The 72089-nt window shown below is 31.0% G+C and overlaps 6 protein-coding genes across 6 annotated transcripts; 3 read left to right on the top strand and 3 right to left on the bottom strand.

The window, feature by feature from the left end:
• The first annotated feature begins 25251 nt into the window (after positions 1–25251).
• On the top strand, positions 25252–28258 carry LOC113852767 (phospholipase A1-IIgamma-like). Its single transcript, XM_027483135.1, has 2 exons — positions 25252–25840; positions 27459–28258. The coding sequence occupies exons 1-2, from the start codon at positions 25256–25258 to the stop codon at positions 28065–28067; spliced, it is 1194 nt and encodes a 397-aa protein (XP_027338936.1). The 5' UTR covers positions 25252–25255; the 3' UTR covers positions 28068–28258.
• Positions 28259–39270: 11012 nt separating this feature from the next.
• LOC113852093 (adenylate-forming reductase 03009-like) lies at positions 39271–40902 on the top strand. The gene is made up of 3 exons (XM_027482347.1): positions 39271–40043; positions 40128–40626; positions 40681–40902. Exons 1-3 carry the CDS (start codon positions 39271–39273, stop codon positions 40900–40902), a joined length of 1494 nt encoding a protein of 497 aa, XP_027338148.1.
• A 1808-nt stretch (positions 40903–42710) lies between these two features.
• On the bottom strand, positions 42711–44533 carry LOC113852589 (GDSL esterase/lipase At5g45910-like). The gene is made up of 5 exons (XM_027482902.1): positions 44244–44533; positions 43894–44115; positions 43648–43793; positions 43284–43557; positions 42711–42956 (listed from the first exon to the last, which is right to left on the bottom strand). The coding sequence occupies exons 1-5, from the start codon at positions 44491–44493 to the stop codon at positions 42724–42726; spliced, it is 1125 nt and encodes a 374-aa protein (XP_027338703.1). The 5' UTR covers positions 44494–44533; the 3' UTR covers positions 42711–42723.
• Positions 44534–48253: 3720 nt separating this feature from the next.
• Positions 48254–51110, bottom strand: LOC113852092 (GDSL esterase/lipase At2g27360-like). Its single transcript, XM_027482346.1, has 6 exons — positions 50806–51110; positions 50466–50702; positions 49728–49876; positions 49140–49413; positions 48629–48882; positions 48254–48310 (listed from the first exon to the last, which is right to left on the bottom strand). The coding sequence occupies exons 1-6, from the start codon at positions 51080–51082 to the stop codon at positions 48254–48256; spliced, it is 1248 nt and encodes a 415-aa protein (XP_027338147.1). The 5' UTR covers positions 51083–51110.
• A 4958-nt stretch (positions 51111–56068) lies between these two features.
• Positions 56069–57565, top strand: LOC113852091. The gene is made up of 2 exons (XM_027482345.1): positions 56069–56503; positions 56762–57565. The coding sequence occupies exons 1-2, from the start codon at positions 56069–56071 to the stop codon at positions 57563–57565; spliced, it is 1239 nt and encodes a 412-aa protein (XP_027338146.1).
• A 7080-nt stretch (positions 57566–64645) lies between these two features.
• Positions 64646–70995, bottom strand: LOC113873794 (GDSL esterase/lipase At1g28590-like). Its single transcript, XM_027512113.1, has 5 exons — positions 70731–70995; positions 70418–70648; positions 66129–66277; positions 65084–65357; positions 64646–64952 (listed from the first exon to the last, which is right to left on the bottom strand). The coding sequence occupies exons 1-5, from the start codon at positions 70975–70977 to the stop codon at positions 64705–64707; spliced, it is 1149 nt and encodes a 382-aa protein (XP_027367914.1). The 5' UTR covers positions 70978–70995; the 3' UTR covers positions 64646–64704.
• Positions 70996–72089: the final 1094 nt, after the last annotated feature.

Below are 72089 nucleotides of genomic sequence, written 5' to 3'. Positions count from 1 at the left end.
ATTTATACAATATTAAATATCTATAATAACTTCTGTTATTAAATAATATTAATAAAAATATAATTAATTATTAAATTACTTTACATATTTATTTTAATTTTTATCTATATTATTAATAATTATTAAATTATTATAATAATTTTTATATAATTTTTAAAATATTATTTAAGTATTAACTATAAATTTTTAATATATATATATATATATATTTCTTATTCAATAATTTAAATAAATAACCATTGAAATAATATTTATTTTTTTTATAATTTTATTAATTTAAAAAGTATTTCATATATGTCTGTGCGTGAAATAAGCATCTAGTAGTTAAAGAATTATATGTTAAAATAAAATGTTAAAAAATATCAAGATATTAAAATAAAATATTATTAGCTAAAAAATGATAATAAAAAAAGTGCTCATCGATTTACCTCTCCAACACTTTTTGTTTGTTTTCTGATTTTGCACTACATGTTAGTCTTGACTAGAAAAAAAAAATTATTAAAATAATTATTAAATAATATTTTATAAAATACTATTTTATTATTTATTTATTATTTAGTTAAAAATATTTATTATTAATTCGTAATTAAAATCATAAATTATTAATGTATTATATTAAATTTAATTAAAAATTAAATAAATGTAAAAAATAAATTTAATTTAATTTTATAATATAATTATATTTAATATTATTTTTATAATAAAAATTTTAATATATTAAATAAGTATTTTTATACTTTTAAAATTAATTTTTATATTGAAAATGTAATTTTTTATTTATTTAAATAAAATAGTGTAATAAATATTATAAATAAATAATATAATAATTATTAATTATTTTTTAAAATAGATAGGCTAATCTATCCTAACTCAAATCTTAGTCCATCATTTTCTTTATATTAAGACTTAAGACTAAAATAAACTTAATAACCATGAGACTTAAAAAATATAAGGCTTTATGGGGAGTTAAGTAAGGTAGGACTTCAAGTTTTAACCCATTTTAACAACTATTGCCAGACGAAAGTAAGAGAGAAAAATAATAATAAAAAAAAGAATAGAAATTCTAAATGTAAAAATATAATTATTGTAAAAGTTATGATAGATATACATCAATAGCATATTTAACAATTTTTTAAATAGTGTACATTTCTCTTGTTATATATATATATATATATATATATATATTCGACTAAAGTAAATATTTGTATACAAAAAATTAAACCTACAATACTTTAAAACTTTCCTAATATGTGTTACTAAATACTAAATTTACAGTAAAAAAAACTTATTTTATTTAATCGAATTATTAAAATATTTTACTTTCACAAATAATTTGAACATACTATAGGATAAACAAGAAGTTATGTAAACTGAAATTTCAAACTAAACATTTAATTTAACTTTTAATATATTAACATTATCATTTCTAATGCCTTTAATTATCATCATGGCTTCTTTTGTCTTTGTTCTATTATTATCATAATACACTTTACAGGGAAATGGTAAATGGCAACAATACATTAAAATTTCTATAATTTTTACACAAAATCCCCTCCCCCCCTCAAAAAAAATAAATTCCTTTCCTACTTTTAGTTGAAATAATTATTTTAAAAATAACTTTATCATTAAAATAATAAAGAATAAGCTTATTAAAATTAAAATTAATTTACTTTATATTTTTAATATTATATATTATTATAACCAATAAATATATATTTAGATATTATAAGTTTTTTTTTGTCAAATATAAACTTTTATTAATGAATTTTATCTTTCAACTTTTATGATTTAAAATCGAACCTTTATGTGATAAAAAAAATCATCCTACTTCAATATAATTTTTTTTATCATTTTATTTAACTGGTTTTTATTTTTTTTAAATAATTTTTTAAAGGTTAAATGAAGAGTATATTTATTATTACAAACATGTAAGAATGATAATATACACTTTCTTAAAGCTATATTTAGAAGTTAAGAGAGAAGAGAGGAAGAACAATGCCTGTAAGATAATAATTTTTGTTTAAAATGTTTTAAATAAGAAGAGAAATTTTTATAAAATTTTTAAAACTATGTAATTTCGTATTTTAAATATTTTATATTAACTCTTATTGTTTCTTTTTCTATTCTTCTTTATCATTTTTAACACTTGTTTTCTTTGTTCCTCCAATTTCTCCGTTCATTATTTTTCCTGTTAAAGAAATAATTAGATGCAATTATTTTAACATAGATTATGTTTGGACAACCACTAAAAAAGTAGCACAAATTTCTGTTTTTGCCTTGCTCCTCGTTCTTTTCTTTCTCTCTTTCGATTTCTCATTAAATAAGCAATGCCTTTTTCTTTTTTTTTTTGGCAAAGTTTGTGTCATCTGTGTTCAAATGTTAATACTGTATTTAACATTTCGTTACGGCAAATGACCAAATTGAACAAAGTAAGTTTACTGTTTCTAAAGTGATTTAATCTTATGATTAGTTCACTTTATTTATTTATTTATTTATATATATATATATATATATATATATATATATATGTGTGTGTGTGTGTGTGTTACAAATATATAATTTACAAAATTTGACATATTGTGATCATATTTAAATTTGTATAGAAATAAAGACGCTCATGTTCTAATATTTAGAAAACTCATTTAGTGATATTTTTAAAATTAATGTAGTTATTAATCTTCATATTCAAGACTATTTTAAGCTTCTTCTTTTTTCTAATAAATATGATATAATTTAATACATTTTCTATAAATATCAAAATATAATCAAGACAGAAAGATTTATAATTAAAAGAAAATACGGATAGCCTAATGATATTGTTTATATTTTAGTCCAGAACAAAAGAAGCTTAAAAAGATTATGCTTGACTTCGTAAAGTTTCCAATGATACCAAAGACATGCAATTTTGTTTTGGCGTGAAGACTTTTCTTTCTTAGATTTGAAGGGTTTGAATGTTAAAGTCTTAAAAGTTGAAAGTGCATTGTTAGTAGATTTGGGGAATTGGGGGGAAAACTAATTTAAGTTAGAATCAAGAAGAGGAATCTTATAATATCGAATGCATGCATGGGACAAAACATAGTGCCTTCGGGAGAAAGCAAAGGAGCTTGATCTAAGACTTTGATTTGTTTCAAGAAAAGCGCGTGCGCGCGCGTGTTTGTATCTTTTAATATGATTATGTGATTTTAATATATAAGTATGATCTTTATAAAAATAAATTTACTTTTATTATATATAGATGGATGAATGGATGAATATGAGAGAGATATAGGATGATTTTACATACAAGTAAGAAGATTAAACATCAATCATACAATTATAAATAATTATCAAAATTAACTGTTACTTGAAATTATATGACTGTTTTAAAGAACGATTTAATTTTTATATTTTCATTATAATCATTTATAATAAAATTTAATTATAAATATGTATTATTTTAATGACTCATATAATAATATACTCTTATTTAATGCATCTTTTTTATCTTTATATTATTTGTATGTAATTTTTTTCATCTAAAGTTAACTAAAATATTAGTAGTATACTAGCGGTCAATAAGCTTAATTGTTAATGTATATATTATAATCTTAAAAAATTATTAGTATCATACAACATTATACATATCAACTATGTATAATTTTTAGTTTATATATAATAGACCACTTAAGATGCCATCTATGATAATTTTGGTTCTTTTTAAACTGTGAATTACTCGGGGTGAGGGCAGTTGTATGAATCTATCTGTCTTTTGAAGTCATTGGCCATTGCTTTCAAATTACACTGAGTTGTTACATCATTCACTGGGTACCCAGTAACATGGTGTTGTTATGTGTACAGAGCAGAAGGCTAAGAATCAGAACAGTGACCCGTAATAAACTCAGCGCAATGAACCCTTGTTTGTATCTCCTTTTGACATGTCTGCATTATAATCTCTTGGGATCATGTCAACGCATGTCACAGGGGATGCTTTATAGTTTGTACTAAACACCAAAACAAGAAAAGGATGAAGAGCGCTTCTTATTTCCTAAACTTGCATGATGTGTATATGGGAGGAATGATATAAAATAGTAATGTGGAGACTGATAAAGAGCAGGTAGTAAAAATTGAATGAGTAAACGTTAAGTGGTCCTCAAGTCAAATTTGAGAAGAATGGTGGTTGGGATAGCTGAACATTTGTAGATGGCAAGGGCCAACGAAGCATGAGTTAATGCAAAACAATTTTCTAAATTTTTAGTTTTTCTTAGGAATACTCTCTAGTGTGTGTCATATATCCACTAACATAAATGATGTTTTTTATAATTTCTTACTAAACTTCCGTATCCTTTCATTTTTTAAAATAACGTTGCAACGTTTTTCACCCAAAGAAATGTCTATATTGATTTTAAGAAAAAATATATATAATTTTAATATTTTCTATAAACACAGGACCTATCTACAAATCAAATAACCAAGAGATAAAGATTTAATCAACCTTAACTTACACTAACAAGTTTTCAGTGCATTGTAGAAGTATTATAAATTTTTTATAAAATTTAAAAATATGCTAGAATATTATGTTCTTAATAATTAAAAAAATATAAGATAAATCGCTTTGCTATTATAAGATAAATCTTTTAATTCAATAATAAGTTTATAAGGTTATAAATGAATTAAAAGGTCAACGTTCTTAAATTAATAACATAATCTCTTTCATAAAAGTTTAAAAGAAGACGTACCAAATCTTGTATTTATAAAATTGTTATGAAAAAAAAAAAAACCTAAATCGACAACAGTTTTGAAATAGAGGGAGTACCAATTAATGATTTAATTGAATGGGAGTGTAGTTGGAATAAACTGAGAGAGAATGATCACTAATAGTATAATATTTCAAGGGAGTGGGATCATTTTTATTTAATAAAAATCAAATCATTGATAAAACTATTATAAAATTATACTAATAGTATAATATATCATATTAATAGATAATTGTGTTGATAGAAAATATATCCTTCTATTCTTCATCATACGTGACAGTTTAGGAGACAAGTTACTTCATGAAACAAATAGAAAAAACAAATATATGTTCTAAAACAATTATCCTTAAACTTTTATAAACCATGCTTAATTGTTTTACACTTTCTTTTTTACTTTTTCAGTTGTAATGGCTTTACCAATATACTGTTTTGAGAGAAGAATAAAAGAGGTAGATAATGTGGGGAAGATAAATTACTGGAATTAATAATTTCTAAATAAAGATAATTTTAAAAACTTAAAAGTATATTTGGGAGGAAATTTTTAGAAAAGAAAAGACATATTTTTTAATTTTAAATTAAAAATTTATATTATTTATGATAATAAATACATAATTAATATTTTAAGTTATATTAATATATCAATTTATATATTTTATTTTAAAAATTAATTTTAAATATATTTCTTTAAAATTTAAAAAAAAAATGTCCTCCTCTTTTCCTCCCTTCTCAAACAATAGATATTTAAATCAAGTTTAATTTGAGGAACATAAATACCATAAAAGAAACTGAATTCATTTTTCTAATAACGTTATAACATATATTTTTTTTTCAATGTTACAACAAAATTCTAAAAATGATAGAATTCTATTACGTTGGTGGATAGGCCCTCGCGGCTCATATATGTTTGGAATAGTTGGATGAAGCCCGGGGAGTTGAACCAGGTGTGTGTTCAATACCTCAATTTGTGGGATGCTATAATTTCATTTTGGTCCCATACGATACAAGTAAGAAGCTAATAGCCTAATAGAATAGGCGTGGGCACCCTAGTGAGTTGCGGGTCACGAGCAATCAATGACCCCAAATCCGTACATACAAGACAACACACACATATATCCCATCTATCCAGGGGGCTTTTGCCCTATTTTCTTTTTCTTTTTGCTTTACATTGGTGCATATAATATGCTTAGACCCAAAAACAAAAAATGAGTTCTGACTAGGGGTGGGCAAAATTCGGTTCATATTAAAAACCGAACTTGAACCAAAATAAACTAGAAATATAATTCAGTTTTTTGAACCGAACTGTTTTAAAAGATTATGAACCGATTTAATTTTTTAAGCACCGGTTCAAAATCAGTTCAGAACCAGTTTAACAGTTTAGAACTGGTTTAACAGTTCAAAATCAATTTAAAATCAATTTCTGAACCGGTTTACTAGTTTAGAAATATTTTTGGAAACCTCAGCTAAAATTTAGTGCAGTAATCACGAAGGTATTTGTTATGCTATATCATTTTGTAAAGATTAAATTTTTAATTTTCAGTCTGATTCTAATTAGTTGATAGAATCCTAAATTCTCATGTTGCATATGCCAAGCTTGATAAAACCAAACAGACCCAAAAAATATTGCAACAAACTCAACTAAGTATAGTATACATCATTCACAGAGAAAAAATATATAAATAGTTACTCAGTCAATCTCCATATATTTAGAAAAACTTAAAAGATCAAATCAAATCATGTTCTAGCACTCTAACAGAAACAACAAAAGCAACATGGATTGGAAGCACCTAATCTTCTTGATCTACACTACAAATAACAAACTAGAATTGTAAGACAATCTAATATAATAATGTCTGTCTTAAAAATAAACTTAAAAAATCTATGATTTGATTTTCGTTGCAGGTTTCTTACTCATGAAATGTAATAGAAGAAGCAACTAATTGATTAAAATATAGATAAAAGATAAACAAGTACTAAAAAATTATTCTCACCATTTGTTTAATTATAGGTCTAGTATCAAGTCCTTCAGTTACAAAGTGACATGTTGCACTGATTAATTTCACACCTGCATCAAAGGCCTGCAGAGACAATCATTCATATTAAACACGTTCTCACATAATTAGCAAGGAAACAAAATTGCAAAATTGCACAGAGTTTCAAATGCAAACAGGATTTACATAAAGTTGTGGTCAAACAAAATTGTAAAAGACATAAACATCACATGAACTCACAATTATTGTACCACAATTTTAGTACACATCATAAAATCAGACATTGACTAATTTTGAGGTTTCTTCCACAAGACTCCAATCTTCTTCAGCATGTTACCATTAACTGCATTCTAACATATGCCTGCATATAGTAAAAAATTGGAGAGGGAAACAAGAAACAGCAAATGTACAGACAAGACACCATTCCAGCCGCCAACCAATTCACATATGCTAGCCAAAAATTAAAATTCAATCAAACAGAAATATATGTTGAGAAACATAAACCACAAATTTTTGAGTTCACATTATGCAAAAGTCTAAACCAAAATTGTCGATACAGACTCAACACATAACGGTCCTAAACATAAACTCCTTCAATCATCAAGACTGATAGTTGTTGAATATGGAACACCATGTTGAGAAACAACCTCTGCAAACAAACCAAAAAACATGTCATCTACTTATTACTTTCCTAAAACATAACCTTAACAAAAATATATATAAAACATCAATGTTAAGTTACCTTGCTCAAATCTCTCAACTTGCTCAAAATCATCTTCAGAGAATAATGAAAAAGACGATCCTTTTAACCAATCTTGGGTGCAAACAAGTACTTGCACCATATTAGGAAGAAGGGAACTACGAAAAGGATCAAGTACTTGTCCTCCTGTACTAAATGTAGACTCAAATGCTATAGTAGAGACAGGTATAGCCAACACCTCTCGTGCTATACTAGCAAGGATAGGGAATCGACTTGAGTTAACTCTCCACCATGTCAGAACATCCAATTCTTGTAACTTATTATATGGTTCACAATCTTCCTTCAAGTACCTATCTAACTCAGACTTAGCATCAAACTTGTGTCCAGTTTGTTTGAAAAATAGATCAACATAATAGTAATCATACTCTTCCACACCCGATTGTGTATCTGGCTGTGTACCTTGAGAATTGTCCTCAGTACCAGAATATTGGTCATAAAGTGATTTCAAACAAGAGGACAACATATTTTTTAATTCATTTGCCTTGTCTTCATTAAAAAAGTAATCTATAAACCAATTCATATATGCCAACTTGTGCCTAGGATCAAGAACAAGAGCAATCAACAACAACAAATTTAGTTCTTCAGGATTTCCCCAATACTTGTCATATTTGTTCTTCATCCTACTCGTCATAGCCCTTATACTCACATCATTGTGCTCACAATATACACTAATTTTTCTTCCAAGGGCAAATACCTCTTTCATATAAAAATTGCTTGTAATGTAAGAGGTACCAGAAATACGCATTGTACAATCATAAAATATCTTCAAAAATGGAAGAACTGAACTAGAGTATTTCCAATCAGCTTCAATAGGAGTACCCATTATTTTGTCTAGTTCTTTAATATATTTTTTGTCTTGTAGCTCAAGCAAATCGAAGACCTTTTGATATTTCAAAGCTGCATCCAACATCTTATAAGTGGAATTCCACCTAGTTTCTACATCGAGGCAAATGAGACCTTTATACAAAACTTTCTCTTGCTCAATGCACTTCTTGAATCTTTCCATCATAGCAGGAGAAGATCTAATATACTTGACTGCACTACGAATTCTTATAATAGAATCGCTAATCTCCTTCAATCCTTCCTTCACAATCAAATTCAAAATATGCGCACAACATCGCATATGAATATGGTCACCTTTAAGAATTAAACTATTCCAGGATAGCATCCTTCTTTTTAAATATTGAATCCCAACATCATTTGATGAAGCATTATCGACTGTTAGACTAAAAATTCACTCCAAGTCCCATTGTTTTAAACAATCCTCAATGCTCTTAGCCATAACCTCTCCAGAATGACCTTCTACTTGGCAAAAATTAAATATTTTTTTTTGTAGTTTCCAATCATTGTCAACAAAATGAGTAGTTAAGCACATGTAGCTTTGATTTTGATCAGAAGTCCATGTGTCAGTTGTAAGACAAACTCTTTGACAATGCTTAGAAAGATATTTTGCAAGCTTTGATTTTTCTTCACTATACAAAGCCAAAATGTCACGTGTTAATGTAGAACGTGAAGGAACATTAAACTTTGGTTGCAAAACAGCCAAAAAAAATACGAAAAGCATCATTCTCCACAAATTGAAATGGAAGCTCAGCAATCACAAACATTTTTGCCATCTCTTTTCGACATAACTCCTGATCAAATTTGAAAATGGTTGGTGAAGATCCAATACCTTCTGATGAGGAAGCACTTGTTTTCTGCCTTTTGTTTCCTTCTATATGTGGATTATCTTTACATCTCTTTAAATGTGTTTTCATCACACTAGTTCCATCCAAATACTTGATCAACTTGCCACAATAATTACATTTAGCCTTTTTATCTGAATCAGAGACCACAGTGAAATAGTTTCAAACTGTTGATCGATTCTTACGCTCACATGATGATGATGTATTATGACGTGGTGGTAAGCCAGTACTGTGAGGGGCAATTGGGGCTGGTGAAGCAGAAGTTGAATGTCCTGCTGTTTCTGACACCATAGTATCATTACAATCATTCAATGACGACATCTGCAATATAAAAAATAATTTCAAACATAAAAGAATTTTAATGTACTTTATAAGGCAGCCAATGTGTAACAATTTTATTCTCAAATAAGAAAAATAACACAAAATATATGATATGAATCATTTACAAGCTTCTCAATATAAATATTATTTCTTGTTCATATGTTCCCATGCAGCCATAACAATATTGATCGTAAATGATAAAAACAACAAAGAAATATTTGTACTCCCAAACCTGTGGAAAATAACACTTGAAAACCTATCTGTTCTCGTTGATGTTTGTCAAGGGATGAAGTTACATGCAGTAAAGCTTACTCACATTCAAATCCAAGCATGCCCCAAATTCGCTCCTGTTTCAAAATATTTACAAATGGTATTCATGAATCTTTAATTTTCAGAAGCTACATAAAATGCTTATTATTAAACAAATTAAGATTATAAAATGCTACTCATGTATAATTTATGGTAACTTTTTTTAATATTGGAATTGCAGGGTGTAGAGGGATATGATGAGGCCATGTCTAATTAGTCTCCGATTTTTAAAATAAATCATTTATCTCAATATCACTTCAACAATTATTAGTGTCATTTACCTTTCTTCATTCAATATGTCAATTCTGATAGTAAAAAAAAAAATATCACGCATACATTCATGTTTAGATATAGTACAACAACACCAAAACTTTTCCATTTGGATCACACCTTACATGTCTTGTTGCATTCATCTCCAACACAAGAATTTTTCTATTTCTGCAACTGATTTTTCCTTGTTTAACAAGAGTCTTACAGTAACAGAAGTATCAGAAAGCCAAAAACTTTGATTTTCTCCAAAGAGAACTCTCTCCTTTTTCTTTCTTCCTTTCTTGTTTTTCATTGGCACATAAAGTTTTCAAGGAAGAAGATAAAGGCACAAACAGTAAGGAGGGAACTGTTTCAAATGATGTATAGCTAGATACTCTTCAAATTCAAACATAAAAATAAACAAAATAAAAAGAGTAACATATATAACTAAGAGCTTGAAATCTGAACAGAGCAATATAAGAAAATCAAAATAAACAACAAAAACAAAACAAAAGTGAGCGAGAGAGCTTGGTTAAGCATTCAATACGTACCTGTTCAAACAATTTAGTCCAAATTAGAGAGGTTAGGGTTCGATTGGGAATGGTTAAAGAGATTAGCAAACCGAAAGAAAAAGGCAAAAAAATAACCAAGGAGTGAGAATTGATAAAAGGTTCTAATAAAGTGAACCAAACTTCTTTTAAAAATAGTTCGGTTCTCAAACTAAACTTTCACAAATGCAGTTCCGGTTCACATTTTTTACACTGGTTCGGTTTATTAATTAAGGGTGCAGTTCGGTTTGAGATTCAGTTTTATTTTAACTGATTATTTGAACAGTCCTAGTTCTGACTAGGCAAGTGCGGGGTTAATGTACTTGTCTCGACTCTACATGCATTTTTCACAAGCAAAAGGTATACAATAACCAAATTTTATTTTGCCTTTGGAAAGAAAGGAGCACTTACAAAGATAGAGGTGACTAACACTTATGTATGTTTTTATTTTTTTAAAACTATTATAAAGTTTTAATTTTTTAATTTTATTAAAAGAGACCTTATGACAACGATGAATCATCTTATTTTTTATCTTATCTCTTCTACGTCTTTACACATTTTTTTTACATCATTAATTTTGGTGTTAACAACAATTAGAGTTTCAAGAGTACGTCTAGGATTAAGAACTCTTCTCCATTAAAGACTTCTCTAGTTTGCATTTACTTTTTAAGTTCTATAGATTTGTTTAGTATTATTTTGGTTTCCTTTTTATTATATCTAACTAAATTCATAACTAGGGTTATGATGAATTATTTGCATAACTTTATGAGATACTTTTTATTAATAATAATTTTATGTTTCCTTTCTTGATTAATGCTTATCCTATTGTACAATATTTATATGTTTAGAATTGACACTTCTTAAATATATTATAATTAATTATATCATTGACGACTGTACCACATATAATTAATGAATCTATAGAATAAATGAAACAATGAATTATATAGAATAAATTTTTGAATTTTTGAAAAATAAAGACCAATATTATGCACAATAGAATAAATTTTTGAAAAAGACAACATCTTTATTTTCACTTTTATTACGTTTCCAGAGCACAAAAATTTAGGTTTCCATACAGTTCTCTATGAGAATGTTAGCTAGGACATTTTCTTCTTTCTTGATATATGATTTTGATGAGAAGTTAGGTTACATCCCTTCTTTCTCTTGATTTGTAATGGAACAGTAGCGTCCTACATTTTATTTTCTGCTGTAAGCTCTTTCTGTTGAACATGATTTCCTTTTCTATAATATATTCAGTTTTAGTTTATTTACTTCCATTATGTCTAGCTAATTTCCTTGGGGTTGAGTAAGGATGAACTTATTCTTTTACTCATTGCAATGAATTAAGTATTGAATATAACTCAAGATACAAGCTTTAATCAAACATTTTGATTCTAAACTTAATGCCTCTTTGTTTTACGTGAATGAAGTTGATGAAAAAGAGCTTATGGTTGGAAAGTTGTGAACTTTCTTGGACTGGGATCAACACACTTGTTATAAATTATCTAGGAATATAAATTTATGATGATGTGGTCAAATGGGTTTTAATCTTGACGCTGAACGTTTTTGGTTTTATCTAGGGGAATAGGAAGCTAATTCGTTTTAGAACCAATTAAACCAAGGAATTGAGATTGAGTATTTTAGAAAATCTGACTATTAGATTGAGCTGTAATTTGTGTTATACATATATTTTTAAGTAAAGAGAAAAGGATAAGGGATTCTGAACTCAACCTACTTTTTAATTATTTTTAAAACCACTTTCAATAATTTAGGCATTTATATTTTGCAGTTATTTTGGTTATTGTTCCACGTTTTAGTTTCTCAGTTTTTGCTCATTTATCAATTTCAATTCTAGCACTTTTAAGTCAGTTCTTACAATTTTACATTTATTTAATTTTTGCTCTGTTTATACTCTATTTTTTGTGACCCAACTAGTGTTATTTTATGGTTTGGTACTTAGCATTAATCCCTGTGGACGATAAATCTATTTTGTTATTTCAACGATTTGGTGCACTTGCCAAAAAGTTATCAAGTTTCTGACCCCGTTGTCAGGAATTAATGGTTAATATCAACAGTAATGAGAATATATTAGCTTGGGTTAATAACTTCAGTTGTGTTTAAGGTGTTTGATAAAGGGCCTAAGTGCAGCAATTGAAACAGTTGATGCGAGGCAAGGAAAAAATCAAAAAGAGTGACTCGTCTCGCCGACTTTGATCAACCAGTCATCAATTTGAGAAAAAAGAACAAAAAGAAAGTAAGGAGTTCAGAAAAAGAAGAAAGTCAAAAAGAAGAAAATTCTGCAGCAATGGCAAAAAATGTCAATGAAGTACAAAGGACCTTAGATGATTATACACGTGCAAGATTGAGAGGAAACCCCACATCTATTGTTTGACCTCCCATTCAAGCAAACAACTTTAAGATCAAACCTGACCTTATGAGAGCGGTCCAACAAGAACAATTTGTATCCTTCAGAAGACCCCTACTTGCACATTCAAAATTTCTTGACCATATTTGGAATGATTAGAATGAATGGTGTGAGTGATAAAGCTATACGGTTGTCTCTTTTTCCATTTTCCTTAAGGAATAAGGCAAAAAGCTGGCTGTTATCCCAACTGGAAGGAAGTATAACTACTTGGGATGATTTAGAGAGCAAATTCCTAACAAAGTATTTTTCAGCCTCTAGAATAAGCAAGAAATTTTGACTTTTTCTCAAAGGAAAGATGAAACACTGCAAGAGGCATGGAACATATTCAAGGAACTCTTGAAAGCTACCCTTATCATGAGTTACCTGAATGGCTTCAATTGAGAACCTTTGATGATAGGCTAAATATAGCAACAAAGACAATGATGGATGCAGCAACTGGAGGTTCATTTACTTAAAAGACCTTGGAAGAAGCACGCCAACTTATTGAAGTTATGGCATCTAATAATTACAATCATAGAGAAAGAGGTTCTTTAAAAAGGGGTGTGCTAGAACTGAACACCTTGGATGCATTGCTAGCTCAAAATAAATTAATGTCACAACAGTTAAATTCACTTAATACAAAGCTCGAAAACATGAAGTTTGAAGGGAACAAACCAGTACACTACGTAGCTTCTACCAGACAAGAGGAATATCATGAGAAAATTAGTGAAAACATAGAAGAGTTTGTGCAGCAGCTGTTTTCTGAAGAAGTAAGTTACATGAACAACTTACCAAGGCAGCAATAGAATTTTCCTCAGAGTGCACCTTGGCAGCAGAAATAGAATTTTCAGTAGAGGCCTGTATACCCAGCCTCAAATTAGCAAAACCTCAGGTCAAATATGAATTTTTTCTACAAGACCATAAGCTGCACCTCAATTCTTATAGTCCAACAGCAAGCAATTCCAACAGAATGGACAGTGGCAGCAGCAAAAGTTTTAGAATTCTGGACCTATGCAATATTCCCCACAGCCTCAAGTTCCAGAACAAGTATCCATCCTTGAGAAGGCACTCTTGCAACTAACACAGACCACCAACTTGTTTATGCAGGACTCAAGCACAAGGATGGCTAATCAAGAAGCTTCCATCAAGAACTTAGAGAATCAGATGGGCCAGATCATAAAGAAAATAAATGAACCAGCCCAAGGCTCATTTTCTAGAAATACAATGGAGAATCCAAAGGAATTTTGTCAAGCAATCACTACAAGGAGTGGGAAAGTGGTGGAGCCACAATCTAAGAAAAATCCCTTGAAAAGGAAGATAATTCAAATGCTGGAACAGAAGGAGAGGTAGCAGAGCAGCAACCAGAATTGAAGATTGAAAAAGAAAAAGAGGAGAAAAAAAATTCACCAAAACAGAAATTGGTGGTGGATGAGGCATATTGGAACAGATATAAGAAACATATCTTGGAAGATTCATTCAAGCCTCAATTTTCTCCTCCTTATGTCAAGCTACCATATCCATACCTCTATAAGAACAAGGGAAAAAAAGAGTAATTTTCAAAAATTTTGGATATTTTCATAAATCTAGACATAAATATTCTATTTGCAGAAGCATTAGAGATGCCAAATTCATGAAGGACTTGCTTTCAAAGAAGAGGAAATTGAAGGAAGATGCTATAATTGCTTTGACTGAAGAATGCAATGTCAATTTACAGCAAAAGTTACCTCTAAAGTTGAAAGATCCTAGGAATGTGACCATTGAAAAAGCTCTATGCGACTTGGGGGCCAACATCAACTTAATGTCACTCTCCATCTTGAAGAAATTGGGATTTGGTGAAGTTAAAAGTACAAGAATGACTCTCTAACTAGCTGAGTGATCCATCAAGTACCCATATGGTGTAATGGAAGATTTGTTGGTGAAGGTGGACAAGCTAATTTTTTCAGCAAATTTTGTTGTCTTAGATATAGATGAAGATTCTGAAGTACTTGCGATCCTAGGAAGAATTTTTCTAGGCATTGGAAGAGCATTGATTGATGTGCAACAAGGTCAATTGATGTTGATGGTGCATGATGAGAAGGTGACTTTCAAAGTTTTTGAGACAATGCAGTATCTGGATGATGAAAAGGACACTTATTTTAGGATGGACATGATAGATTCTCAACTAGGAAAAATTACACTTCATGGTCCAAGAGGGTATTGTATTGGGACATATAAGATTTCTGCCAAGGGTATATATAGGTAGATAGAGCAAAGGTGGAAGTCATAGAAAATCTGCCACCATCATCTAATATCAGAAGGATAAGGAGTTTCCTAGGCCACGTTGGTTTTTATCTAGGATTTTTCAAAAATTGTTAAACCCCTTTGCATACTTTTGAACAAAGACACTCCTTTTATTTATTATGAAAACTGCCTGCATACTTTTAATGTTATTAAAAGAAAATTGATCACTACACTTGTTATCACTGCACCTAATTGGAATCTTCCATTTAAAATTATGTACGATGCTAGCGACTTTGCTATATGAGCAGTTTTAGGACAGAAAATAGGCAGAATTTTTCACATAATTTATTATGCAAGTAGGATTTTAAATGAGGCATAAACACATTATGCAACAACATAAAAAGAATTACTTGCAATGGCTTTTTCTTTGAAAAAATTCCGATCATATCTCATAGGATCCAAAGTAATCATCCACACAGATCATGCTGCTTTAAAAATTTTATTTTCCAAGAAATAGTCTAAACCAAGACTAATTCGTTGGGTATTATTGCTGCAGGAATTTGATCTAGAAATTTGTGACAAAAAGGGAAAGGACAATGTCATTGCAAACCACTTGTCAAGGTTGGAAGGAACTTCATCATATGCAGCAGAGGAGATCTAGGAGAATTTCCATGATGAATAATTGTCATATGTTATTGAAAGGCCATGGTTTACTGATATGAAAAATTTTAAAGCTTCTAATATCATCCTAGAGAATTTGACATAGCAGCAGAAAAAGAAATTTTTCAAGGATGCTAATCAGTACATATGAGATGACCCCTTATTATTTAGAATTGGGACAGATGGAATACTCAGAAGATGTGTATCACAATTTGAAATTCAGAATATTTTACAGCACTGCCATGATTTTCCTTATGGAGGATATTATAATGGGGACAGAACTGCTGCAAAGGTTTTACAAAGTGGGTTTCTCTGACCAACAATCTTCAAAGATTCTTTTGCTTATACAAGAAGCTGTGATAAATGTCATAGGATGGGAAACATCACAAAGAAAAATGAATCGCCACTGAACAACATCTTAGAAGTTGAGGTATTTGACTGTTGGGGCATAGATTTCATGGGACCATTCCCATCATCATTCCATAATAAATACATTTTGGTGGCAATTGATTATGTGTCCAAGTGGTCTGAAGCAGTTGCAGCATCCCTAAACAATGTCTAGACCATGATCAAGTTCTTAAAAAAGAATATTTTTGTGCTATTTGGAGTGCCAAGGATTCTGATCAGTGATTGTGGCACTCACTTTTGCAATCAACAACTTCAATCTCTTTTCAACAAGTACAGTGTCAGGCATAAGGTGGCAATACCTTATCACCCACAAACAAGTGGGCAACACCAGAAGAGATTAGTCAACAAAGTTAGATGATGCCTTGTGGGCCTATCAGACAACTTACAAAAGTTTCACTAGCATGTCTTCATATCAGCTGATATATGGAAAAACTTGTCACCTCTCGTTAGAATTAGAGCACAAGGTACATTAGGTAATCAAGTATTTAAATTTGAATGAGAAAGTGTCACAAGAACAAAGGAAGTTGCTCATTGAGTTAGAGGAATGAAGAAATTTGGCTTATGAAAATACTGCAATTTACAAGCTGAGGACTAAGACCTATCATGACAAAGCAATCAAACATAGAATTTTCCAACCTGATCAACAAGTCCTACTCTTAAATTCCAGATTAAGGTTATTTCCAGGAAAACTAAATTCCAAATGGTCTGGACCATTTTTAATCAAGGAAGTCTCTCCCTTTGGAGAAATCACAATTCAGAATCCTTCTTCTGAAAGAATGTTCAAAGTTTATGGATAGTGCCTTAAAATCTATCTTAGAGGAGAAATTCAGAGGGGGAAGGAAACCATTCACTTATCAGATTCTCCATAAAAAGGGACACAATGTAGCAGTAGAATAGTTTAGAATAGAATTATTTTCTTGCAGTTTTTAATTTTATTTCTTTAATTTTAGTTGTTAATTTTTTAGTAGGTTTTGTTTATAATTTTTAGCTTATTAATATCCTATTACAGGGTTGATAAGAAGCAGAGTGCTATCTGGTTGAAGGGAGATGGTCACAGGAAATTTAAATTGAAGCACTTGTCTACTTCGTAACATGTGGCCACATAGAAAAGCTACTCGTGGGAACTAGGAGAAATTTTAAATTTCAAAGAGGAGCGCCACTCAGGTTCTATTTTTCCATTTAGCAAACATTTAAATAAGTATTATTATTATAATAATATTATATAAAAAAATAAAAATTTAATGTTATAATTTAAAAAAAGAAGGAAGTTTAAAGGTAGACGGTAACGTGTGCTCAATCCCTGAGCAGTTACTCACCACGTCTCTGCAATTTTCATTTTAGTGTTCTATCACTTCTCACACCTACTCACATAACCTTATGTCTTTCTAACTCTCTCCATCTCCGCTATCTCCCTACACCCCTATTTTCTCTTTCAGTACCCATTTTTAAAAGTTCTAAGCTTAACAAGGTACGCTCCTTTACAGTTTGTGTACTCTATTTTTCTGTGACTCTTATTCTTTTCTCTTTACCTTCATCTATGATTCTTGTGTTGTGTACTGTATTCTTCCCTTTTTTAAAGGCCTAGTCATTATTGTAAATACTATTTGACTTGAGTATTTTACTTGCTTTTTTTGTTTTATTTTGGGTTAATGAAAGATGAAAGGAATAATTTTTCTTCTTTCATGATTGCTATGCATTTTGCGCCTTTTAAGGTATAGATCTTTCCTTTATTATTTGTGCATTATAGCGCCTTTTTGAGCTATTTTATTTGTTCATTGTTATCTTCCTCTTATTTTCCTTAAACACTTTATTTTTCTGATCTTTTGTGTTCTTGATATTTTTGTTTTCTCTTCTATCTCATTCCCTACAAAGTTGCTATATTTTTCTCTTCTATTTCTCTGAATGCTTTACTAATATGTTGCGCATTCTGTTTTCTCTCTTCTCCATTATTGAATTAGTGTGCATATGTTTCTCTTCTATATTTTCATATTTACAACCTTCAAAATTTGGGTGTCTGCAGTTTTCAAGTTTAACATGGTTAAGTTTAATACTCTGCTATGTTTTATGTATTTTATGGCACAAAGTCCTTTCTTGTTTAATTGGAAAAATTTTCAATGGAACACCATGTGATTTCCTTGAATTGTTTATGCCTAGTTTATTTTTTATTATTCAATTTTCACCCAATGCACCAAAGCATCTAATTTTGTTTGTGAAAATTTTACTATGTCATATTGTTGTTTGCCGGGTGAATATAATTTGAATGCTTGTTAATTTTGGGCCCCAACGACTTACTATGATGTTTTTTATAAGTTGTGATGCTTGCTTCTTTTGTACTTAAAAGATATGATTTTGTCTTCCCTCTCTCTATGGTCACTTGTATGCTACTTTATATGGATAATAGTCAATTTGCTCGTAGCTGTTATAAGTGGTTTTCTAGATTATTCAATTTTTCCTCTAACTCACTTTGCACAGTAGATAATATATTCATTCAGTACATGATTCCCTATATGGTTCTGTTTTTAGTTTTAAAAAGGTAATGCTTGCCTTGTTATTCTATCTGTGGATAAATTGTGTTCTATGTTCTTGAAAGGTGGATACACAGTGTCAAACAATTTGCATGATTTAACCAAGGAGAGTCCACTGTTATATGTTTTCATTGTTCTTTCAGATTCTCATCTTATAGAACACTGATATTTTTTTCAATTCTGATTTTGTCTTTAGTTTGGAGCCTGCAATCTACACAACAAATTTATTCAACTTTATGCAGTTTAGTTTTCTAGGTTCATATGTGTTTGATATTTTGTAAAGAGGATAAAGACACAATTATTTAGATATTGTTTGAGTTCCATTCTATATTGGTTCACTATCCTCATAATTGTAATCTTACATGAATCCTTTCAATATGCTCACTGTTTTCGGTAATCCAGAATTTGAAATTGTGGTGGTTTTCAGGTTTTATTAAAATTTCTGTACTGATATTATAATTTCTTGATATTTACTATGAATTGCAGATGAGGAAAAAGTATGTAGCTAACAGGCCTAAGAGGTCCTGCATTTACCTATCTCACTCTGACAGTGAAGAAACTGGAGGTGCTAGACCATACAAGAGTCCAGTCTATGAACGCCATTACAACACTAACATGTAGCTCAGAAAAATAGTGGATGACAAAGCTTTTATGTTACTAGAGAAAGAGTATGAACCTATTCAGCTCACAATTCAAACCTTATGGATTGACAGGCTGAGGGTTGCAAACCTTAATGAGGGAGTTTTATACCAATGGCAAGGTGGATCCTCAAGCTGCAACTAATTTCTCACCATGTAAAAACTAGTGTTATTCTTATAGTTTGGTACTTAGTATTAATCCCTATGGATGATAAATCTATTTTGTTACTTCAACAATTTGGTGCACTTGCCAAAACGTTACCACAACTCATAGTTTCTCCATGCTTTATCTTCTCTTTACCTTGCATGACAATTGGGTAATAACTTAAGAAAAAGACTATAAACCTTGCATGACTATTGAGTATTAATAAATTTAATATGAGTGATTGACAATCATAGAGAAACTAAAATTAAAAATCTAAAAGAAAACATAAATAATTGTAAAGATGAAACTATACACTCTAGGTTCTTGATTAGTTAATTGTCAAAGGTTATGCTATTTTAATCCTACAATTGAATCCTTGTTTTTACTTTTTGACAAGTACATTTGTCCATGAACACCACTCTTGATGAATATTTTTTTCATTCCGAATCTCTATAGGACTTTATTAATGTAATATTTCTGAGATAATTCTAACAATCATTGTGATTTATTACGAAATATTTTTATTTTAATCACATAGAACACCTCACTCATATCTTTCATCTCTAAGATAAACTCTTTTACATCATACAACAAGTTAACGTCATTAGTAGCGAGAAAAATATTATCAACATATAGGACTAAAATAATGAACTTGCTTCTATAAGCCTTGATATAGGTACACCGGTCAACAAAGTTTTTTATAAAATCATATGACGTAACGATATCATTGAACTTAAGATACCATTATCTGAAAGTTTGTTTCAAATCATATATTGACTTTTTTAACTTACATACCAAAGTCTCTTTTCTTGTGGTCAAGAAATCATCTGATTGATCTATATAAACTTTTTCTTCCAAGTCATCATTTAGAAAGACTGTCTTTACATCTATTTGGTGAATCTCTAAGTCATAATGAGTCACCAAAAACATAACAATTCTTAAAGAGTCCTTATTTGAAATTGGAGAGAAGATCTCTTTATAGTTGATACCATCCTTTTTAGTGTACCATTTAGCAACAAGTCTATCATTGTACCTTCAATGTTACCTTTTGATTCTTGTTTGGTCTTGAAGACCTATTTACAACTAACTCGTTTTAAACCTTCAGGAAACTTGGCTATTCCCACACCTTGTTGTCACCCATTGATCTTAACTTTTCTTTCATAAATTTCAACATTTTTCAGAATTGTTACATTCCATGACTTACATAAATGAGACTAAATCCTTATAAAAATACTCAAGTCACATTCATGTTCAAGTGAGTAAATCACATAATCATATGAAATAACAGGTCTTTTCTACCTTTTAGGCCTCTTTAATGTCATCTCTTGTGATTTATCTATCCCTTGCTCATTTGTAACTTGTACACTGTCAGTTGGTTCTTTATCTATACATTGTTCTTGTGGGTTTGGAACATTAATTTGTTTTTGTATGTTATGTGGTTGTGATACAAAGTTTTCATGTATGTCTCTTTAATTTTCACCTTACGTGTTTCATTACTTCTACTAAACTAACCATTCTTAATGAATTTAGCATTTCTAGACTTAACTATTCTCATACTATGGTTAGGACAATAGAAATGGTACTCTTTTAATTTCTTAGGATAGCTAATGAAATAATAACTAATGGTTCAAATATCAAGCTTATTTTCATATAAATTGTACACCCTTACTTCTGTTGGACAATCCTAGATATGAAAATGTCTTACATTGGGTTTGTTTCCTATCCATAGTTCATAAGAAGTCTTTGAAACTGTCTTACTAGAAATCTTATTAAGCATATATATATATATGTAATGGTCTTTAAAATAGTGATGATTGTAAGATTTGTCGCTAATCCTCATCAAAATATAAACAAAAATTAATGTAATACTACTAGGGTACTAACCTAAGTTGTCTCTCATGAATCATTGATTGTGTGACCAAATATCAAACATTTGGTGTGCAGTGTATTTAGAAAACAAGTAAAAAGAAGAGGGGTTTGTGATTTCAAGTTCAATACAAAGAGCAAGAAACAAAATTATAAAGTCCAATCAATAAAATGTAGTAACCCTTAGTTCATTCATGTAGACTCTATCTCTATTCCTCTCAAGATTTAATATTCTTCCTCTCCTCCTAAAATTAAGTTAATTTAACAAACAAAAATCAACCTTATGTTTCCATACGAATTAAGCAATTCAATGGACTCCAATCTCTCATCCTAAGATTATGCAACCTTAGAAATAAATCCAGAATTAAGCAATTCAAGTTTAGAATCTCATTAAAATGAATTAGGGTTAATTAAGCAATGTTCCCCTCATTCAACTATTAATTTAATTCAAGAGATTAGGAGGAAGATATTCATGAAAAAAAAAGAAGAAATTATATTAACATTCAAAATCCAATAATTCAAGAATCTAAGTAAACTCACTAGAGATTACAAAAGATTTAGCCCTCCATAGAGATGGGTCTCACAGTTACAAAATAAAAGTAAAGAGAAATAAATAACATCAAGATGAAAAAAAAAAGTGAAGAAGAAATAGAATTCAAACCCTAGGTTGGATCCTTGACTGTCACCCAAGGCCACCATAAGCTCTCCTAAAAGTATCTTATAACCCTAAAATATCTTAAAGAAAAGGCTCTGCAAAAAGTTTCTAACTCCTAAATGGTAAAAATCTATATATAGAAAAGTTGATACCTTCATAGTAGTTACTATCGTAAACGATAGTAACCATTATTAGTGTTGTCCTGACTGGAGTAACTACTATCGCATGTGATAGTAGCTATGCCCAGCTTCTAGAATTTTCTTTCCTCTCTGTAGTGGCCACTTTGGTCACTTCGGTCTTCCCTTTGGATATAACTTGCTTTAGTGATCACTATCACTTCTGAAAGTGATCACTTTCACTTCAAATTTTCTCCAAGGCCAAAAATCCATAGAATAAGTATGTAGATTTCTGTAAAATTATTCAAATGATCAAAATTACAACCTATATCTATGTAAATCAGTGTAAATTAACCAAAAATTAATAAATTTGTGATATTTAACCAAAATGAGATTTCTATGTTATTTACATTTCCTAAGTCTACTTTTTCTATTAAAGAACACTAAAAATACAAGTAAAACTTTAATAACATAACTGTAACTCAACATACTCTTAATAATTTTCATAAGAGTGTAATTTTTCCTTTCATTTACACCATTTTATTGTGGTGTATCAAATATAATATATTATGCACAAATACATTGATTTTTTTATAAGTTTTGCAAACATATCTGAACATTGTCTATGATATTAGATTTACTATAATATTTATTGTCTTTTCTTTCTTCCTTTAGTTTTTCTCTGATAGTTGAGAAAAAAATTTCTTTTCTAATTACTATAAGAATATAAAAAAATTAGAGTATGTAACCTTTATTTTAGTAATTATTTTTTTATTTATATAAAAATAAAAAAGAATTTTTTTAATTATATTTACAATTACATCTACTACCTTTATATTTTATAATTAACAAACATGATATGAAAGGTTCGAGCATTAAATGAATTATTAAAATAATCTACTAATATATTCCTTTGAAATTGTGTTGAGAGTTACAACATGTTGATGGTTCCAAACGTCTCCTCCAGGTATGAAATCCCCGCCAGGGGCGAACTACTCCTTTTCTTTTTCTTAACTTTACCCCTTTTTGAGCTTAATTTGTTTTGACAAGTCACGCAAAGCATCTAACCAATGAGTAACAAATACCTCTCTTCTTCGACTTGCAAGCATCGCAAAAACAATACTACTATCTCAGCGTGCTGGGTTTGGTAACTTAGAAGGCTAATATAATATACCCGAGGACAAAATTTCCAAGTGCAGCCAGGACCATAAGATTAATTATGCTACACTCATATAACTTAATTATGCCACACACGACACATACAAGACAGGGTCAATTTATATTTCTAATAGTAGATGAGTTAATATTCAATTGTTCATACGGTATCATACACACGATTCTTATCTTTTGGTTTATAGTATGAGTTAATATTTAATTGTTTATGATAAAGAAGCATGTATTGTAGTTGCTTTGTCGTTTTCTTTTTTTAACTTTTATGCACTTTTGTTGCCTTTTTTTTTTTTTTTTGGGATTTTATGTGGCTTGTTTAGGTTATATACTTACAGAATGGAACTAATTATTACTCTAAAGACGCAAGAAGAGAGAAGATTGTTGTAACTCAAACAAACTGGAATTATTAATTAATTACACAAAGATAAAAGACAAATAAAAAGGTAGCCTAATTATTTTCTTATAATTTCATATGTTTAATCGAATATTATTTGCAAACACTCAACAGTAGTGTAACCCAAAAAAAAAAACTCGAGTGTTTCGCCTGAAGAGTGTAGACTGTGACATGATACTTATTCAAATCTTGAAAAAGATTATTGTTTGTTCGTAAACACAAAAGTTTTCTGTGGGACCAAAGGCTATCTACCTTGCAGCAACAGACGAAGCTTGTAAGGCAAGGAGATATGAAGTACCTAACATGACTTCACACCCATTCCTCCACGTACTTAGATCTTGAACGGGGTAGAACCTTTGCTTGTGGCCTTGAAATTGCGAAAATTAATTAAAATTTACATTTTTTTAGTGTTATTCAGTTATTCTCAATACTGACTGCTGCTACTTTATTCTTCATTAATTTTTCTTTTATTTGCTTGGGTGGTAAAGCCACCGCCAATTTTAGAATGCTTTGCAACCCTTCAGTATTCAATTAATGATTAAGCGTTTGGATAAGACGATACGCTGTTGCTTAAAAGAATACTATTTCTTGGACACTATATATGCCATAGTTTACGGGGAGAAGAAATATAATTTGACTTTATAATATAGGTAGGTATGTATACATATACTAACTAGAAATTTTCCTCTTCACATTAAATTTTAAAAAATAAATAATTTAAAATATATTATATAATTATTTTTAAATTTAGTAAATTTTAAAAATATATATTCTATTATATTAAAAAATCATTAAAAAAATTCAAAGATTTAATATTAAATAAAATAAATAAATACATAATGTAAAACAAAATACTAAGCATGGTAAATAAGAAAATTATTTTTAAAATTATTTTTATTAATTTTTTTTAAAATACTCTTATTTAATAATAAATTATTACAAATTATATATAAAATTTTATTAAATTCGTTTATAATAATCACAAAATTATCATTTGTTACGTTTATTTAAAAGATTTCACGAGTGATTAATTTACAAATACTCATTGAAAAACCCTTAAATTCTTTATACAACATGATCAGGGCTAATTAAACGTACGCCAGCTGGATGGACAATATTGAATAGGATTCAAAATTTGTCTCCTTATTTTTTAATCTCATTCTATACTTCCTTAAATAAATATCAATAGCTAAAAAGATCAGAGATCGAATCTTTATTAATTTTAATTTTAACAGTTAGAAAAAAAAAATACAAGGAGTCAGGAATATATTCCATGTAAACATATCTATATATCCTTTATATACTTTATAATAGTACATTAATTAACATATTTTATACAAGTTTACATCCTTACAAAGTCACATCATCATTTATATGGAGGTGAAGTGCTCTCTGGCTCCGTCTATAAAACAGGCAATAACAGCGTTGATCATAAGGTGGGTCGGTATGAAAAAGAAGATGGATAACAAGATAGCGAAAAAATGGCGACAACTCAGCGGCGAAAATCATTGGAAGGGTCTATTAGACCCTCTTGACATCGACCTGCGCAAGTACTTGATACATTATGGGGAAATGGCTCAAGCTGCATATGATGCTTTCAACACCGAAAAAGCATCCAAGTATGCTGGAAGTAGCACGTATGCCAAGAGGGATTTCTTCTCCAAAGTTGGTTTGGAAAATGGCAACCCTTTTAAGTATTCTGTGACCAAGTTCCTGTATGCAACATCAGAAATCGATGTCCCTGAAGCGTTTATTATAAAGTCGCTTTCTAGGGAGGCTTGGAGTAGGGAATCAAATTGGATAGGGTATGTTGCTGTGGCCACTGATGAAGGGAAATCTGTGTTAGGGAGAAGGGACATTGTGATTGCATGGAGAGGCACTGTGCAGACCTTGGAGTGGGTTAATGATCTTCAGTTCATTATGGTTTCTGCTCCCAAAGTGTTTGGTAACAACACTGGTCCTAAAGTGCACCAGGGATGGTACTCCATTTACACCTCCGAAGACCCACGTTCTCCCTTCAACAAGACTAGTGCCCGAAACCAGGTAAATATATATATACTTGTAATCATTTCTAATTTTTTCTCAGGGAAATTCGTGGTTGATTCTTGAGGAAATTATGTGATTTCACTTGATAAAAAGAAGCTACTTGTGTCATAATTTGCACATGGACATGCTCGTCAAGTTTAGTTATTTCAAGTACTTGATATTGTAAATAATAGGAAGTAATATAACCTTGTCACCCTTTTCGTAAATGTGAAATCATCTTACCCATCCTTTTTATATGTTTTCTTTACTGTTCTTTTGATTAAAAAAATAACATATTATTAGCGAAAAAATTAATAGCTAAAACGATAGACCGACGACAACTTAAAAAATATATATTAGATAGTATTTTTGTATTTTTTTTTATAAAGTTGTTGAAATTATTCTAAAAGTTGATGCACTTAGAAATCGGTTTATAATCGTTATTCAAGTGTCATTGCAATTTTTATAATTATTCTCTAAATTACAACTACAAATTTAAAATTTGAAATCTTTTTTTATAAATTAAAATTGATTTATTTTTATGTTTAAACTGAAATTTGTATATCTAAAATTTAAATTTTTCTTTTTAACGAGTTTTTTTTTATAAATCAAAATTAATTATTTATTTAGTTGAAACTTAAATTTTTATGTTGTGTTAACTAAACATTTTACATTCAAATAAAAAAATACCAATAAACAGAAAAAGAAATAATCAAAGTAATAGAAAGTTTTGATATTAATAGAAAGGAAAAAAAAAAGAGAACGAAAATAGAAGTGTGAGAAAGATACTTAGGCTGGTGGAAGGGATCAACTTTATTAGCATAAGTAGGAATCGTAAATTAGACTTGACTCAATGGATTAGCTAGTTTAATCTACTAAAAATAGTGAGTTGAGCTGAATATTTTAATTCCACTTATTGACCTTGTTTTAACTTGTCAAAATATAAGCTAATGACGGGTTAAAGCAAGTTAACCTCTTGAGCCTATTTTAAATTTTTAAAAATTTAAAATAATTAATTATTAAATTTTTAATATAAAAATATTATTATTTTTTATTAATATAAATTTTTTTATTATTTTTTGTTAAAATTTTACGTGAGTTGGTTCTCTAACTTTTTTTTTATTTTTTTTATTTTTGGTTTTTGCAAGCTGACTTGTTTGCTTGTCAACCCACTTCTTAAATAGGTTAAGCAAAATTTAGTCTATTTTTTAAATATAGTGAAGCAGACCAATCTATTTTTAAGCATACTTTTAGCAGAAAAGAATAGGCTAACTCAACTCATTTTAACAACCTTTATAAAGAAAAAGAAATAAGAAAGATTTATAAAGCTATTGTGAGTTGAGCTCTTAAAATTTTTAAAATTTTAATTTGTGAAAGTGGTTAACATATTTTTTTAAATTATTTTTAAAGAGTGATGAATTTTGCTATTTAGAAAATAGGGAGATTTTAGAGATATATTTTTTAATAATTAAAAAAAAAAGGAATGTTCCCGATCCCTGAAAGATTAAACAATGCCAACTCCAGTGAAATAAAAGTCAAGTCATGATGATAACATTATTAATTTAGCTTCAAATTGTTGACATTATTATAACATTGTTATATCTTAGTGTTGATAATTAATTAACATAATGTGCAGGTCCTAAGTGAGGTGAGAAGGCTGGTAGAGATATATAAGAATGAAGAAATAAGCATAACTATAACTGGTCACAGTTTAGGAGCTGCAATAGCAACCCTTAATGCGGTAGACATTGTCGCAAATGGATACAACATGGCAAGTGATCCATCTTTCAATAAGACTTCTCCAGTCACCGCCATTGTATTTGCCAGCCCAAGAGTTGGTGACATCAATTTTCAGAAGGTTTTTTCTGGTTACAAAGATCTGACAACAATACGCATTCGAAACGAGTTAGATATTGTTCCAAACTATCCCCTTGTTGGGTATTCAGATGTGGGTGAAGAGTTGAAAATTGATACCCGAAAATCTATGTTCTTGAAGAGTCCTGGGAATCCTTCTAGTTGGCATAACTTGGAGGCTTATTTGCATGGAGTAGCTGGAACGCAAGGGAGCAAAGGAGGATTCAAACTAGAGGTTAATCGTGATATTGCACTTGTGAACAAGAGTTTAGATGCTCTGAAAGATGAATTACTTGTTCCAGTGTCATGGAGGATTGAGAAGAATAAGGGTATGGTTCAACAACCAGATGGTTCGTGGAAGTTAATGGATCGTGAAGATGACGACTTTTGATCCTTAATTCAGAGTTGAGAATGTTTGTGGTTTGCAGTTTCTCATTTGAGCTTGTCATTTTCTGCTGTGCCGTGCATGTCTCTTTGGAGCAAAGATTAATTAGATGGGACCTTTGTTTCTTATATATTATATAACCTTTGTGTAAGCCTTAAGCGATAATTATTTTGAAAGAAGGAAGTACTTGCTGAATAATGGGAGCTATATGTATACATCAAATCATATTTGTCGAATTTTGACAAATGTGATTATTCTTTTATTATTATATGTTCAGATATATTGATTAGGGATATGACAATAATATTTTTATAAGATTTAGTATTTCTCTTCTAACGAGTGATCTTTAAAAGTTAATTAGGCTTAGTTTTTAACATGATATCAGTAGTATATGTCTAATCACGAATGTTGTTCACTGCTTATGCAAGGATCATTGTCCTAGTTGGATTTTGTACGGAAAGAAGGTTCCGCTTGATCATGTAAAGACTAGAGAGGGTCGTATCTACTCAGCATCAAGGTTTTCTTTCATAACCATACATGAACATACGCAGCTGAAATGCAAATTTGCTTTCCAAATAAAATGATCATAACAGGTGTGAGTAAGCGAAACCAAATAATGCAGTTTCTTAAACCGTACCCAATTTAAATTTCTCCATAAAATTTACATGTGGATCTCAAAATCAAATTAAATGAAAAGGTTTTCTCTTGAAACAATGATAGTTTGTTGAATAAGATTGTATTTGAGTCTGAGTATATGCATTCTTATGACAGGGATATTATAACTGTTAATGATTGTAGGCTACAACTTTAGGGTCAAATCAGATGATAACTTCCTTCGGAAAAACAGTTTAAACTAAATAGTGATGATTCTTTCTTTCATGCTTTGAGAAAAGCTAATTATTGGAGATTTATCCATAATTACAGAGGCGAATTCATAACTAGTTTCTATAAGTCTTTCCATTTTTGTACTTTCCTTGAGGTTGACCTTTAGAATTTTATTTAGAGTCTTGAGCTGGTTGTTTTTAATTATATCATGTTCATGTTATTTTGAATTGATTGTGATTGTAAGAGTATCTTCTCTTTAGTTGTTAATATTCAGAACAGTGATCATCATTTATATTTTGTTATTAAAGAAATTAGGAGTCTCCTTAGAAATATCAGTTTTATTAAATTTAATTATATTTTTAAGAAAGCTAACTAATATACTAATTGAATTGCTAAATTATGTGATGAAGTTGAGATGTCTTTTCATTGTTTTGACAAAGTTTTCACTTCTTTTTTAGAGCCTCTTCTAAGGCTTGATGCTCTTAAAGTCTCTTGGCCTATATGTTAGTCTAAATGTGTTATGTTTTTAGACTTTGTAAGTTTTGTTTAATAGGGGAAAAAAAAAAAGTCCTCTCTCTCTTCTATATATCTATATATGTGTTGATGGCGATTTTGTTCATTAATGTGCTAAAACAGTGAATAACCCTGGTGGTTTCATTTTCAACCTTTTGGTGAATGATTTGGGTTGGTCTGACAAGTAACTCAACAGAATGCTATAATTAAGAACTGTTGGTATCAGATGTTAAGCCCGGTGAGTGTGGCGTAAAATTGCTTTCCAGATTTTTTGTTTTGTGAGATTAAAATTGCTTGAGAGAACTATGAAAGAAAACTTGAAATGACCCAAGCCCAACAACGAACTTGGAATTCAGTTTATATCGAACCCCGCTGTTAAAGGCTGAAAACAAGTGACCAAAGCAAAAGCAATAGCTAACCAGTTTAGACCATTTTTTTTAAAAGCTAAGCAGTTGTGTCAGTGTCACATACGTCCGGCTGTGCACAGTTTTGAGTCTTTTGACTTTCTTCACTGTATTATTTCTTTTATTTATTTTTTTCACTGAGTCATATTTATTTAAATTTTCTCACCGCTTACTTATTTGTTTGGTAGAACTCTATTAAAGTTTAAATATATGAATAAGTTATGTGTGTTAATTCCTAGTAATCCTCTTTCTAACGAATGTTAAATTAAGGGATAGAAAAGGTCTAGTAAATTTAAACATAGAAAAATAGTTAGTAGACGTTCCAAAGAGTGTCTACACTGAGAACAAGAAAGAAATAGAAGATAGAGAAATGATAGACACGATGGATGATGTGATCTAATTCAAAAATTGAAAAATATTATATGGGTATTGATATTATTTAGGTGTATCATGAACCAAATGTTTTGCTGCAAAGAAAAATTAAAATTAAAATTTTATGATATTAACAAATTATTGTACATTCTCGTAAAAATTTAGAAACCACTTGTTACACTGTTTGATAAACCAATTATATAAAACAAATGTTTTGTATTGGTTAACAATAAGGGATCTAGAAAGTAGATATTTGTATTTGTTAACCCATTTGTTGAATCTATAAACAGAGCAAATACAATGCTTATTAAAGTTATACAAAAATAAATGAGTTAACAAAAATACAAATATAAAATGAAGCTTAAGATATTTGTGTATAACATAGTTAACTAAATGAAGCTTAAGATGTTTGTATATAACATAGTTAACTAGAATGAGATTAGTATTTGTTAATGGCATAGTCAAAAACACAAACAAAAACTTTATTTAAAGATTTTTATTTTATTTTATTTCACCACTATTCTCTCTAAAATCGTATTTTTCAAATATTTTTACTTTAGTTATATAAGAACTAACTAAAAAATAATTTTTTACATCACTTTAAATTTGAACCTATTTAAAAATAATTTATATATTAATTATTTAGCAACTAATCTTTAAAAATATTATTTTAAAAAATATTACTACATTTTATTAGATGAATGACTTACAATCTGATATAAAAAGTCGTAAAGTGTCGTCCACTAGTTACTTAAAAACGAGAAGTATTGAATAATAAATAAAAAGTTTAATATATCTTAAACCGCATTTAATATGTTTATGAATGCGTAAAACAATTGTTGTTGAGAGCTACACAATTATTCAAAATTTTAAATAAATTTGTAAAAAAAATATTTAAATATTTATATATTTTTTAATGGACATTTCTGATAACCGTCTCAGTTAATTAAAAAAAAATTTAACTTTTGTGAAGAATATTTAGAAAAGTTGACATTGTTGTTGGGCTTTATGGGTCTCTGACTTGAACAACCCAACAAATATTAGGCCCAGGCCACTGATTAAACTTCAAAGAGCCTCTAACTAAAAAATATTGATAAATGCTGCATGATCCTAAACATGCACCTAATTGAGTAGATTCTCCTATCACAATTGATTTTCTCCCTGAGTCCTCCGGAGTCAATTAACTAAGCATGGGGGTGAGGTGATCGAGATCACCACAAGATAGGTTCTTATTAATCCAAACACTGCTACTTAGATTGACTTGGCCTCTCAATGCTTTTGTATCGGACCACGTAGTAACAATATCTAAAGGGTAATGATTTTTTAAAACGGTTCACGTAAAAATCAAATTAAGAAAGAGCCTCAATTTTATTATATATATATATATTAGATGATATGGTATGAAAGGTTACACCAGTGAACTATATATGGACGTTTCCTTCTTCAGTAGAATAATAATAAGTAAATATCTTCCAGTAAGAATTTCACATTTCATACATCAAAATGGAATTTGTAACTGATTAGTTTGAAAACACAACACTAATACCCATAAGACGGAAAATAACCGGAGACTGATTCTTCTGACGAGAATATGATATCATTGATACGCTCGCACGCTTGATAATCACTCCCAAGAATAATTCAACCAAAGCCCATTGACCAAGCCAAACATGACCGGAGCTAAGCAGATTTCACCTGATTCATTCTCCAAATGACGACTTGTTGATACTTGCAAGAAGTAGATTTAACATCTCAGAGGAACATAAACAACGCATGGTTTAAATTAAAATTCATATTACATTGCACCATTTTTAAGATATTTACTATCAGATAAGAATATGGTCTTTATATATATAAACAATTCTCTCCATGCGTTAATTTTTTAAATTTGTTTGGTCTAATTTTTTAATAGACTATCCAGGCTTATCCAATTTGAATGTTAAATTATATGCATATGTCTACTTTGCAAATTATACTTGTTAATTCATTGTATATCCAATTTTGAATATAAAAAATGTGTGAAAATGTCTCCTACCAGTTTAAAATATTATTAAAATACTTCTTATAAAATTTAAACGATTCTCTTCTTAAGAGTTAATTTTTTTAATTTAGGTCCAATTTTTTAATATCCATGATCACCATATCATCTCTGTAAATAATAATTTTAAAATTGAGGCTGACTATTTCACTTATTTAACCACCTTCGAAATTAATGCTTAAATTTTAAGTTGTTGACAATGCTGGACGCCATGCCATTCTTCATCATTGTTAGGATACACTCAGAAGTAAATTTTGTATGCAGTATATAATATTCTATGAGATCAGGCAGCTTTGAAATTAAAGCCATGACAGCCGAAAAAAAGTCTTGCTATGCCATTACAGCCGAAATCAGACTTTGTCTTAAAAGATTATATATTGAGCCATTGACATCAAGGTCATGTCATTTTTATAAGAAGAAGAAAAATGGTCATCATCGATTAACAGTCTTCACTTATTATAGATTGCTAAACTTTTCTGTTGTTTAACCTATGACTAGAATCAAATTAACTCTGATGAAAAAATATGCTGAGTATCATGTTTGCCATAGTCCCTTAATTAATTACCATATATAACTGCAAGGACTCTTATCAATTCTCAGTTTTATACGGAAAAAGAAAGTTCTGAGAGAACAGAAATTTGTGACTGGCTATATATGTGGCATACGTATATGATATTTGCTTTAATATTATAGATATTTAAAATTTGTAATTAAGAAGTGAATCAAAGTAGTAAGTTTTTTTTTATTTCAATTAAGAACATTTGTTATACCAAAAAAGCACTAGTCACAATCCCATTAATTACTCTGCATGAAGCTTATTTAATTTGTGGATACCTTTACAAAAAATGGTAAACTCTTATCGGTGTGGAAACAGAAAAATGAAAAATAAGGTTGCATGTAAAAGTAATCCAATAATTAATCTGAGCCATTTTTCATTTTCTATGAGAAATTAACTAGGGTGTTTCGTATTCCATCTTCCAAGCATGCCTGAGTCATTTATTTGTTTATATCTTGCATAATTGATTTTAAACCATGAGTCGTATCTTGCTTATCTAATTCTGATAACACTGTGGGACTTAGTCTAATTACTACTTTATAAGCTGGACTTAATTTTCAGTCAAAGATTGGGAAAAACTTTTCGGTTTAATTTTATTGGCAAAAGCTATTAATCAGTATTGTATAAGAATTTTATTTTTATTTTTTAACCATTAATAAGTTGTTATCTCATATATGCATCTATCCTAATATATAATATGTCAGCAAAATAAAATGTGAGTGTAATTTAGTGTACTTTTGACGATCATTATTATATGATATTGTTGACAAATGGTTGTATTATTTTCAGTAACGATAAAAATCGTTAAGATAAATCTATTTTTTTAATTACATATTACATTGTTGAAAAAAAACAAACATTGTATAACAACGATGTGTAAATATTATTGAATATTTTTATCTCATACATTTTTATTTTAATTTACACTTTGTTTTACTTAAATTTAAAATTATTAGTTATTTATTAAAAAACAACATCCACTTATTTTGGTGAAAAAAATACTAACACTCGTTGAGATATTTTTTATTACATTAATCTATTCTGCTTGGAGTAAATAATGTTGGTGTTATCTACATTTTTTTTTGTCATATTATCCATTTAGTAATTCTTACATAAATTTTTGTCTAAATAATAGAAAGTATATTAAAAAAATATTTCTATTATTACTTATAATAACATGACATGCATTTCAATACATTACATCACTTATTATTATAATAGAATGATTATTTATGGAATATGAATGTATGTCGCATTATTACTAAATAATAATAATGATAAATAAGTTTAAAAAATTAAATTTTTAGGAAACAGTATTAAAAAAATAAAATAAAATAATTTATAAAGATGAAATATTTTAACGAATATTAAAAATACCCGTGACATTGCTCATACTCACGTACGTAGAGTGATGCCAAGTAGAAATGATCAGCTGACCAGGCCAAGGTCAGAGATGATTAGAAATGATCGGCTACCCATGATAACAGCTGCTGCATGTATGTTTCATGTCTTTTATTAGTGACACAATATATACAATAAGAGTTACAAAGTGTTACGTACTAATGTAATGAGTGAACCAGGTCTTCTACATAATAAGCAAGGAAACTCGATACGGAGATGAATATATTCTTGGGCAGATTTTTACATAAATTTTAGTAAGAGAATAATTAATATAAAAATAATAATTTTTATAAATTTAAAGTAATATATCTTTTTAAAGAAGAAGAAGAAACCTAAAGAAAAACTTAAATAAGGATGGGCAAAATACTCAATGAGAAAAGAAAAGTGCAAAATACTTGGTAAGCAAAGAAACCCCAGAGGAAGAGGTTGCAAAAGACTCTCAAGAAATTCACATTGGAGATGAGTTTCTGAAAAATACAGTGTGAGAAAAGAAAGAAAAAAAGAAAGAAAGAAACATCGGTAAAAAGTATATTCGTCAAAAAAGTAATTAAAAAGTTTAAAATAAGCTTTTAAATATTGTGTTATAAGAATTTTTTAAAATATTAAGAATTTTTTAAACTTTAAATATATGAAATTAAATAAAATAAAAATTTAAATATCAAAGTAATTAAAAAAGATTAAACAGTGAAATCTTTGAAAATAAATTGTTCGAGAAAAATTTAGAATGTATGATTTTATTTTTACACTTTTTATATTTATTTTTAGATTAATTTTAATTTTAGTTTTTTATGATAATTGTGAATACTAATTTTTACTTTTAAATACTTTTTTTAAAAAAATATAATAGAGTTATTTTAACAGAAAACAAAAAAAATCTTAAAAAATCAATTTTGTTTTGGAAAAAGAAATATTATATTATACAGATTTACACTCAACTTCTAAAACAAACTACATATATGAGAAAGGAAAAAATTTATAAACTTGTTCTCTCGTACGAAACACTAAAATATGAACAACTAGATCAATATAATTACACAAGCTTTTAGGAGGAAGAAAATTGAGGAACGGCAAATTTTTTTTAAGGAAAAAGATTTTTGAGAGATCTGAAAAAAGGGAAGAATAAAAAAAAAGAAAAGAAATCTTCAAAATAAAACATAAAAAAGGAAGAGAAAATTTTTTAGAGCGGAAGAAGAACCCTAAAAGTAAAGAACATAAAAAGGGAGAAAACATAATAAAAGGGAAGAACAAGGGAGTAAGAAATTTTACCAGTTCGGCTAACCTATTCCTTTGTTTATTATTTTTTTTCTTTTATACTTAAATTGCAATGTTTATTTTTTTTAATAAAATCTCTCAAGCTATTTGTTACCATTTTGTTGACTTTATAATGCCAGGTTGCTTTAAAATGGAAGAACGGCGGTCTCTATCAATTAATCCTACTTCTCATGGAATCAAATATTTTATATAGCTATATTCCTTGACTACATTGTTAGACTTGAGGACTGAGACAACATGGCTGAGTTATCAGACATGTTAAATATTAAATAAAATAAAATAAACTTTTAGTTTTTGTAAATATAATCCTTTTTGTAAATTTTTTTTGTCAATTTTTTATAAATTTTATTTTTTAGAAAATATTATTTACTAGTACTTATTAATAATGTGACATGCGGAAGCGGGGACTTGTGGCAGCGGAAGGGTTAGGAGTTCTTATGCGGAAGGCAGTGACTTGTGGGTTGTTTTCTGGTGTGACGATTGGGGAAAGGGGACCAGATATTTCTTTGCTGCAGTTTGCGGATGACACATTGATTATGGAAGAGGCTTTGGTGCAGAATTTGTGGACTTTGAAAGCAGTATTGCATAGCTTTGAATTAATGTCAGGTATGAAAATTAACTTCCATAAATCTTTTGTATTGGAGATTAACACTGGTGATGACTTTGAAAAATTGGCTGCGGAGTTCCTACATTGTAAGATTGGTAGTTTTCCATTAAAGTATCTCGGGTTACAGTTAGGTGTTAACCCGAGAAAGCCTAGTGCATGGAAGGGTGTGTTAGAGGCTCTTAAAAAGCGGTTAGCGTCATGGAAGCATAGGTATTTATCGATTGGAGGTAGGGTGACTTTGATTAATGTCGTTCTTAATTCTATGTCATTGCACTCGTTATCCTTTTTTAAGGTGCCGAAGTCGGTAATAAAGGAAATTGTTAATATCCAACAGAATTTTTTATGGAAGGGTGTTAAGGATGGATCTAAAATCCCCTGGGTGAAATGGAAAACTGTATGTAGACCGCGGAAGAATGGTGGCTTGGGCATTAGGAATGTGCAGTGGTTTAATTGGACGCTTCTTGGTAAATGATTGTGGCGAGGTGTTAACTGTTCTAATTCATTGTGGGTGCGGGTGTTGGAATCTAGATATGGAAGATTAGCTTCTTCTCTTCAGTGTTCATCAGTTCACAACAGATGTTCTTTGTGGTGGCGTGATTTGCTGGAGGTTATTCATCAAGGGAATTCATGGCTGGATGAGAAGTTTGATAGAAGTGTGGGTGCAGGTTTACACACTCTTTTTTGGAGAGATAAGTGGGTAGGAGGGGTGCGATTTTGTGAAGCATTTCCGCGATTATTTGCAGTGGCGAGAAATGCTGAATCACATGTATTGGAGAATGGTTTTCATGATGGCACTAGATGGGTTTGGAATGTTAGTTGGCGAAGAGGACTCTTTCAACATGAGATTTCGAGCTTTAATCTTTTGTTGGAGCTTGTGGATGGAGTTTCTATTAAGTTACTACAAGAAGATAAATAGGTATGGAGGGCAGATTCTTCAGGTTGTTATTCAGTGCAATCTGCGTATTCATGGCTATTTGAACTTTTTGGTGGTCCTAATAGTGTAGATCAGTGTATGGCAGATGCCTTGCAAAGGCTATGGAGAGGAAAGGTCCCTCTTAAGTGTCTGGTTTTTTCTTGGCAATTGTTGTTGAATGCACTTCCTTGTAAAGGTTTACTGATTGATCGTGGTGTTCAAATTGATGATATAACTTGTTGTTTCTGTCATGGTTTGGAGGAACTTCCAACTCATTTATTTTTAACGTGCTCAGTTTCATCTCAAATCTGGTACTTTACTGCGCGTTGGCTTGGATTCTCACTGGTTTTACCTTCAGATTTATCGACTCACTTGCTTTCTTGGGTTGGTGTTGGCTGTAGTAAAAGAGAAGGAATATGCTTATTAATTATTTGGGTAAGTACAGTGTGGTTTTTGTGGTTTCATATAAATAGAATTATATTTTCCAATGGTGTTTTGGATGAGAGGGAAGTCTTAGATTCTATTATTCTGAGATCCTGGAAATGGTTATCACTTGTTAGTAAGGGAGAAGCTATTATGTTAGCTGATTGGTATTTGAATCCACGAAATTGCATCTGTCTTAATTTTGCATAAGTATATTTTTGCTTTTTATTTCTCTGAGTAAGTAATTTTTTGTGTATATGAGTTTTGAGTTCTCCTTGAACTCTTTTTAATAAGATTTGTTTTGCCTATAAAAAAAAATAATGTGACATGCATTTAAATACATTAGATCTCTTGTTATTATAGATTGATTATTGATGTAGTAGGAATGTATGTCGAATTATTACAAAATAATAAATTTTAAAAAATTAAAAAGATAATTATATTCATAAAGATTAAATATTTTAACGAATATTAAAACTACCCGTGATATTGCTCGGACTCACGTACGTAGGGAGTGATGATAAGTAGAATGGTCAGCTGACCAGGCCAAACCCGATTACAAATGATCGGCTACCCATGATGACAGCTGCTGCGTACTAATGTAATGAGTGAACACCGTCTTCTCCCAGGTTTATATAAGGAAGGACGGAGATGATTATTGATTAACGAATAGTCTGGATAAATTTTTATAGAGAAAAATAAAAAATCTTTTTTATAAATTAAAAATAAATTATTTTTAAATTGTAGAGAAATCAAATAAAAAAACTAAAAATATAAAAAGAAGCTTAAATTATTTTTAGTTCATAAAAAATTATTATTTTTTATACTATTTTTTTTATATAAAAACTTTTTCAAAAGTTTTCCCGTGACCATAATAAATGTGATTTTCTTAAAGGAATAGTTTTCTCTCTCTCTAGTAACAGGAATTGTAACGGTGGAATAATAACAGCGTAACATCCCAACTTTGTTCAAGGCATAAGAAAAAAATAATGAGATTAACCATCCTTATATCTTAACTCTACTAAGTTAAAAAAGACTATATCTATCTTCCTTACACATCTCTTATTTTATTATTAATGTACATAGTTTATATATTAAAATAAGAGGACATTTAAATTTTTTTTAAAATAATAAGTGCTAATGAGTGAGAGAATAATATATAAAATTAAAAATATCGTAGTAATTTGGTTTATTCTGGAAAATATTTTCTAGGGAAAAAAAGCACACTGAAATTGGAAATAGTTAACGCTGAGTAATTTGGTTTTTATTTGTCAACCATATTCAGTAAGTAACAAAGATTTATTATAAAAAAAATGAATTAAATATCCCGACTTTTTCCTAGTAAAAAATTTAACAACGAATTAATGAATAGGAAAAATGATGATGAAGCAAAAGGCCGTCATCGGCACACCCATACCCAATTGTCATAAATGAAAATGCAGAGAAGAGGTTTTTATGTGTGAGCAGAATAGACTCCTTTCGTAGTAGATCCTTTGAAATTGGAACGGGGAAAAAGGCCAGTCTGAAACATAACCATTCCTTATAACGCGTCAAGCCTTCAAGTTGGATAGAAACCAGCAATCTAAGCGTTATTTACTTCAACTTCGTTTCTTTAATTCCTTTCTAAATGATTTTATATATATATATATATTATGGAAATAATATCTTTCAGATTCAGCTCATTCTATCTAGGTAGACTTTCTTGGATCTAAACATTTAATGAGCTAATTGACATATTCAAACGTAAAATAAAAACTGATGGACCAAGATATTTCAACGTCAGGTTTATGGTGACTAACGCCTATATAAAGGAACATCGTTTGCATGACCACACAAACCAGAAACCACAACTTAATTCCAAATTGGTTTGGGTAAACTTAGAAGCATGCAAACCCCAGTAAGATTTTCAAGCTGCAGAGGTGTGGCCTTTGAGGTGAAACCTCACTCAGACCCTTTTGCCGTAATAAGCGCACCAACACCCTCAAACAGTAAACCATTTTGGCCTTTCGGCACTTCTAGAGTGTTTCCTTCTTCAATACAAAGATCCTCTAGCAAAGCCAGTAGCCATTTCTGTGACCTTGATCTCCACGAAGATGAAGAAGATGCTCTCCAAAGCATCCTAGAAGAAAACTATGACGTGGAGAAACAAAACCCACTTGCCTCACTTTCTGTGCAAAATGCTAGCAAACCCCATCACCAACCCACCAAGCCTGTGAAAAAAAACGAGTCAAGACTCTCAGTTATACTTCTAGACCAAGGCTTGTTCACTGTGTATAAGAGGCTTTTCGTTATTTGCTTGACCCTGAACGTTACTGGTTTGGTTCTAGCAGCTACGGCGCATTTTCCCTATGGAAGAAACAAAGCTGCTCTGTTCTCCATTGGGAACATACTCGCTTTGACACTCTGTCGAAGTGAGGCCTTCTTGCGTGTTGTCTTTTGGCTTGCAGTGAAGACCATTGGAAACTCATGGGTCCCTCTTTTCCTCAAAACAGCTACCACTTCTTTTCTACAAAGCATAGGAGGCATACACAGTGGATGTGGCGTGAGTTCAATTGCATGGCTTGTGTATGCATTAGTCCTCACTCTTAAAGACAGACACAACACTTCACCAGAGATCATCGGTGTCTCCTCTGCTATTCTTGGCCTTCTTTGTCTCTCTTCTTTGGCTGCATTCCCACTTGTTCGCCACCTTCATCACAATGTGTTTGAGAGGACCCATCGTTTTGCTGGGTGGATGGCTTTGTGTCTCCTTTGGGCCTTCATCATGCTCACAATCAGTTATGATCCTAAAACCAAATCTTACTCAAACAAACTTGGGTCAAGTTTGGTAAAAAGCCAAGAGTTTTGGCTCACTGTGACCATCACAATACTCATAATCATGCCATGGTTGACAGTGAGACGTGTCGCTGTCAAAGTATCCACTGCTTCAGGCCATGCTTCCATCATCAAGTTTGAGGGAGGAATAAAGGCTGGGATACTGGGAAGGATTAGTCCCTCACCACTTTCTGAGTGGCATGCCTTTGGCATAATCTCTGATGGGAAAAAGGAGCACATGATGCTTGCAGGTGCAGTTGGTGACTTCACAAAATCTTTGGTCTCAAACCCTCCAACCCATTTGTGGGTTCGCCAAGTGCACTTCGCGGGTCTACCTTATTTGGTGAACATGTATGAGAGGGTGTTGTTAGTGGCCACTGGGTCAGGAATTTGCGTGTTTCTTTCGTTCCTTTTGCAGCCATGTAAAGCGGATGTGTGTTTGCTTTGGGTGGCTAAGGGGATTGAGCAAAACTTTGGTAAGGAAATTAAAGAAATAGTAAGTGGGTATCCAAAAGAGAAGGTGATAATCCATGATACTGCTTTGCTAGGTAGGCCAAACGTGTCTGAATTGAGTGTCAACGCTGCCAAGAATTGGGGTGCTCAAGTGATGATTGTGACGAGTAATCCAGAAGGGAGCAGAGATGTTGTGAATGCATGCAAAGCAGCTGGAATTGCGGCTTTTGGTCCCATATGGGATTCCTAGTGCCTTTCTCGTAGCTATGCTTCTCAATTTATTATATATTATCGTATGAAGAGTGAAATAGTTGAAAGTATTTAATTTGTCAATTCAAATTTGTGCTAATTCATGTACGTATCCCTTTGTTGATAATTTCAAAAAAGGAATATTATCTTTTGATTTTCTGGTCTTCTGTGAGCCCTTAAGTCCCGTCCATAACCTTTTACAAATCTTGTCATAATTTTTAGTCTTCCATTGGATCTTAAAGCTAACGCTTTGAAAATGTGCCGAATGTGGAGACAAATGATCTCTGCCTTTGATTATTGACATTAAAGATTAGTTATTTCACTTTTATTATAATTTTCGTGTATGTGAAAAGTCAATTTTCTTTACACGCTTTTTTATATATACAATTTAATTATTTCTGAAAAACTTAAAAAGTCGAATTAAATGACAAATACAAAATTTCATAATTTTGGAGAAAAATAATTTTTATATAAATAACTTAAATAATAGTAAAAACAGATCAAATTGGACCACTTTAATTTTAACTTTTTATCAGCCAATTTTAAAAAATATTTGTTTTAATTTTATAATAATCTTTTTTTCATATTTTTTTTGTCTTTATTATGCTGAATATAATAAAACTATGTAAAAAAATTGTAATGATATGGCCTTTTTTAATTAAAGAAAAACAGAAAAGGAAAATGACGAAGTGGATAGACCAAGTATGGTCAAGGAAATAAAATAAAAATAAATAAAGAAGTGAAAAAATATAAATGTGAAAAAAAAAAATCTCTACTTACTCTGATGAATGCAAGAGTTCGTAAAAAAAGAGACAAATACTTTACAAACATCTTTTATCCTTATAATAAATGTTTCGAACCATGAGTATCAAATTAAAGAAGGCAATATTGAAAATCACACCCCCTTTTTTTGTTTTGCCCTTTTCATTCATCAATCTCTCTGTGCAAAGAGAAATAATTTTAGTGAATCCTACACTCAAAAAATTCTCTCTCCAGAAGTCAGACTATTTGTCATGGGTCTATAACCTAACTTATATTAAGATTAAGTCAAACTAAGCCTATTTAATTAACTATATAAAGCAAATTATGACTTATTTAATTGTATATTTAATTAAAATTATTATTTAAAATTCTTCTAAATCTAATAAACAACCTATTTAAATAATAATAATAATATAATTATTGTATTCAATTTAAACTAGAATATTGGGAGATTGTATGTTTATTAATTTAGATCCACTAACTTATTTTAAAGCAATTTTATAATCTATTTATCTTGCATTATTGTTAAGGAAGGTTTTTAATAAACTTTGAAGTAGACTTTTAAAAAAGATAATTCAAACTTAAAAACACTTTCCAAATAAATAAATTAAGTTCAAATCTTAAATTTAAAAAATAAGTTATACTCAAGCGTTGTAAAAATTGATTTAACCTATTTCCTTCCCTATTTATTATCCACCCTCATGTAAATCATCAACTTCATACATTTCTCTCTTAAATCCCTCGTAAACAAACAATCCACCGATCCAAATATTGCATCAGACCCACTGCATTTGAAACTAGTATGCTACACTTGGCAGTCAACACCATTGAAAGTGAAGGTCCTACATAAAAGTATGACATTTAATAATGGAGTACGTGTGTGTTTGTAACTCAAGTTTGATGTAGAAAGCTCTATGTTAGAATCCAGACAATGTTCATGTATAGATGTTGAGTCTAAAGAGATGCAGAGCTTTTTCTCATAATTCACCTCACACCAACAACTAGTATGTTCAATAAAGTGCTAAACATTATATTATTAGGAGAGGATTGCATCAAGTCTTTAGGCTATCTTATGGAGAGACGGTTTGAGAAGGGGTTTTGAGAAAGGACCGCTAATTAGAGCTTCGGCAATGAGTCTATAAGCTGCTTCTGTCAAGTGAATTCCATCCCAGTTTGCATGTGCAGACGGATTTGCGCATGCCTTTGAACCATTGTGACCACACCTTGCTGAGATGTTGAAATTGAAAGGTCCACCTCCACCACAGCATGCTCTTAATGTCCCACTAGTAAACCCTGCGCAATCAAGCCATACAAATTTTAGGTAAGTAAAATAATTACAAAATAAAGTGCTCCTACCCAATAGTAATAATTAAGTATAAAATCAAACACTCAATACAAATTGAAGTACAAAATTAACCAATAGTTGTGGTTAGTTTAATTGATAAATCTCACCCATTCAAACAAGTTCAAATAGGCTTCCCTACTGAAGGATATAGAACATCAACAAAAGTCTTATCCCACTAACTGAGATGCTATTAGATTCGGTCAAAAACTGAATTCTTAGATATGTTATTTATATTAAGAAGAAAAACAAAAAAGAAACTTGGACAACAAACCAACCATGGTGTCCTGGTGCATGGTAGAAGCGTTTGGCAGCACCATAATAGTCAGCATACATTATCCTTGAATGAGGATTCTTTTGTCTTAGTGTCTCTAAGGCAAGATTGAGCTGCTTGTTATGGTATTCTGCAAAAGCGTTGAAAGCTTTCAAACATCCACTTTGATCATAATCCTCCTTATTCATGCTTCTAAATAAAGTTAGGTACAGGGCAGAGCATCCAATTGGCAAATTCCCTGGCACCAACAGCTCCACTGCTCCTTCAGCTATCAATTCCTAGCAAGAAAAATAGGAAGGCAAAAATAGAACGAATTTCTGAAAACTTAATGCTGGTGATATTAATGCACTCAGTTTGATGTAACATACACTGATAGTCATTGTTATTGTTTCAATAACTGGAGGAACACTGGCTCGAAGTTCACTAATATTTCCAGCAAAGGCAGCATAGTTATAATCATTACCACCTATCTCCCCCACAAGAAAGAGAGACTTTTTGAAATAATTATTACAATCTGTGACATATAATTAACAAAAATTAAATTCAAGTTTTATTATTGGAAACTTCATACGAGACATATACAAGAGTTTACAGTAGCGGTCAATGTTGTATACCTTGTTTAGTGGTGCAAAGGGAGGGTTTCAGTTTCTTGAACCAGCCAAGCTGAATACTCAATGAATCATTTGTCCATAGAAATTTTTCAAGTCCTTCTCTGCTGAAGAATTTTGCATCAAGTGCTGTGGCTCCAGCCACGGCAAAATTTACTCCACTATGAATGTTTTGGCCTTTGGTTGGTGCCAGATAAGGTGGTAAATATGGCAACCCATATGCCTCAGCTACGTCCAAAATTCATAACAAGTGAGTACTAATGAGCTTGTATATGTATTTTTACTTAATTTTCTTCTGACCCTTTTAGATGCAAGAGATAGTGGCTATATATATTCATATCACATCTACCACATACCTATAAAATCAATCACTAGTCGTCCATCTGAGCAACGACCGGTTGCATGTCTAAAGAAGGTTTCACCATATGGAAGCTTTCCAATGACTGGGAATGAAATGGCACCAGAAGCAAGGAAATTGCCAGTGTCACTTAAAGAGTCACCAAAGTTGAAAATTGCTTCGTATGTATGAGGATTAGGATTTGAAACAACTTTCTCAAGGAAATCAAATGTAAAGGAAATAATTAACAGGATATAGATTATTTTCATAGTGTTTCTTTAAAGATGAAGATCACAAGATGGTTGAACAAGAACACTGTATATATAAGTAGAATGCATATAATTATGAGAGGTTATATAAGCCACTCTTGCAGTTGAGCCTTAAATATGGGCACGCCCCTTAGACACGCTTTTTTCTCATCTTAAAAGTTTCATGTGTGATACTCGGTGAATTAGTTGATTCAAGAAACAAAAGTCATGAGTTGTAAGATGTGTGTAGTTAACTGCAACTTTTATAAAGATAGGTCATTGGATTCTAATTTCAAAGGTGGACCATAGAGGACCAAAACACTACGAACGAGTGGGGAGAATTAAGCATACAAAGAGATTTTGGTTATACTTTGTTCTTTGTTTTAGCTGAGTAGAATAAGTGCATTGTCTGGAAATATGTTCAAATCTCCAAAATTACATACGTAAATGCGCTTTAATTATTATGTCACTATATTTGTTAAAGCTGAATCAAAATTAATTTTAACTTTGAAGTTAAGTTTGAATAGAGGTGAAAAATTATAATTTTTACGTTTATACTGAATTTTAATGTTAACCAAATTTAATCAATATATATCCTAGGGCATACTTGCAGCTCTAGCCTTAGTTTTTACAGTGATAGCAGTGTTTTGTCAAGGTCCAAAATATTGATTTTCCTTTATTGAGGGTCTCTTCCTTTTCCGGCTATTAGATATTTAGATTAGAAGAAAACTCAAGTGATATTTTATATGTGTTGTTAGTTTTGATTACTAATTAAAATTAAAATTTTATTATAATAAATATTTATATATGATGTTATGCATATTATTAAAATAAGTTTTTAAATTTTATTTATAAACCACACTTATTTCCTTACACCTAAATTTTGTTTATGTAATATATTATCTTCTCAACTTGCACCCTATATTGTAGTGTATTGCAACACTTATGTTATTTATTTTTTGAATACTACTTAAAAGGTCATAAATGTCTAAACTTGAACACGAGCACAAAACATTAATTGAGTCAGGACTAGAGGACATAGTGTAAAAATCGCTCACAATTCACTAAAACGGTGGATTAATGTTGTTAGTTGGGCTGCATTGTCAAGTTGCAAAAATCTAACCAACAGAAAATAGACTAATATAAACAAAACTATATATATGATAGGATTTCTGATTTATATTTGTATTTTCTCGTGCTCATCAAATATTTAATTAATGTTTAAATTTTTAACGAATGTAATTTTTAGATAGATTGGTATATTCAAATAACTAAATATTTCGAAATCAAGGATGAGTAGGTAACGATTTCATAAATATTAAGCAAGAAGATGCAACTATATCGATTTCATAACGATTTCATAAATATTAATTTCAAATAAAATTCAATACTTACATTTAAACTCATTTTTTATTCCATTCTAGAGTTTCTTTTTTAAAAATAAACAATAAAAGTATTTCCGTACCAAGTAAAAAAAAGGTATAAAATTAATAATTGTTTCTTATAAGATTTGAACACCCCAGAAAAGAGGAAATTGGCAAAAATTGCACTTAAAATCTCACCACAAGCAAATAAATAATTAATATTTAAAGAATTTTGTTAATATTAATTTTTACAGATAAAATTTTTTTATAAAAAAATACATAATTATTGTATTGAAAATATAAAAATATAATAAATATTTATTTTTAATAAACTTTTATTATTAATTATTTATTTTTAACTTTTAAAATTAAAGACCGAAATTAACAAAATTTATATTTAAAAAGTAGATCGCAAAATCTTGTGAGCAGTAAATAACTGTTTGGCTGAAAATTTTGTCGTGAAATTATGAATTCAACGTCTACCTATCTACTTCAGGTGTCCCTTCGAATTATTTTCCTTCACAATGTTTACTCGTTGTTTCTACGATGGCTTTGCGTGAATTTTTTTTTTTAATTAAATTATGTCATTTTAGGGACACATTAGAATATATATCATTTTTTAAAAGGGATTAATTACAAATTAATTGTTATGAAATATATACTAAACGGATCATCTTTGTATGAAAAAAAGTAATAAGAATGAGATAATACTCTAATCCTAACAAGCATGACGATAACGACTGATGGAGAGAACGGTAAAGGCACAACTCACATATTTACTCCACAGACCTCAACCTTTTAATTTTTTTAAAGAATTAAATCTTATATTTAAATTTTGCATACAAAAAATTGTTAAAAAAATAATTTTATTATATTATAAATAATTTTTACTTAAATAAATTTATCTCTTATTCAAAATATCAATGATTATATATATATAGACTACATGAAAGAGGAAAAGGACAAAGTTGGCCCACAAACCAAACTCCATTAATAATTAATTGAGCACCTGTAAACTTAATTACCCACCCAATCAGGAGTACTAACACTTTAAGACATTAAATTCCAGGCTAAAGTCTATGTTTAAGAACAATTTTTGTATTTTACAGAATCACGCTTTCTCAACCAATAATAGTATATTATGTTAACAAGTTTTATAATTTGCAAAAAAAATATATGACGCGATATAAATTATTAAAATTACATATTTTTAGATTACTCAATAACTACTTTTATGTATGATTAAAGGTATTATTTTTTCAGGAAAAAAAGAGCAAAAGGTAGTATTTATTAATATTTTAAAGAGTGTTGATAAGAAAATAAAATATAAATATATAAAAAGTAGATTTATAATATTTTAATAAATAAATTATTTTCAATTATTTATCATGTGACAAATATAAATTTATATTTGATAGACATTGTAAGAATTCTTATCACGAGTTTAATTACATGTTTGGTTTTTTTTTTTAATAAAACAAAATGTGACAACAAAATGAAAAAAATAGTATATTTTATTTTCATCAGAAAATAAAACCAAGGAAAACATATTCAAACCATTTCATGTAATTGTATTTGTCTGCTTAACATGCTTCCATCATCCATGGCACAATTAATTTTGTTGGAGAGGTTTTTGTTATTAATATATCCATTGTAAAATGTAGTGATTTAAGAATTTAGGATTAAAAAAGCATTAAATATCCATAATTTTAGCAAAACATAATTACATTTGATTAAATTACATTCTCATCTTACTCTTTTGTATTTTTATTTCATGATTTCATCCGATGAAAATTTAGAAACAAATAAAAATTTAAAATATAATAAGTATTTGTAATGTTCTAAAAAATAACCTACAGTAAAATAAATATTCTTAAATAACTAATATTTTGACTCGACAAAATGTTAATTTTAAGCTTTTGTGCCTAAAATTAATAGATTAAAATCTTTTGTATACTACTCCTATCTCCTTCTTTGTTCCTCTAATAAAATGTTGGCACATCAATTAAAATTTAGTGTTTGGTTTAGTACCTGCATCTTTGTGGGAGTATAAAAAGGTCTTCGAAAAAAGAAACTGATGCGAAGCAAAAATTATTGTTCAAAAAAGGGAAAAGAAATGCTTGAGTTTAAGTGGAAAAGTTTGATGAACAAAAAAGAACAATGTGACATTAAAACCTACCATTCTTTAAAGGCAAATGTTCAAAAAAGTTTGGAAAAGAAATCTTGTAGTTAAGATGCTTTCAGTGTTCATAACTTGAAACAAAATTGTTCAAGTAATAAAGACAAACTACCATCAAACTCATTTGTTTCAAATCTACATAGTAAGGAAGTTCCAATTGGAAGATTCCTCTGATGGATGTCATAGAAACTCTAGTAGTAAATCAATTATAAAATCTAAAGTTGGATAAAAAAATCACTCATGCATATAACATATAGTAAAAAGGAGGTTTTCTATACCCATACAAATAATTTCCCTAAAAAGAAGAGATCCACATGCAGGACTGAAATAATAGGGCTGTTGATAATTTGTCTATTGACAAACTCATAACATTCTACTATATTTACTCATTATATATGTGATTCAACTCCTTACCTTTTTTATAACATTTACATCAAATTGATGGTTTCATTTAGAATTTATCAAAAGTAGGACTAGCGAGTGAACCTCTTCGATCAAGTGATTCACATTTTCATACACCCTTATTAGTAGTAATATTGTACTCTAACCGCACCAAAAAAAAAGAAGATATTATACACTGAAAAAGAAAATAACATTGATTTTATTTCATGGCATAGTAATTTAAATATCTAGTTGCCTCACTTGTAAAACACGAGACATTAAATTTAGGAATGGTGTATGGTCCATTTAATAATCCCCTGGTAATCCACTTATATGCAGCCTCGGTTAAATGATAACCATCCCAGCTAACATATTGTGAAGGATCATCACAAGCAATGACCCTCGGATTGCCGCATAGTGCAGTATCATTGTAATTGTAAGGACCTCCACCTCCACAACAAACTTTGAGAACATTTCCACCAAACCCTGTAATAACATTGAAGCAAATCCTAATATCACTCTTCCAAAACAAGATGGCATGTTCTGTGGACATACTGTGAAAGATCATGACATAGAAGTTCTCTACATGACTAACCAAATGCACAGATATGCTAAACGTAAACTCAACATGAAATTTAGTTCCATTTTTTATGTATTGATTCATGTTAATTCTGAGTAGTAATATTGATTAATGGCACAAGGATATGTTGATATGACAAAAAGAGCTTAGAGGATGGGACTACCGAATTGTTGTGGAGAATCGTAAAGCTGCAATGCAGCGTTGAAATAATCTGCGTAGATGATATTGGTAAAAGGATATAGCACTTGAAGCCGGTTCAGTTCAATTTGAAGCATTTCATTGTGGTATTCAAAAAACATGTTTAACCATTTCAAACAGCCAGCTTGGTCATACTCCTCTTCATCTATAGTTGCAAAGCTTGTTAAATAGGCTGAATTGCATCCAAGTGGTAAACTTCCAGGAACCATAAACGTTACAGCCCCTAAATCAATCAACTCCTGCGTCCAATAATATACCAACCAATGATTTGCCAAGCCATTGACTTATAACTGAGAAGAGAGAAGTCACAAATCCTTGGTTTCTCAAAAGACTCTACTAACAGTCTCACCATTGGAATAATGAGACATAATGAAATTTTCTAAAGAATACTTTCACAGAGCAGTAATAGTTGATGGGCATTCCTAGAAGCAGTAGTCTTTTTTATGAGAACACTTCTCCCAAGAAATAAATAAAAGCTAAATTGCTGAAAGTTTTGCTAAATATTCAGAACATAATAATAATTCATAGTTTCATGCCAACACATCATTCTTACCCTGATTGTTGAAGTGATTATAGATATTACTTGGGGTACGTAAATCACAAGATCTTCAAATGTGGTTGTTTTAGACAAGGGAAAACCATAATCATTGCCTCCAATCTCTCCCACAATAAATAAGGAGCTGCGAAGAACTTCTTTGCAGCCTGCAAGAATGAAATCCAATATGCAATTTGAAATAGCTAGGAATTTACCCCCATTCTTACAACACTCAAAGGAAAAGCCGGAGAATGAATCCTTATTTAACTTCTTCCTCTTCCTCCTTAATCCTTATACATTCACTATTTATAGATGACGCCATTTGATTAATAAGAGGAATTTATTTCTAATAAATATTCAAAGAAGCTGTTAACGTTTTCAATTTTAATATGGAAAGTCATAAACTTTTATTAAGAAAAATAAGCATTTATTACATAAAAAATATAAAAATATAATAGTTTTAAAGTATTGTGATAAAAATTATTATTTTGATATAGTTAAAATCAACAAAATAGTTACTTAAAAAGAGTTAACTAAATGAAAATCTTAACTACAGTAAATCATATCAACATTAAAATCCAAAGAACCGGTGGCATATTGAATAATTAAATCGAACTTTTTCATATCATCTCTGTCCCTGACAAGATTCAAACTTCATACTTACTTGGTTCGGTTGGATCCATGAAATATCATATATACAAGGATTGCAGATTTGTAATAAAAGGGACAAAATGTGAGAAGGAAAGAAAAAGGTAACTTCACTAGAAGAATTGCAGAGAGAAGGCAGCAATTCCTTGAACCAATCAAACTGAACCCTCAGAGAAAAGTTCGTAGTCACTTCAACAGTGAACCCCTTCTCTTCAAAGAAACGGCGGTCCAACGCAGTGGCTCCCGCAACCGCAAAATTCAATCCCTGCTCAATATTCCCGCGTTTGACCGCGCCATTCTTGAAACCAAGATACGGTTTCACATAGGGAAGCCCCAGAGACTCAGCTTCAAAACCCACAAGGCAAAAAGGTAACAATTATCAAAAAATGAATATTTATCCGATAAATTGATTGAAAAAGCAAGAGGGTGAGGGGAAATAGTTGAATACCAATGAAATCAAGGATAAGGCGTCCATCAGAGCATCTTCCATTGGGGTGTTGAAAATGGGTTTGTCCATAGGGAGGGATCAAGCAATCAGGGCTTTGTGGTGGGGAAATGAAATACAAGTTGCCGGTATCAGTGAGGGAATCCCCGAAGCTAAAGATTGAGGTGTAGCAACCAGTGACGCCAGAAACAAACTTAAGTGCTAACACAAGCACAATAAACAACTGTTGTTGGTGTTGTTGCAGTGACCAAATTTTATGTAACAACAAAGCCATGGTCATGGCCGATGATGGTACCTTTTGCTTTGAACCCAATAATATCCCTTATCGTGAGGAATTTCTCTTATGGTCCGAATTGACGTATAATTAACTTTTTTTTTTAATTTAAAAATATAATCTTGGTGTATTTTTTAAAATTTAATTTAAATATTAATTGTAAGTGTGCTCGATCTTTTCAAGTGCACCCTTTGTTTTGAAAGAATTCATTTTAAGATTAAAGTTGTAATAAATAACATGTTAAAATAGTAAATAAATTTACCTGATTTATGTTTAAATTACTTGGCAAAATGTATTTCAATAATAAATTATAATTAATTACTATATTAATAAATTATAAAAAAATATTTTTGATATTTTAGATGAAAAAATTTTACAATAATTTATTTTATTTATATTATCTAAATTTTTTATTATAAATTAAAAATATCATTTGTGATAGTTGTGAATAATTAATTTTATCTAAGTTCTTTTTTAAAAAAATTATACATTTATAAATAAAAGAAGCAATACTTAAACTTTGTAGGAGGTTAAGATAATGGATAAAAATTAATTTAAATTCAAATTTTTAATTTTTAAATTTAAAATAGGTAGTGAATTAGTGGATAAAAACTATAAAAATAAAAATAAAAATAAAATGGTCAAATTAGTTGTAGATCTTTAATAAAATATATGAGATAGCGTAGAAAAAATTGATTTGTGATCATAAAAAAAATGATCGAAAGTTGAAAATTTTTATTAAAATTAAAAAAAATGTATATTAAATAGGATCTAAAGTTTATATAGTGTAAGTTACAAGAAGTTTATTCTTATAGATGAGAGAATCAGGAGAGCATGGATAACAAAGAAAAAAAAAGAGAAGATTTTTGAGAGCATAAAAAACTCTAATAAATTGAATTGCTTCAAAATTATAATTCTACATGTGTTCAAAGAATTAAAATGTAGAATTTTTAAGTTGTAATTAAATTCTATAGTGTGGATGTAAGATCTAAATTTTTAAAAAATAATTCAATTTTTTTAAAAATATAATGGATTCTTCTGCGCTTACATTATAAGCATTATGTAGTCTCCTCTTTCACATAAAATGTTACAAAGCTCAAAACAAGCTTAATTAGTAAGACGTAATTAATTATAATAATTTTTATCAATCCCATAATATAATCGTCTTAAAAGTATACTTTTTTTTTAATTTTTATTATTCTCCTCTATTGGCTCTCTAGATATATTTTTTTGTTTATATCATACAGTTATTGTGGTTAATGTAATAATTATTGTATCTAGCACTAATTTTTTCTTTTTTGTTTATCTTATATTTTCAATAGTTCTTGAATTAATTTCTAATATTTCCTCCAACATTTAACAATTTAAGAAAACAAATCAAACAATTTATTATACAATTCACATAAACAATATATTTTACGTCAAATGTAGAAAAATAATACAATATAGTTTGCGGCGAGTGTAGAAAGTGCAGAATAATAATATAATATAGTTTACAGTAAATGCAGAATAGAAATATGATACAGTAACATAAATATATTAAACATGAAACAAATGTAAAAAAAGAAAGAAAGAAAAAGAAAACATAAAAGAAGAATAGGTAGAACAAGAGGAATAAGAAGAACAAAAAGAAGAGGAATTAAGAAAAATCACTTTTATTAATAATTAATGTAAAATGAATAAGAAGAGAATAGAGAAAAACAAGAAAACAGAGAAAAAGAAGTAGTATTACTAATCAATATAAAAGTGAAGTTAAGAGGAGAAGAGCATAAAAAAAAGAAAAATACAGAAAGACGAAAAAAGATGCATCGGGAAAAGAGAATAAAAGAAGAAGAAGAGGAAGAAAATACTTAGAAAAAAATTAAGAACCATGAAGATAAAAAAAAAAAAACTACAGAGACACGAAGGCAAAAAACGTGAAAGCGTGTTTATAAATTATGATATTAGGAATTTAAATTCGTAGGATGTAAGTTAAGAATTAAAATGGATCAAACTTAGTTGTCACATAATTCCATAGAATTAGCTCATAGGATTATAATTTCAATTTCAAATAAATATTCAAACATAATAATTAAAATTTTGAAACTCATTTTCAATTTTAATTCTAATGTTTAATTTCATACTCAATTTTGTACACCAAACAAGCACTAAGAAAAATTCAACATTCTTGGAGTACATATTCTTTAAGAATACCATTAGAGAGTGAAAAAGAAAAAATAATGCAATTTAAATATTAGAAATTTCAACAAAAGCAAGAAAAAGATAGCAAATTAAGGTTAAAAAGTTAAAGTAAAAACTCCAACCAAGAGTGCATCGAGTAAGGTTATTTTTATCTCTTTACTCTTTTGATTATATTATTAATCTTGTTTCATTGTTTTAATTTCATTTTATTTTCACTCTCAATCATTTTGGTTCCTTTTACTAAGTATAACAAATAAGGTTCTTTATGTGTCTTCTTATCTTTCATGATATTATAATAAGCTAATAAAAATAATGTAGTATGATGATGGGTGCTTAAAAATTGAAATTAGGCTTTTTATACTATTACAATTAGTCATCTCTCTATTTTATTATACAACTGTCATTCAAATTTTGACACGGTTTATCTATTTTAATTCTTAAAAAAGAAAATAATTAATTATAAATTTATAATAACATACATTTAACTAATTCATTTGTATCCTTAATTACATTTTTGTTTTTTCTTAATATTTTTTATTGTGTTATTACTTTAATGGTTATTTTGGCTTCTATTTAATAAATTGTTTGTGTTATCATAATTCTTTTTTTGGATTAAGATTATATATATATATATATATATATATATATATATATATATGGTCATAATATATTTAATATACTATAACATTAAATTTTGTTTGCTACAGATTATGAAATTGAGATTTAAAATTGAATCGTATAATTATAATGATGACATTTGAAAGTGGTTTTAGAATTGAAATTATTAAGATTTAATTTAATATAATTTTAAAATAAATTAAAGAAACTTATAATGATAATTATTACTACATTCATTTTCTCTATCATCAATAATTAATATTATTATCATTAGATAATTTCATTATCACTACCTTATTAATTTTACTAATTTTACTCCTTCTACTTTTATTATTATCGTCTATTTTTTTCTTATATCACTTTCACATCGGTGTTATTACTTTTGTCACTACAATATTTCATTATATTGTCATCATAATGGTTATAACCTTAATCACTATAATGTTTACTTTTATCATTTCATTTGTCGTTATTGTTATTATCATGTGCTGCTTATTTTTTAAAATTCAAATTCATAGAATTTTATTCCATAATTATCTATAATTAAAATATCAAAATGAAATTAAAATTTATTTTAAAATTGTTAACTTTACACTTTAATTTTATATGCAACCAAAACACAAGAATTATGTTCCTAAATTAATTTCAATTTTGACAAGAATTAAAATTACAATAATAATGCTGAATAATGCATAATATTTTCTTTTTCGCTGCATTGCTCGCTGCGTTGCTCGCTGCGTACCACGGCAATGATACTGAAGTGAACGTGGTGTATCAAAAAGTTGAATTTGTTTTTAATGAGAATTTGACAAATGATTTTGATCGAATTCGCTTAGAGCTTCTTCGGCAGAGGTTATGGGGAAAGGAACTTTAAGGATGACCTAGCTTTGGAGGTATTCTTTTTTGTTTAACAAACAAAACTTCTAATATCATTATCGTTACCATACTTAAGAAAAACTAGGATTGTAAAAGTTGAGGATTATACTATTGAAGTTATATATGCATGCTTGTCCAAATATCCAATTGTATGTGTGCTGGATAGGGACCAACTCGGTCCTACTTCTAGGAAAAGGAAACCGAGTACCTATTCGGCCTAATTTGGCCAGATACCTTTCGTCAGGATTAAGAGGTAATTAAACCTAATTTAGGGTAATAATCAAGATATTATTTATTTTAAATAAAGGGCTAAAAATCAAAACTAGCTTGACAGGCCTATTAGCCCATTACAATGCCTATATAAGGAAGGTAAAAGTACAGGTAAATGGTTGACTTTTCATTACTAAAATAACATTTATTGTTCAGAACCGAATTCTGACTTCTGCATCGGAGTGCCTTTTGCAGGTACTATCCCCACATCAGTAACAATCAGAGAGACGTCATCACCGCATATCAGAGACTAGAAGATTAGTGTTTCTCAAGCAGGAACATTTTAGCGCCCACCGTGGGGCACGATTAGCCTCGTTTTTCATATTAATCATGGTACTAACGAGAAGCCAGCAGGAAGGACATGTTCAACAGGAAGGAACCTCTCGTCAACAGCTGGACGGTGTCACGCCAGATGAACCAACACCTGAAGTAGTGATGCAAAGAGGAACCGACGAGAGTCTCTTAGCTGTACTAAGACAGCTCAAAGCAGAGATGACAGAGATGAAGAGGGAGAATGCACTAGAGCTCTCGTTTCTGAGAAGGGAAAATGCTAACTTGAGAGAAGAAATACGAACGCACATCCCTTCCCAGACCACACCCATTGTCTAAGATGAAGGGGAATCCTCGGCGTTGCAGGAGAAATCAAAACAGATTTTTCAATCTGAAGCCAAAAATGACCGAGACAATCCAGTGAGTTGCAGCCCATTCGTTCACCACATCCTGGAGGCTAAGCTACCTGACAACTGAAGAGGCTTAACAATAGAAAAATATGATGGTACATCTGATCCCGGTGAACACTTAGACGTATTTACAACCCAAGTCGGTTTGTATACCGAGAACGATTCTCTATGGTGTAGAATTTTTTCTACTTCACTCCGAGGACCAGCCCTCAGTTGGTTCAGACGACTCCCCCTTCATCCATCGACTCTTTTACAACACTCACAAGACGGTTTAACTTGCAATTCGCCACAAGCCGACCTCATCCATTAACATCCCTTGCGCTGGTCAATATTCGGCAAGAAAAGGGAGAATCCCTTAAGGGCATTCATGGAGCGTTTCGGCAAAGTGAGCCTCTCGATCCATAACTTAGAACCAGCAGTGGCCATGCACCACCTCACAACGGCTCTTAAGCCAGGACCTTTTGTTAACAGCATCTGCAAAAAACCACTTGTTGACCTAGACGAGTTGAGAAGCAGGGCTGTCAAGTATATGCAGATGGAGGAATTGTATGAGAACCGAAACCAGATACGAATGGACCAGGGGTCCAATTCAAAAAATACAGACATGAGAGAAACTTTCAAGTCTAGGCAAGAAAATAAGGAGAGAAGAAATGAACCTAAAAAGCTGCCCAAGGGACCCAAATATCCTTCCTACACTACACTCAACACTAATCGGTCTAGAGTACTAGATCAAGCATTGGCCACAGAAATACTGAGAATGCCTAGACGTGCCAACACTCCTCCTTGGGCAGATAAAAGCAAGGCTTGCTGATACCATCAGAACAGGGGTCATACCACCGAAGAGTGCATAGTGCTAAAAGATAAAATAGAGGAATTAATAAAGGACAGACATTTAAAAGATTTTGTGCAGACAAATCCTGTCGGTCAATCCAATAGAGGAAGAGACTGTTACCCTGAGTCATCAAGGAGATACGATGACAAGAGACTTGAACGACAGAGGAGTACGTCCAGAGAACCTCCAACTAGATGATACGATGAACGTGAGAAGTATCCTAAAAAGGTCATTAATACCATAGCTGGAGGGTTTGCCGGTGGCGGACCTACCCATTCAGCCAGAAAAAGACATTTGAGGCAAGTAAGATCAGTCAACAATATCACACTCGGTAGTAGGATTCAGATTCTCCCTATTACATTTACTGATGAAGACTTTCAAGGAGTGGATCCTATACAAGATGACCCCATGGTGATAAGTGTAGACATTCTCAACTGCACTGTCCGGAAAACACTCATAGATCATGGGAGTTCAGCTAACATCCTTTACTGGAATACTTTCAAGCAATTAGGAATACCAGAAGAGGAACTCAAAGAATATTGTGAACCCCTAGTTGGTTTTTCAGGGGAACGGGTGGAGACTCGTGGGTGTATTGACCTTTACACCTCATTTGAATCAGACTATGAAGGAAAACGCATCAAGGTCACGTACTTGGTAGTTCACACGAACACCTCGTACAACATATTACTCGGCAGACCGTCCCTTAACAAACTTAAAACTATAGTATCTACTCCATATTTGGCTATGAAATTTCCATCAGAAATGGGCCTAATAGTCACAGTTCATGTTGATAAGAAGATAGCAAGGGAGTGCTATTTTGCAAGCTTACGCATCAGACCACTCCAAGAATATAAGCGAGATGTCAACATTGTGACCCCTAGGTCTGAGGAGGACGTAGATATTGAACTTGATCCTAGGACTGATGAAGGGTGTCGGGTTGAGCCTAATGAAAATAAGCAACCTTTTCAGCTGAGACCGAAGCCTGAACAAGTTACTTACTTGGGAGTCGGCCTATCTGGCCAAGAAAAATAGGAGCTCCAGAAGACATTGATACGAAATGCTGATCTATTTGCCTGGTCGACTTCAGACATGCCTGGCATCGATCCAGCATTTCTTTGTCATCACCTCTCGGTTTATATAGCAGCGAGACCAATAGCCCAAAAGAAAAGGAAAGTGGGAGGCGACAGAGCAAAAGCAGTAAAAGAAGAAACTACTAAATTGATATAGGCCGGTTTTATCCGAGAGGTTAGGTACTCTACCTGGTTGGCCAATATAGTCATGGTCAAAAAAGCAAATGACAAATGACAAATGTGTACCGACTACACAGATTTAAACAAAGCATACCCAAAATATGCTTACCCATTCCCTAGCATTGATGCCCTAGTAGACGGCGCAGCAGGACACAGAATGTTCAGTTTCTTAGATGCCTACTCTGGGTATAATCAAATCCGAATGTATCCACCGGATGAGGAAAAAGCTGCATTCATAACTGATTCCGCTAATTTTTGTTACCGAGTAATGCCTTTCGGTTTGAAGAATGCTGGGGCAACCTACCAGAGGCTGATGAATAAAATTTTTGAAGGACAAATAGGAAAATGCATGGAAGTATATGTTGATGACATGGTAATCAAATCTGTCAAATTAGAGCACCACCTTATGCACTTAAAAGAAGTATTTGGTCAGGCTCGACGGCATGAGATACAGTTCAATCCTAAAAAATGTACATTTGGTGTAGCCGGCGGTAAATTCTTGGGTTTCATGCTATCCGAAAGGGGGATCGAGGCAAACCCTGATTAATGTCAAGCTATCATCGAGATGGCTAGTCCTCGGAATGTCAAGGAAGTTCAACGACTAGCCGGCAGGATCGCTGTCCTTTCCAGGTTTCTTCCCATAATGGCAGAGAGATCTCGACCTTTCATTAACTTGCTTAAAATATTTCAAAAATTTGCTTGGAATGACGAGTGTGAGGCCGCCTTCACCCAATATAAAAATATGCTCGCAGCACCACCCGTATTAACAAAACCGCACCCTGAGAAGGAGATGATTATCTACCTGGCAGTGTCGGATAACGCCATCAATTTTGTCCTGTTACAAGAAATACCTGAACCGGCCCCAGTTTATTTCATCAGCAAAACGCTCCAAGGTCCCGAATCCCGGTATCAATTAATGGAGAAAGTGGTGCTTGCCCTAGTCCACACAGCTCGTCGGTTAAGACACTACTTTTAGAGTCATCGGATGGTGGTACGGACAGATTGTCCAATGTCTAAAATTTTAAGAAAACCTGAATTAGCTGGTCGGTTAGCAGCGTGGGCAATAGAATTATCTCAATTTGATATACACTTTGAAAGCCGACGCCTCCTTAAAGCTCAAGTACTTGTCGACTTTGTCAATGAATTCACGACTCAGCCACAAGCCAGTTGGGATATGTGGAACCTGCATGTTGATGGATTATCAAACCAATCTGGTAGTGGAGCAGGAATTATACTTGAAGGCCCGAACACCGTAACAATTGAACAATCCATTCGATTTGGATTCAAAGCCTCTAATAATCAAGCTGAATATGAAGCCCTTCTAGCCGGCCTCAAATTGGCAAGGGATATTGGAGTAAAACGTGTCACTTGTTGGAGTGATTCAAAGATAGTGACCGAACAGGTCAATGGAACATATCAGGTGAAGGATTCGGTCATGCTCTAATATTACCAAGAATTTAAAAATATAGAAGCTGAGTTTGACGAGGTATGTGTTCGATAGACCCCGAGAACAATGAATGAACAAGCTGATAAGCTTGCTAAGTTGGCCAGCCAAAGAAAACCTGGGCAATTACAAAGCGTAATTCACCAGGAAATCCTTAAACTGAGCATAGCTAAGAAAGAGTGCATGGATATAGAAAATATGCCTCACAATTGGATGACCCTCATTATCCAATACCTTACCGACAACAGCCTGCCAAATAATCCAGACTCAGCCAAGAAAATAAGAATGCATGCAGCTAAATACCTCCTTCTCGGCAAAGGCTTGTACAGAAAAGGGATTTCAACACCTATGCTTAAATGCCTTAACGACGACCAAGCAAACTATGTCATGAGGGAGATTCACGAAGGTATCTGTGGTACCCATTCGGGTGGACGAACCATGGCGGCAAAAATACTCAGAGCTGGGTACTATTGGCCAACACTCTCCCAAGATTGCCATATGTTTGTAAAGAAATGTATCCCCTGTCAACAACACGGTCCACACTTACATCAACATGCCGACACCCTCCGCCCTATTAGCTCTCCTTGGCCTTTTACTATTTGGGGTATGGACCTCCTCGGCCCTTTCCCCTTAGCAAAATGGCAGTGTAAATTTCTAATTGTTGCTGTGGATTACTTTACCAAATGGATTGAAGCCGAAACTCTTGCCACAATCACGGCCAACAATGTACAAAAATTCACCTGGAAAAACATCATCACATGTTTCGGCCTTCCTCATGCATTAATAACAGACAACGAATTGCAATTCACAGATCGACGATTCAATGAATTTTTGGAAGGGCTTCATATCAAGCACAGGGTTACGTCTGTGGAACACCCTCAGACTAATGGTCAAGCTAAGGCCGCAAACAAAATGATCTTACATGAATTAAAAAGAATATTAGGTTCGACAAAAGGGGAATGAGCAGAGAAGCTGCCCAAGGTGTTATGGGCTTATCAGTGTACGCCGCAAACCACAACAAAAAAAACTCCTTTTCAGCTTACCTATGGTACTGATGCCATGGTGCCGCTAGAAATTGGAGAACCTTTATTTCGAAGGAAAAATTTAGAGGAATCGGCTAATAACGAGGCTTTGGTCGTCAACCTAGACTTAATAGCTGAGGTGCGTGGCCAAGCAGCCATTATGACCAAGGCCAGCAGAAGAATGATGGCTAGAAAATTTAATTCCAAAATCAATCCACGACAATTTTATGAAAATGACTTGGTATGACGAGTAACAGGAGATGCACGAAGAGATCGGCGAGAGGGGAAGTTAGCGGCTAACTGGGAAGGCCCCTTTCGGGTAACGGCAAGATTAGACAATGTAGCATGCAAGTTAGAAACATTGGAAGGAAAGCTTATACCAAGAACTTGGAATGTTACACATTTGAAGCATTACTTTAGTTAAAAACTTGTAATTTGTATTCGGTGTACTTTTTTCCTCACCTAGGTTTTGTCCTCTTAAAAGAAAGTGAAAAGGGGTTTTCCTGAGAAGGCTTTTAACGAAGCACCTTATCAATAAAATACTACTTCTCACTTCTTCTCAGTTATGGATTTCTTTCAAGCAAATCTTCTGAATTATTTAATTTCCCTCCCGAGTACCCCTACTCAGCTAAGGATGAATCGTTATTAAAATTCCCTCCCAAGTATTGCTTGGCTAAGGTTGAATTATTTAATTTCCCTCTTGAGTACCCCTACTCGGCCAAGGATGAATCGTTATTAAAATTTCCTCCCAAGTATAACTTGGCTAAAGTTGAATTATTTAATTTTCCTCCTGAGTACCCCCTACGCGGCTAAGGATGAATCGTTATTAAAATTCCCTCCCAAGTATCACTTGGCTAAGGTTGAATTATTTAATTTCCTTCCGGAGTACCCTTACTTGGCCAAGGATGAATCGTTATTAAAATTCCCTCCCAAGTATCTCTACTTGGCTAAGGTTGAATTAATTCTCTTCCGAGTATTCCTACTTGGCCAAGGACGAATCACTATTAAAATTCCTTCCCAAGTATCTCTATTTGGCTAAGGTTGAATTCATTAATTCCCTCCCGAGCACCCTACTCGGCCAAGGATGAAACACTATTAAAATTCCCAAGTATCTCCACTTGGTCAAGATTGAGATAACTAATCATAAACATAACATTTGTAAAGGTATTCAGTAGACTTACAAAATTGTATTTCAAAATTCAATATGCAAGAATAGCAGAAAAGAGTGTGTATTTCAAAAATTCAATAGAATTACAAAATTGGGGCACTATTGGCCCAAAAGTACAAAGAAAATAGTTCTAAGATTGCCCTTCTCCACCATCCGGTCCAGGGCCCTGGGGAGCAGGAGTGTTTTCATCAACAGCGCGGCTAGGGGCTTCGGCATCCAGTTCTACATCGTCATCTACTTTAGTGTAAGGTATGAACCGGCCATCGAAGAAGTCTTTAGTAATGTCAAAATGGAAGTTGGCCGAGACGTGATAGAATCCATGACATTGACGAACAGCGTGCTTAAAACTAGACTCGTGTTCAAAGGCAACTTGCTCTGAACACTTTGCGGCAAAAACCTTCAGGTTGGTTTTAGCCTTCTGCCTTTCAAGTGCCAAGGCTTCCTCCATCTCGATCGACTTGGCCCTTAGTGCTTCCTCTATTTGAGCAGACTTTACCCTTAGCGCCTCCATTTCCTCCTCTTTCGCCCTCAGAGCTCCTTCGGCCGTTTTGACTCGTCCCTCCACTATCCAGTAGTGCTCCTTGTACTGATTGACCTCAGCCTCCAAGGATTGAATGGTCTCACCAAGGCTGGATTGAGTTTCTCGGCTCTCCGCTAGGGCTTCTTGTGAAGCCAAATGCGCCTTCTGCATATTCTTCACCTCAAGAATTGGATCAACAACCAGCCTTCGAAGCATAGCTGTCGATCGTACTTGAAGTTCTGCATACCACCGCCAGAGTGACTCAAAGTCTAAACTGTTGACCAACTCTTTTCCCGAATTAGACAACAGGTTAGGAGCAGCTAGCTGGTCAGCGTGAGTTCCATTTGCCAGGAAGGTCTCGGTAAGCATATCCAGAGGAACTACCGGATTTGAGGAACTACTCGCCCCTTCAGTAGCTGCTAATCGGGTTTGCTTATGTGCCCCTTCTGCTGCATTCGGCCCACCTGAATGGACATGTTTTCTCTTTTTCTCCTTCTCGGTCTCCTTGCCCTTGCCCTTGTCTTCGCGCTTCTTGGGCTAATTTTCTACAAGGACTAGGTCTTCAGGAGGAGGGCGAGGTTCGGATACTTCTGGAAGTTGATCAATTTGAGGGTGTCGGTGCTCCTCAATTGTTGTACCTTCCGGCGTCCTCTGTTTCAAAGTACGACGGAAGGTCGGTACATCAACACCTCGTTGAGCCATTAAGCCTACATTAAAAACAATAAGTCAAATCAATACAACTTGATTCAAAGTATAAGTCAAAATCAAGACGATACATACCCTCCATATCCCAACGAGGACGTGGAGACTTGAGCACGAGGAGTATATGTCGGGTAGGTAGTTTCCGGGGGAGGGACTTCAAAAATTCTAAGTCTGACAACTCCTTAGCCGATAACATGTCCTCGGAGAATATGTCATATCAACGAGGCATCCGAGTCCAATGAAAGGGGAAGATGGGCTTATTCTCACTATCAAAAAAATAATTTCTACCTACAGGGTCCACGGTCACCTTGAAGTAGCCAGTTTTGAAGCCCTTGAAGGACGAAGTATAAGGTTTAAACAAAGGCAACTCAGGTTGCCTTATTAAAGATACCCACATTGCTAAGTCTGATGGGCAGGTACAAAAGAAATGAAGAAATAAGCCTACACTAGGTTCTATATAATGGAATTTACAAAGTATCCTAAAGGCTTGCATTGCCGCCCACCCATTCAGGTGAAGTTGTGTTGGCGCTACATTTAAAACCCTCAAAACTCGCATTTGGAAGTCATCAAAGGGTAGCCTAATACCTAACTCCTTAAACATATATTCATACATAAAGAAGGTATCGGTCATTCCAACGCCCCCCAAGAAAACAAATTCATGGTTCTCGATTTCGTCCCCTTTGCAAGGATTGAGGCATATCAAATACGGCTCAGAGGCCTCCCATAAGGAAATGTCACAATTATCTACAAAAAATTGAAGACTTTTATTTCTTTAGAAACGAGAAAAGTATACGGCCACTTCACCATGCACCCACTCGTATCCAGGTATCGTACAGCGGGGAAATACCTATCTTTCCCTAGGGGGCTAGTACTCGGTAGGGGTTCAGAAGCGTCAATATCACTTGAAGTAGACGACTCAGCCTCGTTGCTGTATTCCCTGACTTGTGCTTCTTCAGCCCTCTCGTTTGGAATGGATAAAACCTCGCCACTCCCCTCAGTTTCGTTCATAATGTCTACCTCGACAGTATTCAGTTCTGAGACATTGGACAGAGAATCCTCCCACTCAATAGGTTCGGCCATGAAGGAAAAGGAAATGAGAAATTAGAACGCACCTTAAAAGTAGTCGGTATGGAAGAAAAAGTGAAGATCTCTAAATACCTTTCAGTTTGGAGCAACAGTTTGCACGTTTCGGTACAGAGCAAAAGAGTAGAAAATGGATGCAGGGACCACCACATATTTAATGGGGATCTGGTGTCGGGTAAACGAAAAGACGTCCCTCCTTTTGAACCATCAGATCCTTTTCAGATCAACGGATGAGGTTAGGCACCCTTTCATTTCTTACACACCGAGGAAGCCCTAACGGCTAACATTCTAGAATATTCCTTCACAATTATTTATTTTTGTATCATCATTTCTTATCTATTGTCTCGGTCTCCATCATTCTATTACTAAACTGAATACCCTTCGGTATACACAATGCACATCAGTCAAGTGTAAATGCTACCACCACTCGTCCATTCAATACCGAGTACCTTCCTCGATCTTGTTCAAATTAACCCTAATCAACTGCCTACCACTTCTAATTATTTAAAGCCCTCGCTTCGTACCTCTTCGAGCTTGGGGTGCTAGTGTACTGGATAGAGACAAACTTGGTCCTACTTTTAGGAAAAGAAAACCGAGTATATATTCGGCCTAATTTGGCCGGATACCCTTCGTCAGGATTAAGAGGTAATTAAACCTAACTTAGGGTAATAATCAAGATATTATTTATTTTAAATAAAGGGCTAAAAATCAAAACTAGCTTGACAGGCCCATTACAATGCCTATATAAAGAAGGTAAAAGTACAGGTAAAAGGTTAACTTTTCATTACTAAAATAACATTTATTACTCAGAACCGAATCCTAACTTCTGCATCAGTGTGCCTTTTGCAGGTACCCTCCCCACGTCAGTAACAATTAGAGAGACGTCATCACCGCAGATCAGAGACTCAAAGATTAGTGTTTCTCAAGCAGGAACAGTATGTAAATTGATTTTCTTTCGTTTTATTTCGACAGAAGAAACAATTTAGCTATTGAAATACTCATTGTTTATATTCGTGAAGCACAGGGTACTAAACTGAGGGAGAGAATATGGTCCATTTATTAAACCTTCGGCTATGAATCTATATGCAGCCTCGGTCAAATGAACACCATCCCACCCAATATACTGAGAAGGATCATCACAAGCAACCACACTTGGACTGCCGCAACTTGCTGATGCATTGAAATCGTATGTACCTCCCATTTCACAACAACTTTTGAGACCTGTAAAACCTGCATTCACATCAAAATATAAATCACAATCCATGATATTTATTATGCTGAAGTATGTAGTTGTACTGTGAAAGCATTATTTAAAACGAACTTCTAATAAATTGCAATAGGAGTTGAGAAGGTTGAATTACCAAAATATGTGGGATATTGATATAATGGCAATGCAGCATTGTAATAATCAGCATAAATTATATTAGCATGAGGATGAAGTTCTCGAAGCCTGTCGATTGCACTTTGGAGCTTCTGGTTGTAATATTCAGCGAACTCGCTTAACCATTTCAAGCACCCATATTGGTCATATTGGTTCTTATCTACGGTTTCATATAGTGTTAAATAGACTGCACTGCATCCCAGTGGTAAATTCCCAGGAACCATAAGCGTGCGTGCCCCTAGATCAATCAATTCCTGTAAAGGCAAAAGGTACAAAAGACGCTGGGTTTGCTTGGAAGCTAGAAATCAAATCGGGTAGTTAAGGATTATACAAAACAACCAAATTTTCAATTTGTTCTTCCAAAGTTACATTTGTTATCATGTTAGTCTTTAAAAAAAATATTGCAGTTACTAAAACTTTTAATTTTCGAAAAAAAAAAAAACTATTACTAAATTAATTCATCAATGACTTAATCTATCTCAAATTAATTTTTCAAATATCTAAAATAAACCATTACATAATGGCAAAAAAAATTAAGAACTAATCTGATAGCCAAACTTTTTAAAGAATATGTTTTTTCATACAGCTAAATAAATGATTTAGGCCCGGTATAGATAAATTTTTAGAAAAACCTTTTACAGGAGAAAAATATTAATATACAAAATAAATAAAATTTTTCTATACTTTTTTATTTTTTGAAAATTTATTAGTTTTTTTTTTAATTTTAAAATTTATTGTCGTTTTATAAAAAAATATTGATTTTTTATATTTTTTTATAATAACTTTTTAAGAAGTTCACCTAAATTGGACCTTAGGCTCAACTTTTTTGAAAAATCTTTATAAAACAAATTTTTTTATAAAAAATAAAAAAAAATTATCTTATAAGATAGAAATAACTTATCTCATTTTAGAGAATTAAATAAAATATTTTTTAAAAAATATATAAAATTATAAATTATTTTTAACTTAATTTTTATTTTTGTATAAAAGCCTTCTGAAAGTATTAGTCAAACCAAATATCTTACATGAACAGCGGAAGCTATTGCATTGATTACGTACGGCACAAATGTTTTAACCTCCACTATGCTCTTTCGTCCAAATAAAGGATAATTAAAATCATTCCCTCCAATTTCACCCGCGAGAAATAATGAGTTCTCGAGAACTTTATGGCAATCTGCAATTCAGAAATACACATTTGAGACTAACATCTAATTCAGTAAGTGTAGAACATATGTATAGACAGAAACTAGTATACAAATATCATAAATAAAATTTAAAAAAAATTAAAGAAAATCATTTGTATACAAACATGAGTTTTTTTTTTTTTTTTAAATATAATTTGATACACAAATTGCCATTGCATCTAAGATGGAAAATAATACTAGAAGACAAATCACACAAGTTAGAGATATCATAATTAAAAGTGCATAAAAGAAAAGCATCATGACAAAGTAGCTTTAATTCACACTACTAACATTATGGATCCGGATCCTCTCATGTTTACGCGAGAACATGACCTTCATGTTCAAATTCGCTAAAGTGAATTTTGAACGGCTTAAGCGAATTTTGAATGGCTTAAGCGAATTTAAAATAGCTTAAGCGAATTATGTAAAAAAAAAGGTAAATTATGTAAAAACTAACAGCATGTTATCAAAGGATAAAATTTTAGAAAATTTATTATCAAAGTCAATTCTACTCATCCAGAAACATTTAACTGTAACAATAAAACATGAATAAAAACTCCATTTTATTCCATTCCATTAATGGTATACAATTATTCACAATGAAATTTACCAAAAAAAATTTATTAATACATAGACAAGTAAAAAATAACGAAGAAGCTGAGGCATTTTATTCCATTCTATTCATATCAAATATCATCCGGGAATAAATGGGAGAGGATGAGGATAACGCTGCAGCAGCGTTATCCTCATCCTCTCCCATTTATTCCCGGATGATATTTGATATGAATAGAATGGAATAAAATGCCTCAGCTTCTTCGTTATCTTCATCCTCTCCCATTTATTCCCGGATGATATTTGATATGAATGGAATGGAATAAAATGCCTCAACTTCTTCGTTATCTTCATCCTCTCCCATTTATTCCCGGATGATATTTGATATGAATGGAATTGAATAAAATGCCTCAACTTCTTTTATTTTTTACTTGTCTATGTATTAATAAATTTTTTTTGGTAAATTTCATTATGAATAATTGTATACCATTAATGGAATGGAATAAAATGGAGTTTTTATTCATGTTTTATTGTTACAGTTAAATGTTTCTGGATGAGTAGAATTGACTTTGATAATAAATTTTGTAAAATTTTATCCTTTGATAACATGCTGTTAGTTTTTACATAATTTATCTTTTTTTTTACATAATTCGCTTAAGCCATTTTAAATTCGCTTAAGCCATTCAAAATTCGCTTAAGTCGTTCAAAATTCGCTTAAGCGAATTTGAACATGAAAGTCATGTTCCCGCGTAAACATGAGAGGATCCGGATCCCTAACATTATTACACAAAATAAAATAAAAAAGACAATTTTAAGTACATAATATAAAGTTCTTTTCAATGTTGTCTTGATAAAATGAAATATATTTTAATCATTACTGATAGATTAATGACTCAGAGAGAAATTAAGGTCTTCTAAGCTATATAAGTCTATTTTCTTTTTTTATTTTATAACGTTTATTCAGATAAAATGAAAATGAACTCAAATAATTCAAAAAAATTGTAATTTATCTCTAAGTTACAAGTCTAATAATAAAAAATTAAATCAAATTTCATCACATTTAGATGACAACAAAAGAAAAATAATTTTATATTGTGTACTTAAAGTTACTTTCCTTTGTATTTTGTATAATAACGTATCAAGTATGAATTAAAGTTACTTTGTAATAATGTTTTTTCTTTTATATGTCTATAATAAAGCTAGATCTAGTTGATGTATTTTGTCTTCCAGTATCCGCTTCCATCTATAAATGGAGAGACAGTTCATCAAACCAAATCGAAATGAATTAATAGACTTGTGTTTGTGTAAGAATGACTCCTTCTAAACTTTTTTCTTTTTAGAAGTTTTATTTATATAATTTATACACTAATCTCCAATTAGAAGTATGTTCTGCACCTACCTCTTTCATAAGACCTGTATAAGAATTTTTTTTTTAATGAAATATCTATGTTTGCACAATCCTATCAATCTAAAAAAAATGCATATGGTATACTTAAAAAATTATCAAATAATTGGTATTTAGAATAGTATTTTCATGATATTATGCAAGGCTCTCAATAAGACTTAGTATTAAAACTTATGATACATCTGGTGACTCCCCGAAAGTAAATAATTTAATAATAAAATATGTATTTACCTATACATTTTATTTAACCATTTTTAAATTAAATATTGTGACATAAGTTTAATGATAAAATTTAATAAAATAATCTAAAAATAATTTATTTTAATAAATTATATTTAAAAATTTAAAATATAAAGCTTTTCATATTTTTTTAATTAGATTAAAAGAGTATTATTATTTTTTAATAATGATATCTTTGTATTCCTATTTGGGAATACTTTAGGCAAAAGAAGAAAGTGATTAAAAAAAGAGGTGTGACAGAACAAAAAAGAGAAATAGTAAAATAATTTATTATTTTTTAAAATTTAATAGTAATTTATATAATTTTATATTTAATTTTAATAACTAATATTTATTTAATAAAAGAATAAATATGTGAGATGCTTAATATAATAGATAAAATGTAATAAAAATTAAAATAAAATTTAGGATTAAAACCATTTCTTAAGATTTTGTACAAAATCTTAAACGTAAAAATAAAAATAAAAATAAAAATAAAAATATGGTCTGTGCCTGTTTAAGCACTTATGTTCCATAATTGATGGTCCAGTGCCTATTTTAATAATTGGTGACGAATGATGATGGTCCGTGCACTTTTATATATATATATATATATGTATAAGGTTTTAAATTTAAATTTTAAAAAAAATCACAAGTTTTTCGTGTTTTTAGTTTTAGTTTATTTTAAATAATTTCTTTTAAAAGTGGATTCTTGTATAATTCCTCTTTTGATGATCGGTTACCTTTTATTATTATATTGTCGTGCTATTTAACTTAATTCATATAAATTAATATAAAATTGTGTAAATAATAATGAAATATTTACAATTTTATCTCTTATATATTTGAATCTCAATTTTAGAAACTTTATCCCTGTAACTTAAGATTTCAATTCTATTTTTCGTCTTCATTTGACGCCAACCATGTCAATGGTGTTTACTTCACCAAGAAAATTTGTTCTAAATTTTATGCCTACTGGAGAAAGAACTAACAATTAAAGACAAGAGACCGATGAAGAAAGACAACAATGGGATAATATCTGACACACTAAAATGTGGAGGGGTTCAATTCAAATAAAATTAAGGCAAGTTAGGAATTATTAAATTCATCTTGAGCATATCTCATGTGAAAACATCACATAATTCACATTAACATACCCCAATTATTAAATTATGGTAGATTATATTGTTTATGTTTTATTAAATAATATTTGTAAATTTTTTTTATTTGTCATTATCTCAAAATGTTAGTTTACAAGACTATGAAGTTAATGATGCGGTGATCATAGATAGAGGTAATCTAAGATATTTATATTGCTTTTAGAGTATTTGGGCCTTATAATTGTTAACTTGTTGTATAAGTCGGAAGGCAAAATAGATACCATTAACAAGGCTGGCCATAGAGGGATAACAATTGTAGCAATATGAGGCAAAAGTCAAAAGATGTCATGGTTTAAGATTAGGTTTATAGATAAATGTAGAAATTTGAAACGTGGAAGATATAATATTATTAACGTCGCATCATTATCTACACTAGATTTTAGTGAAATTTCATAAATTAACTTAAATGTCGTATATAGGTATATAATAAAGTAAGTTAACATATAATTAATTAATATGTTAAATAAAAATAAAGAATGATTTTTAAGAAAATAATTAATTAATTAATTAATTTATCCTTTATAAACATGTTTGGCTTGGTGGTTTGAAGAGTCAGAAAAGCCAACCACCCTTCAATGAGAAAAAATAAATGCTTCATATAATTGAGGTGAGTGCATTGGCCGGAGAAATAATTTTAAAGGATAATTTAGCTGTCATCTTTATTTTCAAAAAATATAATGAAAAATAAAAATAATTATAAATAAAATTATAAACCCTATCAAATTTTTATTACTTAAATAATGGATGGGTGATGATATGCAGGTAGGGATGAGAGAGAACAATTGAGAGTTTACCGGCTGAAGAGTTACAGAGAGCAGGAAGCAGTTCCTTGAACCAGTTCAATTGAACATTCAAAGAATAATTGGTGCTGATCCCAATGCCCCTCTCTTCAAAGAATTCCGAATCTAACGCCGTCGCTCCTACAACAGCGAAATTCGCTCCCCCACTCACATTCCAATCTCCCATTCCACCAAACTTCTTAATTCCAAAATAGGGTTTCACCAGTGGAAGTCCCAACGACTCAGCTGCACAACCACAATACATCACCTTAGTTCATTAAACTTATATACAAATTAAAGGAAAAAAAAAGAAAAGTTAAAATGGTACCAATGAAATCAATGATGAGGCGTCCGTCGGAGCAGCGTCCAGAGGGATGGTGAAAGAAGGTTTCGCCATAGGGAGGGGAAAAGCAATGGTGACAGGGTGCGAGGGAGCTGAAATACAAGTTGCCAGTGTCGGCGAGTGAATCACCGAAACTGAAGATGGAGGCGTAGGGGCATGACGTTGATAGTGGCGCTGTAGCTATCACAAACACTGCTATTGCAACCCATGGCTGTTGAGAAGCAGATCCCATTGCAAATTTGATGAGGCGTGCTGTCCACTATCACGGAAAGGCCTGCGTCTATTTATTACAGGAGAATTCTCAATAATACACCCATTTATTTAGGCTTAACTGAAATTAGATTTAATTATACTAAATTTAATTTTTTTAAATTTAATTATTTATATTTATTTTTTCTGATATTTTAAATATTTAAATGAAATAATTTAAGAGTATGATTGATTTCTCTTTTATTTTTTTATTTTTTTCAAATTTATACTATATTTTAAAAAAAAAACTCTTTAAAAGAAAAATCAAACATATTCTAAATCTTTCACTTTAAAATTTAGAATTTTATTAATTTTATATATTTTATTTTATTTTTCCTTTATATAAATTAATAAAATATTATATTTTTATTATTATTAAGTGATATTTTAAGCACAATGATAGAACATTAAAAAAATTAAATATAAATAATTAAAATTGTGTGTATATATATTTAAATATAAAAATAAAAATACAATTAAATCATTTATTTATTTTAACGAGAACACTTAAATAATGTAATAAATTGATTTAAATTGGAATTTAATTTTAATAATTTATTCAATAAAAATCAACATAAAAAATTAACATAAATAATTAAAATGACTATTAATTTTAAAATAAAAATATTTAAAATATTGTATTTAATTTTATTTTTTATTATATAGAAAACCTAATTAAAACTTTGAAAATACTTAAAAAGTAATTTTTTATAAAAATACAATATTTATTATTATTATTTGCTAATATTCTTGTTCTGGAATTTTTTATTTTTTAGTTAAAGATTTTGACTTTTAGTATTTTATTATATAGAAAACCTACTTAAAACTTTTCACCTCGTGAAAAACAAGCATTTTTATACAGAAAATAAATGAGTTTTTTGTCCTTTTAGGGTTAATTTAAAAAAAATTATCTAAATAGGACTTCATGGAAACAAATTCTCGGTCTGGGGTTAGGGTCCATGCGGCAAGAGAATCGTCTTTCTTCTGAACGACACAGGTGTTGACATGTCGAAATATGACAGTGTCGTCTCCTAATAGGATGACACTCACCAAATTGCACACATGTCATCCCAGGAACTAATGTAGTCTTATTTG

Source organism: Abrus precatorius, unplaced genomic scaffold, assembly GCF_003935025.1.
Source record: "Abrus precatorius isolate BTA unplaced genomic scaffold, Abrus_2018 Scaffold10, whole genome shotgun sequence".
NCBI classification, from domain to species: Eukaryota; Viridiplantae; Streptophyta; class Magnoliopsida; order Fabales; family Fabaceae; genus Abrus; species Abrus precatorius.
This window is presented reverse-complemented; position numbering and strand designations above follow the sequence as displayed.

Bases quoted from the DNA above. Each gene is read 5' to 3' on its own strand.
- LOC113852767 (XM_027483135.1), top strand. From the start codon at position 25,256: ATGGATAACAAGATAGCGAAAAAATGGCGACAACTCAGCGGCGAAAAT. The intron at 25,841-27,458 runs GTAAATATATAT...CATAATGTGCAG, and splicing joins AGACTAGTGCCCGAAACCAG to GTCCTAAGTGAGGTGAGAAG.
- LOC113852093 (XM_027482347.1), top strand. From the start codon at position 39,271: ATGCAAACCCCAGTAAGATTTTCAAGCTGCAGAGGTGTGGCCTTTGAG. The intron at 40,044-40,127 runs TTCTTTGGCTGC...GTGGATGGCTTT, and splicing joins CTTGGCCTTCTTTGTCTCTC to GTGTCTCCTTTGGGCCTTCA. The intron at 40,627-40,680 runs GCGGATGTGTGT...AACTTTGGTAAG, and splicing joins TCCTTTTGCAGCCATGTAAA to GAAATTAAAGAAATAGTAAG.
- LOC113852589 (XM_027482902.1), bottom strand. From the start codon at position 44,493: ATGAAAATAATCTATATCCTGTTAATTATTTCCTTTACATTTGATTTC. The intron at 43,794-43,893 runs GTATACAACATT...TATATGTCACAG, and splicing joins CCTTTGCACCACTAAACAAG to ATTGTAATAATTATTTCAAA. The intron at 43,558-43,647 runs GTATGTTACATC...TTTTCTTGCTAG, and splicing joins CAATAACAATGACTATCAGT to GAATTGATAGCTGAAGGAGC.
- LOC113852092 (XM_027482346.1), bottom strand. From the start codon at position 51,082: ATGACCATGGCTTTGTTGTTACATAAAATTTGGTCACTGCAACAACAC. The intron at 50,703-50,805 runs GTATTCAACTAT...TGGGTTTTGAAG, and splicing joins CCTTATCCTTGATTTCATTG to CTGAGTCTCTGGGGCTTCCC. The intron at 48,311-48,628 runs GCCATGAAATAA...TCTTCTTTTTAG, and splicing joins CTAGATATTTAAATTACTAT to GGAAATTATTTGTATGGGTA.
- LOC113852091 (XM_027482345.1), top strand. From the start codon at position 56,069: ATGGAGCGTTTCGGCAAAGTGAGCCTCTCGATCCATAACTTAGAACCA. The intron at 56,504-56,761 runs GCTTGCTGATAC...TATCCTAAAAAG, and splicing joins CTTGGGCAGATAAAAGCAAG to GTCATTAATACCATAGCTGG.
- LOC113873794 (XM_027512113.1), bottom strand. From the start codon at position 70,977: ATGGGATCTGCTTCTCAACAGCCATGGGTTGCAATAGCAGTGTTTGTG. The intron at 66,278-70,417 runs GTAAACTCTCAA...TCTGAATTGCAG, and splicing joins TCTCTGTAACTCTTCAGCCG to ATTGCCATAAAGTTCTCGAG. The intron at 64,953-65,083 runs GTAATTCAACCT...ATGTGAATGCAG, and splicing joins TCAATATCCCACATATTTTG to GTTTTACAGGTCTCAAAAGT.